At 36.3% G+C, this 72089-nt stretch overlaps 5 protein-coding genes across 5 annotated transcripts; 4 read left to right on the top strand and 1 right to left on the bottom strand.

The window, feature by feature from the left end:
- The first annotated feature begins 1316 nt into the window (after nt 1-1316).
- Nucleotides 1317-2628, top strand: LOC116033173. The gene is made up of 3 exons (XM_031275933.1): nt 1317-1745; nt 1823-2196; nt 2346-2628. The coding sequence occupies exons 1-3, from the start codon at nt 1317-1319 to the stop codon at nt 2626-2628; spliced, it is 1086 nt and encodes a 361-aa protein (XP_031131793.1).
- Nucleotides 2629-22636: 20008 nt separating this feature from the next.
- On the top strand, nt 22637-24005 carry LOC116033172. The gene is made up of 2 exons (XM_031275932.1): nt 22637-22759; nt 22866-24005. The coding sequence occupies exons 1-2, from the start codon at nt 22637-22639 to the stop codon at nt 24003-24005; spliced, it is 1263 nt and encodes a 420-aa protein (XP_031131792.1).
- Nucleotides 24006-27936: 3931 nt separating this feature from the next.
- On the top strand, nt 27937-28879 carry LOC116033488 (calmodulin-like protein 3). The gene has a single exon (XM_031276234.1). The coding sequence runs from the start codon at nt 28115-28117 to the stop codon at nt 28730-28732; it is 618 nt and encodes a 205-aa protein (XP_031132094.1). The 5' UTR covers nt 27937-28114; the 3' UTR covers nt 28733-28879.
- A 771-nt stretch (nt 28880-29650) lies between these two features.
- On the bottom strand, nt 29651-40070 carry LOC116031589. Its single transcript, XM_031273825.1, has 5 exons — nt 39434-40070; nt 32642-32795; nt 31392-31615; nt 30071-30244; nt 29651-29972 (listed from the first exon to the last, which is right to left on the bottom strand). The coding sequence occupies exons 1-5, from the start codon at nt 39659-39661 to the stop codon at nt 29886-29888; spliced, it is 867 nt and encodes a 288-aa protein (XP_031129685.1). The 5' UTR covers nt 39662-40070; the 3' UTR covers nt 29651-29885.
- Nucleotides 40071-68708: 28638 nt separating this feature from the next.
- Nucleotides 68709-70899, top strand: LOC116033171. The gene is made up of 3 exons (XM_031275931.1): nt 68709-70491; nt 70618-70805; nt 70888-70899. The coding sequence occupies exons 1-3, from the start codon at nt 68709-68711 to the stop codon at nt 70897-70899; spliced, it is 1983 nt and encodes a 660-aa protein (XP_031131791.1).
- The last annotated feature ends 1190 nt before the right edge of the window (nt 70900-72089 follow it).

Genomic DNA, 72089 nt, shown 5'->3' with positions numbered 1-72089 from the left:
TCATGTGTGTTTCAATATAATTTGCACAAATCTTAAATTTCGCAAGGCATTCCGGCGACACCTCAGTAAAACGGACGTAATCGGAGCTAGGAATGTCCGAATGAGGCGAGGCAGGTGGCTAAGGAACCGTATCGTCGAGAGCTATAACATAGAAGAAGACAACAGAAGCAAACTTCACCATGCACACCAACACGCGTGTTGGCACGCGTGGTTGCATACTGGAATGCTCCCACGCACACCCACACGCGTGGTGACGCGCGTGGACGCGACACAGCGCGGAAATAATTAGGGAAAGATTTCGGAGGCTATATATATGGCCTTTATAGGTTTTTCAGGGTATTCCCAATTCCCTTTAGATAAAGTTCTTTGAGTTTTCTCCCCTTTGGGGGAAATCCTTTTCCTTTTCTTTAGAGTAGATTAGATAGATAGAATTTCCATAGACTAAAGAAGCAAGATGAAGGATGAAAGAAAGATCGAGTAGCTCCATTGATCCCTAGGTATATTGCTAAAACTTGTGTTCTTTAAAGATTGCAACTTTAATCGATTGATTTGGTTATTTTGCTTTGTTTAATCTTTGATTTGATAATGCTTGAGTAGATTAGTTGAGGGGTGTGTGTGCCCCATGTTAGATCCTATGATTAATGCTTGAATTTTGTCATATGAATGTGAAAATGATGGAGTGGGTTTAGTCTTGTGTGGTTGAAGTTCTTTGTGCTTTGCTTCTATTTCCGGCCGGGATAGATAGTAGACTCTAGGAAAGTGAGTGTGTGCGCGATAGCAGCCTCTCACGAGTCCAACTCATCTACATCTCCGCCCTCCATCCGAAAGGATAAGGTCCGAGAGGAGTGGTAGGCATGGTGTTCGATAAAATGCCTCAACCGAATGAGGATTGAGAGTCCAAGTGTGACGTCACTTGGTATTCATACCGTGACTCCCGAGTTCATTGCCGAAACTCATTTCCACATTCCCTATGGATAATCAATCATTTGGACAAACTAAGTCACACACCTCTTTGTTCTTTTCAGTTTGTTTAGTTTAAATACACCCTTGCAACCCCCAAATCTATGACCCAAGTGTTCCTTAGTAATCCTTGCAACTCTTGTCTTTTAACCTCCTAAATGCCAACACTAATTCGCTCCAATTTGTCATCCTTGGTGGGAAGGGATGTCTTGGATTTTATGTTAAATTGTCTCTATTCTTGCTCTTTCGCTGATGGTATAAATGATACCAATGTTGTCCTAATACCTAAGAAGGTAGCCCCCGAATCAGTGTTTGATCTTAGGCATATTACTTTGTGTAATGTTGTCTATAAGATAATGGCAAAGATGATTTCTAATAGGATGAAGTCTATGTTGGGTGGTCTAATCTCTGAATCCCAAAGCGCGTTTATTCCTGATAGGCTTAAAATGGACAACAATTTAGTAGCTGCAGAGGTGGGTCATTTTTTAAATATAAAGCAGTGTGGTTTGGTTGGTTGGGGTGCATTAAAGTTGGATATGGCTAAGGCATATGATCGTATGGAGTGGTCCTTCTTGCGGGGAATGCTGTTGGCGCTGGCGTTTGCCCCTTGGTGGGTTGATTTGATTATGATTTGTGTTACCTCTGTGTCCTATAATATCCTTGTTAATGGTGAGAATGGTGGCCAAGTTCTTCCCACCCGTGGTTTGAGACAGGATGATCTCCTTTCTCCCTACTTGTTTATTATCTGTGCAGAAGGGTTATCTTTGTTGTTGCAACAGTCTCAGGTTAATGGTTCTATCCATGGTTGTAAAGTGGCTAGACGTGCTCCCCCTATTTCTCATTTATTCTTTGCTGATGATAGCCTGTTGTCACTAAGCATTGCCTATTTGTTTATGAGGGATTTTCTGGTCAGGCAGTTAATTTCCAAAAATCAAGTGTCTGTTTTAGTAGGAATACAATGGAGTCTAGTAGGGAGGAAGTGGCACAGGTTCTAGGGGTTTCACGGGCGAGCAATTTTGAAAAATATTTGGGGTTACCTTCTTTCGTGGGGAAAAATAAGAAACTTGTATTTTCTTATATTGAGGACAAGTTTAGACAGCGAGTGGGTTCCTGGAATAAGAAGTTCCTGTCTCAGGCTGGTAGGGAGATTCTCTTGAGAAGTGTGGCACAGGCAATGCCTACTTTTTCTATGAGTGTGTTCTTATTACCTGATTCATTATGTTTGGCTCTTGAGAGGTTAATCTGGCAATGCTGGGTAAGCAAGCCTGGCGGTTTCTAACTAACCCTCATTCTTTGGTGGCTAGAGTCTATAAGGCCAGGTATTTTCCAAACTCTTCTTTTATTGATGCTTTTGTGGGTCATTGTCCAAGTTTCTATTGCTGAAGTATCATGGCTGCTCATGATCTAGTGTGTGGTGGCATAAGGCGTAAAATTGGTGATGGGACTACTACTTTGATTTGGGGCCACCCATGGTTGCCTAATGAGCCAAACCCAATGGTTCAGACTCCTATGCATCGGGCTTTGCATGGCTCTAAGGTTTCGGGGCTGATTAATAGAACTTCTGGAACGTGGGACATGTCTATCCTTAGTGATTTATTTTGTGCTGCAGATGTTGACCGCATAGCCAGGGTTCCTGTTAGCCCATCCTATATGGATTCTTGGTATTAGCCTAGGGACATAAGGGGATACTACACAGTAAAGAGTGGTTACAGGATCATGGTAGGAGATTTTGAGTTGCAAGCTGGCTTAGATAAATGGATTTCTGTGTGGAAAATCAAGGTCCCACCAAAGTGGAAGACTTTTTTGTGGAGAGCTCTGATGAAATCCTTCCTACCATCTCAAATTTGATTGAAAAGATGGTAGATATAGATCCTATGTGCCCTATGTGTGGTCTTGGTCATGAGGATGTTATGCATGCACTATACTTGTGTGATTTTTCCCAATTAGTTTGGCATGAGTCCCACATACCCTTACCATTGCCTAGTGCGGTTCACACCCATTTCCCTTTGTGGTTTAGTGTAGTAATGAATTGTTTATCTCCAGAGTTTGTTGAGCTGGTTGTGGCTGTTTTGCAGCATATTCGGAACGCACGGAATATGGTGGTTTGGGACGTGGCACTTCCGCGCCTATCGCGTGTATGGCTTACAGCATCACATGCGATTTCTTCATGGCGGTAGGTGCATGGGCAGGAGCACTCCAGGCAGCAGCCTACTCTCTCCCAGCATGAGGCAGTGGTGTCACAACTCCCCAAGTGCTATTTTGATGCTAGTTTCAACCCCACGACAAAGCAGGCAGCGTACGGAGCAGTCATCTTCTCATCGGAGGGCCTATTTGTGGCTGCTACGAACGGTCATCTCACGAGTTGTTTCTCCACGCTTATGGTTGAATCGTTGGTTTGCAAAGAGGCTTTATCTTGGCTCAAGGATCGTAGTTTTCTTTCAGTTCAGATTTACACGGATTGCTCGAATCTTCACCGCTAGTTGTCTGTTGTGCAAGTTAATCTCCTCTCATATCTCAGCTTTTCGGTTGATAGTTGTAGAGCTTTAATGTCTTCATTTATTCGTTGTTATTCCAATTTTGTCTCGAGGTCTTGCAATGTAATAGCTCATACACTAGCAGTTTCGGCTCATGCTCAGACCTCTTTGTTATTTTGAGATTCTGTCCATCCTGACTTTTTTTTAGTCTTATTATAAGTATACACCATTTGGTTTGCTTTCAAAAAAACAAAGTCACATTGTGATAAGAAATGGGGATAATATATGTCATAGATAAAAAAAAAAATTTATTCTCAATGGGGCTATTTCTGCCTATTTATTGCATACATGGGTTTATGGCCCATTATTGCCATAATTCCATTATTAATATTGGAATATCGATTATGTTAAGAAGGCAAGGTCTTTATGTTTTTTTTTTCACATTGCCTAATTTTGATTAATTGCAATTTTATCTAATACAAATATGTGATATTTTTTGCTATCCCTGCCAATTTGAAATTTGTGAAAAAGCGACTTTGGCAATTACCAACATCATATAACGACCAGTGATGGCCATATAATTGTCAGACAAACATACTGAAGATGCGAGATAAGTGTTTTTCTCACAGAAGATATTTTATAATTATCTTATATTGGCAATTGTGTGCATTTATATATCACCATGTGATATTTTAATTATCTAAAAGAATATATGACGTGTATCTGAATTGATACTCAATTTTTAGAAAGCATGATTGATAGATACAAATAGTGATAAGATCACTCCATACGACATTGTATGTTGGGTACCCTAATCATCATCATGAAACAATTATTTGAGATAGACAATAAAATATCATATTTTTAACCAAAGCTCTAAAATATTGATATCATAGTGTTTGGTTGATTAGTTTAATTATTTTCTTTAATTGATATCACAGTGTATGTTTAGTGGAATTATCAAAATGAGATTGTGTAGCCATTGAAATTTGTTGCTATTATTTATGTGTTTGTGTGATGAGTTGATCACCTTGAGCATTTTATTAGTGCCTTTTTCTTCCCTCAAATCAATTGAAAAGGTGTTTGGATTTAGTGAGCATATTAAACTTTGGTGATAGGAAGAGTATAGTAAAACTGGATATACTTTCATATAGTGATAGCATTAGGGTGAGAAGCCGAGAACAACATCTAATGTAGATGCAGTTCCATAAGAAAGTTTACTTATGGAAATCTTTACCTAAATATGGGGTATTGCAGTGTTTTTGCCGAAATTGCATACCTTAGTTCTTACTAACAACAGGCTCACTAATTTGGCTGAAACTGATCCGTTGCCATCACTCCAGAAGCTGCAGTTCCTAAGTCTACTTGATAATAATATCACTAAGAAACCCCATGACTGCTTGCATGTCATACACAAGTTGAAGTCTTTGCGCAATTATACCTACACTAGAGTTTGCTTATTTTAATTGAAAGTCTTTGCGCAATTGCACCTACACCAGAGTTTGCGCAATTGTGATTAAGGTACAGTTAACTGCTTTGTCTATAAGAGTTTGCTTATTTTAATTGAAAGTCCATTCGAAATACTTTGTATGTATATGGTTGGTGGATGTTCATTTGAGTACATGCACCCATGTCTTTTAATGCAATAATCTATTTGCATCTCGTGTTCCTTACTATGCTATGTGTGTGTTAATGGTGTATGATGTTCATTTTCCAACACTATTTACTGCACCAATCCTTTTCCAAAAAAAGGAAAAAAGGAAAAAAGGAAAAAAAAAAAAAAGAAAAAAAAAAGAGAGGGCATCATCTATCTTAATACTCTGTATTTTTAAAAATAATTTTGCAGCCAGTCATTTTCCTATCATTTCTCATTGACATGATATTTCAACTAGTTTGGTAAAAACTTTATATGCAAGTTGCCATTGTAAATTCACAAACTCTTGAAGAGGTTGCAAGGCTTGAGTAGGTGCGAAAGATTTTTGTTTTTATCTCTTATTTTAAGCCTTGTGCTTTCTACAGTTTAGACAAGTTAGTAATCATTTAAAACTTTTGTAGGCTTTAAAGTCTGGCCAGCTTCCTGCAGATCTCATCATTGGTGATTATGATACTAGCTTCAAGAAGGATGATGCTAAAGAAGATAAAATGGGTACAGATGGTGAGAATCAAGCTAATAGTGAGCATGGAGATAGTGTCACTGAACAAAACAACGGTCCAACAGAAATGGAGCAGGTACATACAGTTTATTACTTAAATATGGTGACTCTGATTATCTCATCATTTGGTTCTTATGCATTAATTGGTTGTTGGCAATGTTAATATATTACTCTGTATTTTTAATTAGTTGCCTTTTGTGCTATATCTTTATGTTCTGCCATTTACATTTCCGCATTTAACTTTTGGCTAACAAATATCTGTGTCAGTTTGTTCTTTATTAGTAACAAACACTTTGTTCTTTATTAGTATTAATTTTTGAGTTAATTACCGATTTGGTCTCTCGACTATTGGGATTTCACCACTTTGGTCCTCGACAATTTTTCTTGCCCAATTAAATCCTCGACTTTGAAAAAATTAACCAATTTGGTCCTCCATTTATTTTATCATTTGATATCCGTTAAATCGGGACCAAATTGGTAATTTTCACTATAGTCAAGGGACCATTTCAGTCAAAATTAATTAACGAAATGGTCCCTTGACTATAGCGAAATTACCAATTTGGTCTTGATTTAACGGCTATTTAACGCCAAAATAAACGGAGGACCAAATTGGTTAATTTTTTCAAAGTCGAGGACTTGATTGAGCAAGAAAAATTGTCGATGACCAAAGTGGTGAAATCCCAATAGTCAAGGGACCAAATTGGTAATTAACTAATTAATTTTTTTAGTTTAAGTATTACATTTCTATACTGACTTGACCCATATCACGGATAAGGATCCGTGAAATGGACTGACAAGAGAGTCACTCTTCATTTATAAATAAATATATATATATATATGCGCAATGCACACAATCTTCCTTAGAATAGTTTGTGTGCATTTATGTAGACAATGCACATAATTTTACACACACTACCCAGGCCAAATGCACATTGTTCTCAAGAAATAAACGCGGTTGGTCGTGTATGTGTGGTAACATATTTCGTAAACCCGGAATGAACATTTGCGCCCCCCACTGCAATTACTTAAGACACACACTCCCATTATGCATCTAGTATACTCACTCACAGTTACACAAACCATCAAGACCAGGTGCACACGTGCCAAAAAGGTTCCACATTCAAGACACATGCAATTGGACTTTTGCACACGCCTAACGTCGCTTGTGCGCACAACACTCAGACTTTTACATACATAATGCACACACATACGGATGACATAATAATTTAAAGAACCATGTTAAAGAAAACATGCAAAATCCTTTATTGCCTTCTCAGTATATAGCACACACTACCCATGTCAAATTCACAGTTGCGGCAAACCACAAACATCGGTTGCACACTCACTAAAAAGATGTCCACATTCACGAAACATATACACACAGCCTTTTGCACACGCCTAACATCACTCACGCACACACCTGCGTAGCATAAACAAATAAAAAGTTCCGACTGTACTTACCGGCAAGGTCTTCTACTATGTGTGGCCTTAGGATTGTTGAATTCCTTTATTTCTTCAACGCATGATTTTATTTTTAAGAAATAACCGATAAAAATTAAGGAATCTTTTAATACCATGGGTAGTATCCTTTTAAATATGAAAAATATTATATTCCATTCATTTCCATAATGAAAGAGCATAACCAATTTACAATTCCACCCTTTTGTATTAATTCTATTCTAAAATAATTGATATTTTAAAATCAATCGTATCCATTAATAACATTTTTTTTAGATGGTTGAGATGAGATCTCATGATCTCATCTAATAGGATGGTCTCACAGGATCCAACCCCCATATATATATATATATAGAATTGTATTCAGGTGAGGGCTATTAGATTATTGAGGATTATTAGTGTTATAATAAATATATTTATGTGGCCATTATTTGTGTAACCGTTGTAACGGTCACCATACTTAGTATTGTTATTATTACTTGTACATTATATATTCGGGTTTTCCCACTTGTAAAGATACAATAATAATGAATAAGAATGCTCTCCCATTCTCCTTGCCTCTATTCTCCGTTTAATTTCCTGCAAAACTCCAACCGATTAGGAGCTAAAGGCCAACGGGCACTTTTTCAACACGTTATCAGCACGCTCAAATATACCGTGGGGAACGGTAATTTTATAAGTTTTTATGCCTACAATTACATATGTATGCTTTTCTGAATCTGTGAAGCACGCTCAACTACTACGGTGAACGGTACAATTACTTTTTTCTCTCAAATATGCACTTCGTATGATCAAATATATGCATATAATATTTCTTGCAATATTTATTGATGGTTGACGATTTCCGATAAACGGAAATTTTTTTTTCTTGGTATGCAAGGTTTACAGTTAAAACTAGATCATATCTTTGTATAGGCATTGTAAACATAGTCAGATTACTAAGAATTTGTCGAAGTCTTTCTTGGTCCATAAACAGCAACTACTGGGTACTGTTGGTGGCTTGCTTTTGCTCTATTACAAATATCAATCAAAATCACTTCTGGACATAAACCGATATTAGTATTGTACTCTGGAATTCTTTTTCGAAAAATATCATTCGAACCTTTTTTTGTGCGGATGCCGCTGGCCGTATCTGTCGTTTTTTTCCTCCGATCTACATTCTGGCGGACGACGGAGCACCGTGACTCCGATCGGCGACCTTCATTTTTTTTTCTTCTTCTCCCCGATCTACGCCCTGGGTTGGTGTAGCTCCGACGGAGGTTCGCGTTAATGGGGGATCGGCACGCCGCCGTCGAGCGGTCCTGCGACCTAGTCCGGTGGATAGGCCAGTAATGCACCTTTTCTCTCCATCTGTTCGGCTCTGTTTTTGTCGCCGGTCACCTCTATTTTTTTTGTCGATCGCAGTTCGCGAACGTGAAGCGGTGATTTACGAAGTCGGGCAGTGATCGCAAGGGCGGCTACGTGCGTCGATCTTCCCCCTTTTTCTTGCGGCGAGCTCTGGTCTCAGTCTTCATGCTCGCCTCTACTTTTTCCAAATTGCAGAACGTTTTTTTTAAGAATAGGGTTTTACCCCTTTTCTTTATTTTATTTGAGTTTTTGGGCTTTTGATCCAACTATTCCACCCTTTTTTTACCCTTATTTCACCAGTTTAATGGGCTTATGTATGCTGTTTGCATATGTATGTTTTAATCTATAGAAGGGCTTTGGGCTTATATGACCAGTCATGGTCTAAACAAAACAGGCCCTAATTGTACTTGGGCTTGAGTTTGATATTTGGGTCATTTTTAAGCCTGAATAAACCTTCCTATTTCTTTGGGCTTTTAAATGATATTATGGTCCTATTTGCTATATTTATGATTTATGGACTTCTTTTTATGGGCTTCCCGCCCCAAGTCAGATCTTCCTTTTTTTTTTGGGGGGCCCTTATTATTAGTTTTGGATCATAATTCATACTAATATTTCAAGCCTATAAATAATGACCTATATCGATCTTCAATTTTATCAAAAATCGTTTGGTAAATGGTCTTTTATTAAGTCTAATAACGCCAAAGCGTTATTTCTTAAAATTATTGGTTCTGAATTAGGGTTGTCTCATCATAATATCCTCGTTGATCATAATTATAGGCCATGACGTGCGTTTCTAGAATATATTGACAAGGATTGGTAAATTAACTCTCATACCACAAAACATGACAGGGTTTTATTCGGCTGCAATTGTTGTTGCTAAAACTTAATTTACCCTTGTAATAAAAATTATGCCTTCTAGAAATCCCTGAAGGATTCCTTTTCTAAAGACACAATTTGACTGACTTCAAGCTTTAAGGATTTTAAGTCAGTGTCTGAATATACATCAACTATTCACACAATTGTGTCCCAAACTTAAGTTATCCAACTAGTCGAGAGGCAACCTCATTTCCAACTAGTCGAGGGCAACCTCATTTATATATAACTCTGGCCTAACAGCAAGAATGCTTCGGATGTTGGTGTAAAAGGTACTGCTCTCGTGCATACCACACCCCGAAGCCATTTGTTGAGACATAACAACACATCACAATGTTGAATCCAACCAAGTAATTTGCCTGAAGCAAATGCTCTTGTTGCTGATATTGATAAACATACCTTTTCATTCAATATCGTTTTAGTGATGTTCCCTTCGGTATAATCTTTATATACAAACCTCTACCATTGTTGATAAGGTTCCTTTTGTGAGCCCCGGTCGAGCCCCACTTTTACTCTACTAGTTTAAAGTGTCATTATGTCAAATAATAATGCGTGAAAATACCTTATCATAACCCCAAATTTATATCTATCCCCGAAGTGATATGTTACTCCTCTATAAATTACAATAGTAATTTTGTTGCAAGATCCTTCCTATCTTGAACGGATACATGATCTATGTACAACTGAAGATCACTATCCCTTAATGGTGATAGTCCATCCCGATATGAATGATCATCAGTAAGATCATCCTGGTAGTAAGAAGAGGAATAAGAACTTACAAATTTATTAAGATATCCCGATGTTGTATGCATCTAGGTCCAACCAAATTATCCATATCCTCTTATACGATATGTCATTTGATACTCATTGCTTTAGTTTTATTAAAGCTATTTGGCACTTTTGAGGAATCATACCGTACTTATGATTATCATTTAGTGTGCCAAAAAGTTATGATAAGACCCACACAGGTATTGATGTTTTGGGGACATCATACTTGATATATTTTAATTCAAATCTCTCTCACTGCATATCAATATCAAATCCCCCATCACCCTTGTACGTGTAAACCATTTCCCAATCTGCGTAACTATTCTTAGGGTGCAGTCCAATTATTATAACCACCATTGCGTATCTTTATGGGCTATGATTATGGCACTTCTTCTGTTTACATAGAGCCCATGATAGGGAGTCAATAGATACGCTTACTGCATACTGAAGATCTGTTTCACGACATTAGGGGGAGATATACCTAAATTTAAATGTCGAGAAATCCCATGAAATGGAATGATCTTCATTATAATCCACGTACTAGTAAAACTGAACTAGAAGTTCAGAAGATAATCTATTTGCAATATTAGCAAATAAACTGCCAAATATATATACCGATAACGTATATATACACTGATCATGTTGATCAGAAAAGAGTGACAAGGTCCCATAGATAATCCCCAAATTGGACCAAATATATTTATTTCAATACTCCTTGACACTAGAAGTGTAGGAGATCTATCGGTTTAAGAGATATGAAACATAATGCTAGCAAAGAAGCATTGTCACTCTTGTCCTAAAAAGGAATCATGTCCTAAAGACATCTGTCCAGAAGACAATGACCCTAGTAAGGTGCACCAAACAAACATAATACTAGGGATGCGGAACAATCAGATCTTAATACTTGGGAAATGTCAACTATCTGATTAAAAATTGTTATGATCTTGGGAGAAAATTATATAGTTGTCGACAACACACGCCTATATAATTACTCATTTAAATAAACTGGATCCAGGTGAGGTGCCAGAAGCATCCTCATTATTTAATATTTAAAGGAGTAAGTAAAGGCATAGCTCGACTCGCTAAATTCTCTTGATAAAATGTACACCATTGAATGTTAACCCTGTTGGTTACAAATGGTTGTTTTTACGAAAGAGATGATGTGGTATAATAGCGAGTGCTTGTAACACATGGGTTCATGCAGAAACCCTTGATCAAATCTCCCATGTACGATGACATTAAGTTCCGCTATACAAGAAAAATGGCAGAATAAACTTAGATATGCAGCTAATAAACGTCTTGACCATATGACAATAAGGTCACTGGACGGTATGGTCTTTATATGACCTTAGCACAGATCATAATTGACTGAGTAATTCTCCTTTTTTAAGAAAGAATTATGTGTCATTATGAATTCGTTAAAGGATTACGAATGGAGTTATTACCCTCATTTAGAAGGGATAATATGTACCATAAGTACTACTGTTCTTTATTGAATTGTAAATGAGCATAATATTACTAAATTTGATCCTTGATGGATTTATAATTACAAAATGTTTGTTGTTGAAATACAAAGCCTTTACTTAATAGTAAAACAATTAACTGAGTAATTTCCTCCTGAAGTAGGAAAATATAAAAATCAAAATATACAGTAGTACTTATTGAATCATAAAGAGCATAATGGTATTAGCTCCAAAAACAAATTTTAGAAATGGAAAGACTTGGTAAACCAATTATCACCTCGACCTGCAGATCGAGTATTTCCTTGAAAGGAATTTATACACCAATCAATCTATTTTTAGAAGGATTTCATATGGATATGTATGATTGACTTGTCACACTAACAGTTATATCTCTTGAAGAAGATAATGAACCGTTTAGGCTCAAAAATGATAATGAGGACATTCAGGGACTTAAAGTCCATTACTTCATTATTATTGGAACATTATGGAAGAACCAGAAGTTCCGTGATCGTATTAGAACTGACATTGTCCTTATAATGAAATCACTTATAACTCCTAGTGCTCCAAATATCCTCTAGCAAAGATATGCGATAAACCAATGTTTGTTTCTCATAGATCACTTGGTTATACATGTTCTACCTTCACTACCTTATGAGAGGATAATAAAAGCATGGTTTAAGTGGGTATGGTTAAAGAATATTGGCTATATTCAACCCACATAAACCCAGAAGAGTCACGAGAAACATTGTATAAAATATTAATTTATAGTGACAATCCTGAAGATTGCCATATCATCTCCTCTACGCTCCTTTTGAAACAATTATTCTACTTTAAGCAATGTAGAAATCGAAGATTGTTATCTTCAGGAGGAGATGTTGGACTACATTTACTTAAATCAATCCTGAAGATTGGGTGGGTTCTTAAATGGACCAACAATTGTACTCTTTTGCAACCTATATACCATGTATTCTTTTCCTCACTAGTTTTTCCCATTGGGTTTTTCTAGTGTGATTTTTTTTTTTAACAAGACATGAGTATAATATAATAAACGAGGAGAAAGTTGCAAATAAATACTTAAATAGACGAACCTCGAAATCCTGAAGATTATGCCCTGAAGGCTTATGATTGTACTCTTTTTCCCTTAACTAAGTTTTTCCCACCGAGTTTTCTTAAGTTAAGGTTTTTAATGAGGCAATCAGGAAGGTTGTTGTCTTCAGGGGGAGCAACAACATACACATAAATTATTGGTCTAGAAGACCACCAACTTTTACAAATCCTGAAGATTAAACGCAAAAAGTTATGGTTGTACTCTTTTCCTTAACTAAGTTTTGTCCCACTGGGTTTTCTTAGTGTAAGGTTTTTAATGAGGCAACCAGGACAATATATATCATGTACTCTTTTCTTCAACTAGGTTTTTCCCACGTGGTTTTCCTAGTGAAGTTTTTAACAAGGCATGAAAGTATTTGAATATACCATTCATATACATTGTACTCTTTTTTATGTCTAGGTTTTTCCCACAGGGTTTTCATAGCAAATTTTTAAACTAGGCAAGATCGTGAACGAATAATGTCCAAGGGGGAGTGTTATAATAAATATATTTATGTGGCCATTATTTGTGTAACCGTTGTAACGGTCACCATACTTAGTATTGTTATTATTATTTGTACATTATATATTGGGGTTTTCCCACTTGTAAAGATACAATGATAATGAATAAGAATGCTCTCCCATCCTCCTTGCCTCTATTCTCTGTTTATAGATTTCCTGCAAAACTCCAACCGGTTAGGAGCTAAAGGCCAACGGGCACTTTTCCAACAATTAGGACTCATTTTAGCCATTAATTTCTAGAAATTAATGGTGTAGATTTAGTGATTTTTTAATTAGTTATTTTATTTAATTAGGCAACTTTCGGTAATGCAGCAGGGTTGGAGGGTAGTTTTGTCTTTGTCTCGTGATTTAAATTTTGGATGGCAGATTCTTCGCATTCCTATTGGAGACAATTGTCGACTCTTCGTTTTCTTCTTCATTTTGGAGAGCAGGTTCGTTGGTTGAGTGCGTCTTTCCCTTCGGCGGTGTGTGGCGATTTTCTCGGCGGTGTGGAGCGTGGTAGATATATCTCGGCGGTCGGTTCAGCGATGGCAGAGGGTGGCGGGTCTCAGCTTCGACTGGAGAGGTCTGCTAGGGTGGCAGATCGAGGTAGGCTTCTCGTCCATTGCTTTTTTTTTTTTCTGTTTGTGTTGATTTTTTCTTTTTCCATTCGTGTTTGTTTTTTGGTGTTTTGATGTTATGCTTCGTTGTATATGGCACATATTTGTTTTTTTTTCCTGTTGTTGGTAGTGATTTCTGTTGAGAATTTTGGGTTTTTTTTTTCCAGTAGGTCGTCCGTTGGTGTGGGTTCGGTGCTTTGTTGTTGTTATTTAGTGAGAAATATTCTTATTTGTTTGCGGTAGGGTTTTGTGTGGATTGTTTCACTGTTTTTTTCTTTTTTGGGTATTTAGTTCTTTGGGTTTTTAAGGAACATATGACAGATGAATCTTTGAGGAGTTCAAGAAAGCAGTAACAATTCATATAATTAATAATTTACAATGCACAAGAAAAATGCATTTGTTACATTCCAGTGTTAAACGTAGTCATACTTGGGGGATACGTGTAAAGGGAATGCCTAGAGCAATTGGTTTATTTCAGTGTTGATAATTGGTACAACGACATCCATATAATCCTGACTGCAATTTTATGATATATCTACTAAACAAATATTGGAGTTAGAGTTTCTTTCTCTCAAGCCTTTTGATGGCTTTAGCTGTGTCTAGGGAGGAAGGGATTTCAACCGAATCTGAAAACGATTAGATACTTATTAGAATTGAGAAATAAGGGTATTACAAGGATGTCAAAAGCTATTCGGTTGTTTCATTGTGTGTCATTCTTTGATATATTGCGTGTCATGCTAGTATATGTCGTGTGCACAGTAACTTCAAACACACGTTAATGCATATATAATTTTTAAACAAACAAAATATCAATGGTATTTTTTTTATTTCTAAACTGTTAAAATTATGCACAGTTGTTAACAAAATATAAATGGTATTTGTTGTTTCTAATTCTTTTTTATTATAAAGACATATGTCCATGCACAATTTTTAGAATTATGAATATAAGCTTATTTGAAAATCTCGTGATTAACCATGTATCTGGGTATTGTGTGTCTATATTGTGTGCCATGGTTGCATATGTTGTGTGCACCATCATATTGCGTACAATTACTATATGGCACACATTTTCTTTTGGTATTGTTTTTGTTCTTGCATTTTCTTTTTATTCTTGCATTTTTTCCAATCCAGTTCTTTTTTTTTTCCTTGATATTTGTATTTAGTTTGTGGGTTGTTTCACTGTTTTAACATAAGTATGTTGTGTGCACAGTTTCAGGCGTCAATGATGGAATATTGTGTGCTTGTGTTAAATTTTACTCCGTATTTGTTTCATTGTTGTTTTGGACTATTACTTGGTTTTTATCTAGTTTGTTATTTTTTACTCTCTTTGTTATTGTTTATGTTTGTTGGTGGCAGCAAAATAGGTTAGGGAAACACCTTCGATGGGGTGCTCGTACCAACTACCTAATGATGATGATGATTTTGTTGAAGGTCCGACTCCTTTTTTCGAAAGGATGCGGTAGGACCCTCTATGGGATGCTCCGTATACTGATCTAATCGCGGAGGAGCTGGTCCGACTGCTTTTCTAGAAAGTTTATGTTTTTTGTTTAATATATTTAAACTCCGTTCGTAAGTCATGATAACAGTTTAAAGAGCATTGAAATGTTATTATTTATTCATGGCTAAATGTAATTGAAATTCGAAATGTAATTAAAATATTTATTGTTGTTAATCATGCAATTCGCCTAATTTTTTTATTATCAATGCTAGCTTATTTTGAGATCATAATTTTTGTGTGCGTTTTTGGTAAAGTTGTGTGCCCTTTATTCGCGGTTTTGTGCCTATGGTTATTAACACTGAACGCGCATTGCTTTCGTGTGCCCAAGTTTTTGACACTATCAAAGTTAATGCCTAGTAGTTTCGGCCATTCTTTTAATACAACTCTGCCATTTTTACCTTTGTGCACACAACATTGACATGCGTGGCACAATTCCCAAGTTTAAAATGAGTAATATTATGCAACAACGTGTGTTTGAGGTTGTCATGGTGCACACGATATATGCAAGCGTGGCACAAAGTATATCAAATCATGGCACACGATATACACATACATGGCTAACCACGAGATTTTTAATCAAGCTTATATTCATAATATTAAAAACCAAGCATGGGCACATGTTTTGCTCATTTATATTTTTTTAAACGACTGTGAAATATATCAAAGTATGGCACACAATATATCAAAGCATGGCTTATCACGAGATTGTCAGACAATCTTTTTTTTTTTTTAAAACCAAAATCTTATATTCATAATTTTAAAAAGTGTGCTTGGGCATACGTTGTTATTAAACACTTAGTAATAAAAAAATAACATTTATATTTTTTTAACAATAATGCATAATTTTAACTATTTAGTAATAAAGAATACCATGATTATTTTTTCCATAGTAGATAGGATTGTATACCATAATTATATTTCAACTACAATTCTTTGATTAATGAACTCCGGCCAACTCCTTATTTGTTAATTAGAATCCTACCTTAATTATATTACAATTCATATTAAATCTCTTATTTGCCCTTATTCTAAATATATAGCGTGAATCCATTGTGTCATCCTAGTTAATCTCAGCCATTTAATATAATGCTATGAATGATTATGATGTTTCCTAATAGTCCTCTATAAATTAGTGTCCTCATGTGAATAAGGGTCTATATATATATATATATATATATATATATATATATATATATATATATATATATATCTTCCCGTGTAGTCAATGCAGTTTACACTACTTGTATTAACAAAATATACAACAATGAAAATGCACAAAAATACCCCATAACTCCCCTACTCCTAATTGTGCATTTACGAACAATGTATGGTGTATATTTGCATACCTAGTGGTGTGCTTTTTGTGATGTGTACCTAATGATTCATATTTGTGTTGTGCATTTCCTAACATTGAGTGGTGTATTTTATTAACACTAGTGGTGTAAATCGCACCGATCGCACGGGAAGGCGCGGCCGCACCTGAACTCTAATATATGTATATATGTATATATGTATATATATGTATATATATATATGCATACATATATGTATATATGTATACATATATGTATACATGTATACATATAGGTATACATGTATACATATATATATATATATATTTACGGATAAAAACTTGTGTGAAACGGGCGGGTCGGGATAATATGAAAATGTAATATTTATAGTGGAAAATGTAATATTAATCAAGAAAATAAAATTTTTGTCATTTATAAGGAAAAGTGTAATACTTTTACATTTTAATTTAAAAATATTACATTTTTTCTTAAAAGTATTATAATATGTACTATACTAATAATATACTATACTAATAAGAGCCAATGAGAGTTAGGCTTAAAATGGGTAGAAAAAATGGCGTTCAAATTATTTAATCAAATGGATGATTCAGATGAATTATTTAATCAAATAGATGGTTAAGATAATTCAGATTAATATTATTAATAGAGATTACCTAATTTAACGTTACTTTTATGATTATCCGTTAAGTTTTCCGTTAAATATTCTCTTCTCCGTTAATATTCCGTTAACTTTTAACTTACCCATTAATTTCTATAAGAAAGGTCTTAGGTTCGAACCTCATCTCAATCAAATTTGACATAATTAAATTTGTCACTCTATTTTACTCTTATTAAATTAAATAAATTAGTAGCTACAACAAAAAATGATACATATGTATTTCTTTAATTTAGAATTATGTGTCTACAATATGTTTATTTGAAAAAATTATTCATTATCAAAAAATTAAATTAAATAATATAAATAATTTTATTAGTTATATTGTCTTTATTTTCTCTCATGCAAATTAAAGATTCTTTACATTCAAATTTATCAATTGATATTCATTACATTGTCCATTATCTTATTTTTACAATATCTTGTAATTAAATATCAAAGTTATAGTACAAAATAATGTTATATATTTATTTACCAAGTATTTTATTAATACTATGAAAATTTTTTAAATAATTTGAAGCTAATTATATTAACTACTTGGGGATTGGTTGACAAAGAGAGTACTCAAATAATAACCCAACAAATTGAAGTGGAATCACTCTATTTTACTCTTATTGAATTAAATAAATTAGTAGTTACACCAAAAAAATGATACATATGTATTTCTTTAATACCATGAAAAAAATAAAAAGGAATAGTTTGAAACCAATCATATTAATTACTTGGGGGATTTGTTGACAATGAAAGTACTCAAATAACCCATTACCCAGCAAATTGAAGCAAGAAACTACCTTTTAATATCTTTGGAATACATAATATTTTAAAATTTTAAATTTTTATTAGTTTATTTAATCTTTTTTCTTAAACTAGGGATTTCTTTATCCACAATAACTTATTCGACAATAATGATTGAACCAAATGAACCCCAAGCAAAACACTTAAAGGAAAGTCCATAACTCCTATATCATAATCTCATTGCATGACGTTGTCATCTATGCTACCAACAATATCCGAATTGCAAATAACACACTACCAACAAAAAGGAAGAGAACAAATAGTAAAGATGAAGACAATGACAATGTTACTCAAAAGAGAATTAAGAACCACTTAGAAAAATTCAAATTAAAAGTAGTATTTATTTAGACTATCATTTTTAGACCAAATATTTAGACTATCGATTTTACAAGGTTGCAAACATTTATTTTAGTAATAATTATAATGAATTTTCTATATTATCTTGGATTCATATACTTTGAGTTAGATATTTAAAAAAAAAAGTTCGACATTCAATTATCCATGTATAAACTTCTCCTATATAATTTTGCATTGATATACTTTCAAATATTTATTTAAATATAAACATTTGGCATTAACCCATCCGTGCAATGCGCCTATAAAACTAGTATCTTATAAGTAACAAATAATTTATTATCGATTAGTATGAAATTTTTCAATATAAATATTACGGAGTATATTTTTATTTTGACATGTCTCACAAATAAAGATCTGTCATACATGTCAATCACATTATATTCGTTGCTTGTGTTTATGGCACTGCTTTTATATTTTGCAGTAGAATTTAATTTGTACGAAGAATCAAAATTGTGAAGAAATAAAAGTAGTAATGTAGTATATGCAACAAATTAAAGCGAAGTATCGGATGCCATAGCTCAGCTATAAGAGCACTCGCATCATGTAAATATTAAATGCAGGGCGGTTCCAATATAAATTGGGATCCTATGCAATATTTAAATTTCGGCCCTTTTTTAAGTAATATATATATATATATATATATATATATATATATATAATATAATAGTTGTTCAAAAAAAATTGTATCAAAATATAAATATTGTATAAAAAATTCATCTAAAATTTCATTTAAAAATTGACATGCATCGTGCACATTTAGACGCAAAATCATCTATCAAACTTTTGATAAGTTCATTTTCAATGGAAATTAAAGCTAATCCATTGAGGCTCTCTTGCAATATACTTTATCGTAAGTAAGATTTCAACAATTTCAACTTTGGAAAACTCATTTATGCAGAGACAACAGAATTGAGATAGTTAATAATATTTGATATGCAATAGTAGCATTTGGAAAATAATCCATCTTTTAATGAATTCAATATACTCACTGCCCTTATCTTTTCTTTCGATAAAATCTCTCTAAGCAATTTCAGTTCAAAATACTATTCATTTCCATTTTGATATCACCACACTGTATGTTCATCTCTCTTAAGAGTTGTTTCTAAACAAATGCAATAGTTAATACTTCCAATGGTCCTCCGAATATTAGCGATTTACTAGCTGTGATCTCTCGACTTTTAAATGACCTTCAATGGTCCTCTAACTTTTAAAAAATAACCACTCGTAGTCCTTATTCTTAAAATAACCAAGTTTAAAATGACCACGAGACGTCCTAAAAGGACCACATGTGGTTATTTTTTAAAACTTAGGGGACCATTGGAGGTCATTTAAAAGTCGAGGAACCACAACTGGTAAATCACTAATACTCGAAGAATCATTGGAGGTTTTAACTCCAAATGCAACAAGACTTCAAATCCATATCAGCAATCAGTTGTAACTTGTCATAACTAAACAAAAAAACCAAAAGTTTCTTCATATATTTCATATTGCTCAAACCTCTATGGGTCAATGAAGTAATAGTTTGATCTACAATGTATAAAAAATAATGAATTTTAAAAGATTCTTCTTGTGATAATGAAGTGTCATCAACACTCTGCCTGAAATTTTGTATACTATATATACATATAATTTTTTTTAAATATGGAGCCCCCAAAAATTGGGGGCCTTGTGCAATCGCTCATGTTAGACATGTTTAGAACCGGTCCTGATTAAATGCACTCAAAAAAAGAAAAGAAAAACAAACAATACTACAGCTAATTGCTTACTTTATGTATTTTCATGAAAAAAAAGGTAGTATCATTTGACTGTCCTTAATGAAGAGCCAAAGAGGTGCTAACTGAGCACAAAGTGCTAGGACAATAATAAAAAATAATAATAACAATAGCAATAGTAATATTACTATTAACGGATGATGATGATGAACTTTTTAATGCATATTACATTCCTATTCTATTTTATTTCCTATGGAATATGATTTTTATTCTTTAAATGTCATTCCATGAATGGGACGTATGATCAATCTTTCAGTTACTATCGTAATAATATCATATTTAGTCCCTCAAATTGCAAAATTGTCACTAATAGGCCACTTAACAAAGTGAAAGATTTAGTTATTTAAGAATAACAATTAAGAGACTAAATTTATATTACAACAATCGAGAAACTAAATTATGATCAAACCCTTCCCTTTATACGGGAGGTGGTGAGTTCGAGCCTCGGTGGAGGCAATACTGACTCTTGTGCTTCAATAGGTTGAGAAAGTAGTTATGAACAGATACTGCACTGTAATAGAGTTAGTAGTATTCAAAAAAAAAATTATGATCATAATTGAAGAAAAAAAATATCATTTCTAATAATTATAAAAGAAAACAATACATTTGGTTCATGAATTGTTTCACTTTTAGAAATATGATCATTGTTCATTGATTTAAATAGATTTAGTCACTTAATTGTCCATTATGTTGCACTTTCATTCCCTGGTGTTATATAACTATCAAACTTCGTTAGCAAACTCTTTTTATATATTATGTTATTTTCATCTTTTAAAATCAATATTCTCAGTCAAAGTTTCATTTTCTGTCATTTTTAGCTATAAATATTAATTCTAGATGATAAAAATAATTTCATATGTTAATGGAGTTTAACAATTTTATAATACTAGAGACTAATAAAAGATTAACATTATGAACAATTAATGGACTAAATTAAGTAGAAAAGATTTCATAAAATTTGCAACGGTAAAAAATGGCTGAGAATTCTCTCTCGACGCAGCACAACAGCGAAGAACAGGACCAACTGGATCGAAGCACGAAGAAGACGAAAACCTCTACAGAGTCTCCGATGGGCGAAGCTACGCCAACTGGGGATGCGGGATCGAAAGAAGGAATGGGGCCAGCGAAACAAACTGGAGCCTTATCCTTCAAACAGATTGTGGCCAACGAGTACACGCAGAATACACAAATATTGGCAGAGGAGATCGAGATGGTGTCCGATGATGAAGAGGAAGCGGATGATGATGTGGACAAAAACTGCCCGGTTATACGGCTTTCAAGGGAGGAAAAGGTTAGGCTACGGAGCAAGTGGAAACAGACCCTGATCGTGAAGGTTATGGGAAGAAGTGTTGGCTATGGATACCTGTTGCGGAGGTTGACGGCAATATGGCAGCCCAAAGCAAGAATGGAATTGGTGACGATCGACAACGGGTATTTTTTGGTGAAGTTTGCGTCGGTAGATGATTATGAATTTGCTAAATTCGGAGGACCATGGATGGTGCTAGATCACTACCTCATTGTTAAAGAATGGGTACCTAACTTCGATCCGTTTATTGATCGAACGGAGAGCATGCTAGTTTGGATCAGATTTCCATGCCTTCCGTCGGAGTACTACGACCATAGTTTTCTGATGCGAGTTGGGGCCAAAGTTGGGAGACCGATCAACATAGATACGGCTACTAGCTTGGTATCCAGGGCTAGCTTTGCGAGAGTTTGCGTCGAAGTCGACATCACCAAGCCTTTGCTCGCCAAGTTCACCCTGCGAAACAGAGTCCGGCCGATTGTATATGAAAGACTCCACCTTATATGTTTTAAGTGTGGAATGTATGGGCATAATGCTGAGGGTTGCCGACTAAACCAAGTGGATGAAGCAGTCGAAATTCCAAACACTGAAGGGGGGAGTCGGCCGGAAACCGTCTCCGGTACCACTAACGGTCAGAAAAGTGGCGGAAACGGAAAGAATCCCCTATCTGTGGAAAACCCGCTAATTAGGCCCGAACTAATGGAAGATTATGGCTCATGGATGGTAGCAACGAGACAAAAAAGGAATTATTCCAATAATCAAAGCAATAGAAATCAGGGAGGAAAAGATAATGGGAGAAAAGGGCAGCAAGCTACAGGAAAAGGAAACGGTCCAAATGAGAAATATGGGTCAAGATTTTCGACCCTTGTCGACATAACTAATGAAGAGGAAGAGCAGACAGAGGAGCAAGCTACGGGAGTCCAAACTGAGAAGGAAAGCAGAGCCCAAGGTGTTAAACGATCGAACATGACGAAAGGGAAACGGCCCACAGCCCAAGTGTCTGAGCAGCAAATAGTCGGAAATAACATGCATGGCATGCACAAAAAATAGAGCGAGGTTGGTGAGTCAAGTAACAGGAGAAACTATAATCGAAAAGCCCAAGAGTCACGTAATAATCAGGCTGGCGCAGCGGCGGAACACACTTTAGTCAGGGGAGACAAATCGGGATCCAAGGTTGTCCAAGTATTCGAAACGGAACAGGAAAACGACACAAAACGTTTGGATGAAACAGGAATCTATAATGAACACTCTGGAGACCCCCCAGACGAGGAACGAGCTTCAGGCCAATCGCCCGCAGCACAAACGGACGGTGGAGTGTCTCTTGAGGATCATGAGCCTGCTGATATGGAGCTGGAGTCCTAAGGTGGTCTCTCCCCTTCTCTTTGTGTTTTGTCTTGTTTGGTTTTTTTGCGTGTCTTTTCTTTTGGTTTTTGTTTTTTGTTCTTTCTGTTTTGTTTGTTTCCATGAAGATTTTCAGTTGGAATTGTCAAGGGGCAGCTTCTAAGAGTTTTATTAGAACTGCCAAATGGTTTATTAGCAAATACCACCCGAACATCTTCTGCCTTGTTGAGACCAAGACGTCCGGGTGTAATGCGGATTCCTTATGCGCCAAGCTTGGCTTTGATAAATGGGCAAGGGTTGAAGCACTGGGTTTTAGTGGAGGGATATGGATTCTTTGGTCAAACTCTGTGCAAATTGAGGTTCTTCACTCTCACCCTCAGTTTGTACATATGGCAATCACAGATCAGTTAGGCAGATTTTGGAATTTGTCGGTGGTGTATGGAAGCCCTACTCTACATCTACGCCGGCGTTTATGGAGCTCTCTCAAACGGACTAAGCTTCATGTCAATCACCCCTGGTTGATAGCTGGTGACTTCAACGCCATTGCTAATGATTATGAGTGTTCAAGTCCGTCCAACCCTGGTAACCACAAAAACGCTGACTTCAGAAACTGGATATTCAGTGAGGCGTTACTTGACCTTGGGTTCTCGGGACCGAATTTTACCTGGAGAAGGGGAAAGGAGGAAGGTACTTTTAAAGGTGCAAGATTGGACCGTGCTCTGTGTTCGTTGGATTGGATCGACCGTATGCATGATACTAAGGTGACTCATCTTACGGCTATCGGGTCTGACCACAGCCCCATTCTGGTGGAGTTCGATACCAAAGTCAAGCAGGGTGGTAATGATTTCATGTTCCAGGGCGCTTGGACGAGACATCGAGATTTTTTGGATTTCACACGGCAAAATTGGGATAAGGAGGGGTCGGTCTGGCAAAACAAAGACACCATGGCGGTGAAATTTAAAGATTGGAACCGAACAGTGTTTGGAAACATCCACTACAGGAAAAACAATCTATTGCGTCGTTTGGACGGAATTCACAAGAAAATGGATCAAGCGTGCCATGCTGGACTCGTTAGGCTAGAAAGAAAAATAAAAAAAGAGTTAGAGGACACTTTGCAGCAAGAAGAGATCCTCTGGTTCCAACAAGCGAGGGAGGATTGGATTGCATCTGGCGACCGCAACACTAGTTTCTATCACGCTGCAACAAAGTGCAAAAAGGCAAAGATAGGAAGACACAATTTTTTGGATATGGTGGGAATCCCATGGTAGAAAGCTCTCAAATTGAGAAAACCATCGAAGACTATTTTATAGGAATTTTCACTAAAGATATGGAGGCGGTGGTGACGTGTGTCCCACAAGGAAAATTCCCTCGGCTTAGTGAAGAAGAATGGAGGTCGTTCAATGCAGATATTGTTAAGGAGGAGGTCAGAATTGCTCTGTTCGATATGAGCCCGTTAAAAGCCCCCGGCTCGGATGGCTACCATGCTCTCTTCTATCAAAAAGCGTGGCAAGTGGTTGGTAACTCGGTGTTCAAACAGGTGGATAGGTTTATGAAGTCTGGTGTGATTGAGGACGGTATGAATGATACCTTGATCGCCCTCATACCTAAGAACAATTGCCCCACTAGTGCTAGTCAGTATCGTCCTATTAGCGTTTGTAATGTTATTTATAAGATCATTACAAAAGCAATGACGAACCGCATTAAACCGCTCTTGAAAAATCTAGTCGGGCAAGAACAGAGCAGTTTTGTACCGGGTCGACAGATTACGGGTAATATTCTTGTCTACCAAGAAGTGATTCACTCAATGAGAAACCGACAAGGAAAGAAAGGTCTCATGGTTCTGAAAATTGACCTAGAAAAAGCCTATGATAGGCTCAACTGGGATTTTATTAGAGACACTCTTAAAGATGTGGGCATGACGAGTGACTGGATTAGAAACGTTATGTCTTGCGTGGAATCCCCCAGACTGAGAATCCTTTGGAATGGGAAGCAACTGGATCAGATTATTCCCTCTAGGGGTATCCGTCAAGGGGACTCAATGTCTCCCTATTTGTTTGTTCTGTGTATGGAACGTCTGAGTCACACAATCAACGAAGAAGTGGATCAACGAAGATGGAAAGGCATTCGCCTTTCAAGGTATGGCCCTCTTCTTACCCATTTGTTTTTTGCTGATGACCTTGTGTTGTTTGCTGAAGCATCGCAGGAGCAAATCACTATCATATCGAAGTGTTTAGAAAGGTTTAGTCAAGCCTCCGGTCAAAGAGTTAGCTTGACTAAATCTCAAATCTTCTTCTCTAAAAACGTGGAAGATGAGGAAGCTCAAAGGATAACAGCCATAGCAGGCATCCCTGAGTCTACTAATCTCGGAAGGTACCTTGGTGTTCCGACCCTTCATGGCAGAATAACCAATACGCTCTTCTCTCCGATGTTGGAACGCATGGATGATAAACTAAATGGATGGAAGACCAAGTTCTTGACACTAGCGGGGAGACAAGTTCTCGCCCAATCGGTTCTCCAAGCAATCCCGTACTATAGTATGCAAACAATGCTAATGCCAACAGGGGTCTGGGAGGAGATTGACAGGAGGATTCGGAGATTTGTTTGGGGGGGAACTCCCGAAACACGAAAGTGTCATCTTGTTTGCTGGGAAGAGGTGTCCAAACCCAAACAGTTTGGGGGCCTAGGAATCAGAAGGGCTAAAGACATGAATTTGGCGTTTATGGCCAAGCTAGGGTGGCAGATCATTACCAACAAGGAGAACCTATGGGTTAAAACCTTGAGAGGAAAATACGCCCAGGGCAAGACAGGTATTGACGCGATAGGGGCAAGACAGGTGTGTTCCAACGCGTGGAGAGGTATTGTAGCGGCTCTACCCATCATACAAAAGGGAACCAGGAGGCTTATCAAAGATGGGAATACAACCCGGTTCTGGAAGGACACGTGGCTGCATGACAAACCACTATCAACCCTGAACATCAACCATGCAAATTTTGTTAACGGCGAAAGTATGGTTCGCGATCACTGGATAACAATACGGGATGGAAGTGGGAACTCCTGCCCCCTCTACCAACGGAGATCAGACTTCAACTACAGAGGATCACGCTACATGAAGGTGACGGTGGAGACGAATATTACTGAAGCCCAGAGGCGTCAGGTAAGTTCTCTGTTTGCTCTGCGTACTCCACGAATCATGACTACACGAGTTTTTTGCAGGAAAGCGTTTGGAACAGGCTCTGGAAGCTGAAAGTACCGAACAAGATCAAGACCTTCATTTGGACCGCCATACATGACCGGGTAATGGGAAATGCAGAAAGGAAACGAAGAGGAATGACAAGTGATGATAGCTGTGGGGTGTGTCATGGGGTTAGGGAATCTGCAGAGCACATCCTCAGGCACTGCAACTTTGCTAAGGAAGTATGGAGGGCCTTTACCTCCACTGACAGACGTAAGAAATGGGAACATCTCGGCTTCAGAGATTGGATCGCCACAAACATCAGCAAAAGCAAGGTTGAGATTGAGGGTGAAGACTGGTCTCGCCGATTCTCCATTATCATATAGTGGTTATGGAGGTGGAGATGTGATAGAGTTTTCAATGGGCGGGAAGTCGATATTTAGCGCAAGACGTTTTGGATCAACGAAGTTGAAGAAGAAGTTGAACGTGCTTTCGCTCAACCTATTAGCAGCGCGGCCAGGGAGATGAGGCTTCAAGCTTTTAAACTAAAATGGAAGCGTCAGATGCTCATCAATTTACAGTGAACGTTGATGGCAGCGTCAAAACACGCCTAAACAGAGCTGGGCTGGGGGGCATCATGAGAAACAACAAAGGGGAATGGATTAGTGGTTTCACCAGAGGAACGAATCATGGACATTCATCGGGGGTGGAAGCGGAAGCTATATTGGAAGGCATTCGGTGGGCATGGCAAAGAGGGGCTAGGGACATCGAGATACAATCGGATGCGAAGTGTGTAATCCACTGGATCCAAGAGGGCTCTTGTGGTCGTGGACCGGTGAATCAACTAATTGAGGAGATCAATGAGTGGATTAAGAAAGATTGGAGGATCTCCTTCAAAGTGATATATCGAGAGCAAAACAAGGTGGCTGATCGTCTGGCATCGTTCGGAGCCATGCAACGTGAGGAAATGATAGTTTTCGCTGAGTGCCCAATTGTGAGCGAAGAAGCGTACCTTGAGGACTTGGCGCAGATCACTTTCGTGCGCAGAGTGGTGGAGTCAGACTAAGTTTTCGGGCTTGCCAGGGGTTTCCCCCTTCCTTTCTAATTTAAAAAAAAATGGACTAAATTAAGTTAAATTAACTTACATGGACTAAATATTTAAAAATAAGATAATATATAGGCCAAAGTGTCGTTTTAATAATAATAATAATAATAATAATAATAATAATAATAATAATAAAAGAATCATTCAACTTTTACCAAAACAACAATTAAGTCATTGAACTTTTAAAAAAAAAATTCAAATTATTGTACGAACTTGAGAAAAAGATGCAATTGATCCAATTTTACCTTCTATAAAAAGTTAACATCTTAAATGAATTATTTGACCTTTAACATTCACTACTAATAATAACAGCCAACAACAACAATGTGACTGTTTTCTCTTTTTGCATGTTACTATGTAATGTTGTGGAACATTATCATCGCACTTTTATTCTTCTTTTGAAGTAGAGGATAATGAGTAGCCCATAAGTTTTAAATTAAGTGTGGTATGATATCGTCTCAACTCTCAATCATTATTCCTATGAATCATGATCCATATAGTTGTGTACGTAAATCGTATCACAAATAAAATGTATATTATTTGTATACATAAAATACATGATTTGAGTACTAGAAATATATTATTTTATGTACTATCAAATAATGTACATTCAGTATATAAATAATGTATTTTTAATATATCAAAAATGCATCTTATATTCGTAAAAAATATATTATTTGAGTGTTGAAATCACATTATTTTGTACATTAAAAATGTAATTTTTATGGTCCACATAAAAATTTGCCATCAATTCTTTTGTGAGATATGTAATATTTTTTTTAATTGTAATCTAAGTCGATAAAAAAATCTACATATTAATTTAAAAATATTAAATATCTCATATAAGGCTGCTTTACACAATACCTATTCAAATTTTGAAGCAATTATAATCAAAACCAACCCAACGCTAGCTTTCTCTACTACTGAAAAACACGAAACAAACGCGGTCTCCTCTTACCTAGTGCCCAATGCATATACTTTCCTTCACTGAGCTGTCCTCCTTTAATATTTTAACCTTTAATTTGTTCTTGTCATCATTTGTTCCATTAAATCTCAAAAACAGAAGAAAAAACAAGAAGGGATAAAAGAAGAAGAAGAAGATGACGGTTTTGTTAAGCACAGTTTTCTTAGCAATTCTCTTCACTGTTGGTTTCATCATCACTACATTCTTCAAAATTCCAACAAAGAAATTATTCATCATGTGGTCTCACCCTGTGAAAGCCACCAAGGTGGGTACTAGTGCTACTGTTACTGACAAGGAAGAATTGAAGGGTGTTTTTGCAACATTTGACAAGAACGGTGATGGGTTTATAACAAAGCAAGAGCTCAAGGATTCACTCAAGAATATTGGGATTTCCATGGAAGACAAAGACATCGCTGAAATGATGGAAAAAGTAGATGAGAACAAAGATGGGTTAATTGATCTCCATGAGTTCTGTGAGCTTTGTAACTCTTTATTGGGTGTGGAGAGTGAGAGAGAAGGGGATGGTGATAAGAATTTGAGAGAGGCTTTTGAGGTGTTTGATGGGGATACAGATGGGTTGATCACTGCAGAGGAGCTGAGTAAGGTTTTGGGAAGTTTGGGGTTGAAACAAGGGAAGACATTAGAGGATTTTAAGGAGATGATTGGGAGATTTGATTTGGATGGAGATGGGATGGTTAATTTTGATGAGTTCAAGAGGATGATGATGACTCAAAGTATTATTCCAATCTCTTAATTAATCCTCAGGTACATGGTGTGTCTTGTAATACATAATGCTCAAAGTGTGTTTTTTTTTTTTTTTTTGGTTTACTCAATGCTCAATATTTGAGGATTTTTAATTCCTTTGCGAGTAATAATACATCTACTCTTACTTTTTACTCCATTTTCTACTTCTTGCTGAGCTGCATCATTTGATTGATTTAAACAATATAGTAAGTCATTGTTTTTATTTACCAAATAAAATTTGTATATGTGGTAGATAAGAGTTATACTCCATAGGAGCATATATATCATATCATTTTTGTTTGTTTAATGTGGTTCAGTGGTTGATGCCAATAAAGTACATTTTTCATTTTCTACATCATACTATGATTAAATTTAGCTTTCTTTTTAACTAACGCAAATTGCATTAATCAATCATCAGAATGAGCAGCAATATAATAGAATAGGAGAGATAATCTCATAGTGATGTTAGCTAGCCTCAGCTCCCACGTACTCCACTGTAAGTAAGTAGTTGTGCCTAATTGAAGCAAAATTCAGCACTGCATGAAAAGAGGTGGTTACGATCTCCATCTCCAAATAGGCGAATTGAAAGAGTGAAAACGAGCGAACTGCATGCCAATATTATATTGCCCGGGGAAGCTATCTAGGCTTTTGGCTGTCAGACTCCACTACATTCTCACAACCTTACATCCCCATATATCTCACATTACCTTTCAAAAAATAATCCTATTACCTAAAATTAAACTAATCTATAAACTAAATGTTGCCTTTAAAGTAAGCCATATACCAAGCAGAAAATGGAACTGAGATGTTTATCCATTTGAAATTTTAAAAATGGTACCTAGGTTTCTTGAAATCAAACAGTATTCATAAAAAGAATACCTATTTAAGGAGCCTTAGAACACATAATGATAAGCAGGCACACAAGAAATGTCTCACAAAAGTACTAATTTGTTATAAAGTCACAAGAGTAACAGATCCAAACAAAAAAAAAAAAAAAAAAATCTGAATCACATGCACAGCAAATTTAGAGGCACCCTTTGGCTTACTAGCAGCCGGCCGGGCAGCTATACCAGATGGTGGCAAAAATCAGTCTAAAAGCATATGAAAATGCTTAGTTCTAGAGTGACATAGTCCACGTTCTCTAAGCTCATCGATCTTACATACTAAAAGACGTCAGGGTGAAAATGACCGGCCATGGAGTTGCTTTCTTGAGCCCGTTTTAGGTGCATAGAAAGGGCATAATTGTTCACCTGATCAATGGACGCACAATGTAAAGCATCAGTATGGTGCCCGATAGAACAGTGAACATTAAAACTAAGAAAAGCTTTGAAAAGGGATTTGATTTGACCTCAAGAGTCCTAAGCTGCTCTTGGTATTGAGCCACAAGCTGCTTCATATGATTCAATTCTTGGCCTCTTTCCTCAAATTCCTTTTGTCGCTCATGCTGTATGGAAACAGCTCGTTTCAAGATATTATTTTCCTGTAGCAGTGCTTCAAGCCTCTGCTTCAGCACCAAGTTCTCCTGCATTTCAGAGAACCAAACAAATGTCAACAATGAACAGACCCTCCATTTCTTTAGTTCAATTCCCATCAGCTCAATGAGCTCGCAGAATGTAAACAGAAAAGAATATGAATGGGAATTTATATATAATGACACACAGAAGGAACACTATTTCATGCTTGTTTCATAAAAATAAATTTAAAAAATAAATAAGTAGAAGAGAGAATAATATTATTCCATAATTTTTTTTTTGAATGTTACTAACTCTATTACAATGCAGTATCTATTCATAACTACTTTCTCAACCTACTGAAGCACAAGCAGAAAGAGTCAATACCGCCTCCCATATGGGAGTGCAACTTGGTGCCACTAGACCACAAGGTCTTGGCAATTATTCCATAATTTGGTTAGCTTATACCCACAACACGTTTAAAACATCCCAAGAAACATTACATGCATAATATTAATTTACTAGCTTCTGAAATTTTAAAATTTCAGAACTTTATGAATGTAAGTACGTACCAGTAGGTATGTACATATATATATATATATATATATATATAGGGTCATGATCAAGTGCGGCCGAGGTCAGTGCGGCCGCACCACTATGTATACAAATCTACACCACTTAATGTTAGAAAATGCACCACACAAATATGCACCATTAGGTACGCATCACCAAAAAACATACCACTAAGTATGCAAATATACACCACACAGTGTTAGGAAATGCACCATTAGAGTCAGGGGAGTTATGGTGCATTATTTTGAGTGTGTGGTGTGTTTTTTTGGTGTTATAGTGTATTTTCATTGTGGTGCATTTTCTAACATTGAGTGGATATTTGTATACATAGTGGTGTGAACCGCACCGACCGCACGGGAAGGCGCGGCCACATTTGAACAGAATTCTATGGAGTTAAAGGCCAAATAAACATATAGGAATGGCAATTATATTCCTCAGGAATTGGAATGGAATTCTCATTCTGCAAAGTGCAAACCAAATGAAAGACGCATGTGAGTTGGAGGGAGTAAAGGTAGTGGTCCTTGGGGTGGAGCAGAAAAAGAAAAAGTTCAATCTCTGCTAAGGCAAGAATGCTGAATGCTAATTAAGAAACGAAGGAAAACGAGGAAATGCAATGAAAAAGTAAGAAATGAATTAAAAACACACCTGTTGGAGGCTATGAGAAGCTGCTTCCCTTGCAAATGCAAAAATGGACTTCTCCAAGACCTCAAGAGCCCGTGAAGCTCGGGCTTTAGCATCTTCTATATTGGAGGCACTCATCATTTCTCTGACAAAAAGCTCCACCCATTCAGCACTGTCCATGGGGGGTTGTTTTGCAGCAAATGGACCCATCATAGGTGGTGTGGCATCCCCATCATTTGTTATTGTACCTGGACCAAAATGTGAGGAGCATTATCCAATAAATAAAGCCTTTCAGACTTACTCATTGAGAAAGTTTTAGTACAACATATTCAAAGCAGTTAAGGTGTTCGGTGTTCCTAATTCCTATTAACCTGATGTACATGTACAGAAAGCAGAAAGAATTTTAAGAAAGTATTCAAGTGTGATTTCACCAATGACATCGCAGGTCCCTTTAGAAACCACTACTGGAGGGTTGACAGGAAACTACCCAACAAAAATCCTTAGATATAGCATTATTTTCAACTAGTTTAATAGAAACAGGCTGAAAAGCATAATATTCTGGTTTGCTATAAGCAAAGGATCAATACCTTTATCCTGTCTATATGAATGCTTAAGAAGTAATAAAAGATTTAGGGCTTTGACACATTGTGATCCACCCAAGTAGCATGGATGATAAACAGGCACAAGATCTTAGTTAAGATCAGGGTCAATTAGAGGGCATCAGCTATAGTAATGCACCTAGAGCCCAAGAGGATAGCAAGATCAGAATATGAAAAAATAAACAATAAATTTAAAATTTAAAAAAAAAAAAAAAAAAAAAAAAAACTAAAACAAAAACAAAAACAAAAAGTTGAAATAGCATAGGGAGGACAAGATCTTATATTCCTATATCTGAGAACTAGAGAAACTTGCCCTTTTGGAGCAATTTATAACAAAGACAACACACCAATATTGAAACTAAGAGGAATTTTAGATAATGATGTTAGAGAAAGAAAGTAAAAAGTAATTTCTGGATTCTATATTGCCCTTATTAACATCAACTAATTTAAAATCAATTCTTACCTCAATATTAAGCCCATCCAAACTAAGAAGTTCAATTTACATAAAAGTACAAACAAGCGGTATGATAATCAAACTTGAAGTTTTAAACCATTTGTAATTAAAATCATAAAAAAGAGATCCAAAAAAAAAAAAAAAAAGAAAGAAGAAATGCACAAATTATCAAAGAAAAACTCATGTACATTACAGAAACACAAATTGGCAAATGAAATTACCTTGAGCTAAAATCTCTGTGCTGGCCACTGGGGTATGATCAGGCTTTCCTGCAGCTAACCCCAGATTCTCTCCAGAACCCAAATGAAGCTCATTTAGGCTTTTGATAGCAGAATCAAGATCATCACCACATTCTTGAAGTGCTCTTTCAAGCAACTGCAAAAGAAGAGTGGGGGGTGGGGGTAAGTTATCATTGATTTCAAAGTGACCTATACAACTAAATACTCTAAAGACAAACTCAGTCATGGAGAAATTTGCAGAAAAAGAACCATAGAATATATTCCATCAACAGTCAGATTGTATACCATCGGGACGATCACCAACGGAGAAAATAGACTAATGAAATTCTTGCAGAAATTTATGAAATCGTTTTCAAGGGAAGCAATAAGAGAAATGGAAGAAATTTCATGGTACCAAAGTTTTGAATAACTACCCACAAAAATGGCAATGCATTTAAGTGAGCAGTTTTTACAATTAGCAAAAAATTCAAATAACCCTTTTAATGAAAAAGGGAATACATTTAAACCAAATTTAAGAATATTTATCGGCAACCTACCAAAGTTCTAAACAATTACCCTTAAAAGAAATAAAGGCATTTAAAAAGTACTGTTAAGAGTCCCACATCGATAAAATAAGAGAGAACATATAGGTTTATAAGGCTATGAGTTAGACTAGTTAATTGATTGGATTCAATCTTTTAGGTCCGTTTGAAAATCCAGAAAACGACTTCCGGATGGCATTTTTCGGATTTTCCCAATTTGACAGAAAATGTCTTCCTAGATTTTTAGTCGGAAGACATTTTTTGAATAATTTATTTTCCCATGTCTCTCTCTTTTCTCTCATTTCTTTGCAAGCTAGTTTCAAATTATTATTACCACCACCACACCACCACCACCACCACCACCACCCACAATCACACCACCATTTCCACCACCACACCAGAACCACCACTACCACCATCACCATCACCACCCACAATCACACCACCACCACAACACCACCACCACCACCACTTATTAAGTTATTATTATTATTATTATTATTATTATTATATAACAAACAATATGTTCATTTTCTAGAAAATGAACCAAACAGAAAAATGCAATTTCTTAACTTTCAGCCAAGAAAAAAAAGTAGTTTTCTGCCAAACACTAGAAAATAAAAAACAAATTCTGGAAAATGAATCATTTTCCTAAAATCATTTTTTGGAAAACATTTTATAGGTTTCCAAACAAACCTTTAGTGTGCTTTGGCCCATGTGCATTATAGCCCAATTGAGTGGTCCTAGCCTAACTTTAGATTATAACATGGAAAGCCTGTTCAGTCCATTTTGTGTTCACCCAGTTGTCTACCTGTGGCGTCTAAGCTTTCGTAAGCCCGCTTGTTCGGTACACTTTGGTAGCGTCCAAAGCTTTCGTTTTAGAGAAGGGTCCAATCCAATTTCAAGTAGTCAATCGGTTAGATTCAAAATGGTCCGATTGTCAACTTGAGGAGAAGTATTAAGATTCCCACATTGATAAAATAAAAAGAAAAGTTAGTGTTATCAAGGCGTCGCCTAGGCGACGCCTAGGCGTCCGGGCGGTCGAGAACGACCGCCTAATCTGCTCGCCTCGCCTAAAAAAAACGTATCGGCGAAGTCGCCGGAAACCACCGCACGCGCCGGCGCGTGACGGCGGAGCAGCTCGGAGACGGTGGCGCGTGAAGGCGCGTGAGCTCTCCGATGGCGGTCAGACTCCTTGCCGTGGAGTCGCCACCGCTCCCTGAACCCAGCCCAGGCACTAACTTGCTCCAATAATAGGTTAAAGGTTGAAAATATTCATATCTGGTCTGATATTTATATATATACACATATGGGCATAGAAAGGAAAGACTGTTGAGCTAAGTCTCAAGGAACAAGTCTCAAGGAACAAGTTTCAAGGAACTTTTGAGATGCCAAATACCATAAAGTCCCAAAAATATTAATCTAACATTTTATATTTAATATTAATTGGTTTATATATATATATATATATATATATATATATAACTCATCGCCTAGGCGGTCGCCTAGTCGACTAGTCGACTAGGCGATCGACGGCATTTCGCCTAGAAAGTCCGCCTTGATAACTATGAAGAAAACATTTAGGTTTATAAGGCAAAACGTTAGACTAGCTAATTGATTGGGATTCAATATTTTAGTGTGGTTTGACCCATGTGCATTATAAACTAGTTAAGTGACCCTAGCCCAATCTTAGATTATAACAAGTACCAAGTCTCGAAGAAATATCCTTGAAAATAAGGAAATGAATTAAAGATTTAAAGCCAAATAAAAACAGGTTTCTGCGATCTACCAAAAGCTTCAAACAACTACGGTTAAAAAGAAAACTCAAAATGATATAAATCAAATCTAGCAATAATTAAGATAACATCCACTTTCAAAACTTGAAATGTTTTGATCAGTCAAACAGGAAAATATGAATCTGTCCTATCTCAGGCTTTAGTCTTCTAAGTACACACCACAACACATACATGATCTCTGGATCTAGATATTGTTTTTATAAGTTCTAACCTTCTACAAGTGATTCCTAAGTACAAGTACAATTAGTTAACCATGCATGAGATTAATTCCTTTAAAACAAAAGGAGAAAAGAAAGGAGTTTAATCTGTCAAAGTACATCATAAACTTAAAACATTAGAAATAATTTCACATTTTTTCAAAAAAAAAAAAAAATCACATTGGTGTAATGCCTATAGTTTTAGTTCCATTTCCTTCAACAATTACAACAATCCTCAAGTGGAACAATCTCCCCTCTAATCCTGAATATCATTTAGAATCAAGTAATCCATAAGTCCTACCCTTCTAATCAATTCACACTAATGCAATAACAAATGTGATGACCCGCATCCCCACATCCAAACTTAAAATTTTAAACTTTAGGAAAAATAACCCTTTGAGCATGAGAAACCATTTGTTAGTGGTTCAAATTGGAATTAGCAATCTAGACAAACTTGAAAGTATGTTCACTTATTCAGCAGAAATTCTTGAAACAATTAGAATGTATTAAGAGATTTTTTTGTTGTTCTTTTACAGAACCTTCAGCTCTAGGAAAATCGTTGAAATTGGTGCAAGCAAAATAAGGTGCAAGAGCTGTTAAGGATTGATCAAGCAAAGGAGAACCTCAACAAAAAGAAAAGAGAAGATCCAGAATCAGCACTGATATTAGCACCTCTAGAGGAAAGTGATACAAAAAGGGGTAACTTCAGCATTGATGAAGACAACTGTGAGTACTCAAGTGATGGGTTGATTTAGGATGTAGGGGCAACATTGAAGAGCTATATGGAGGCTGATAACATGAACAAAGTGCATATGGACTGGGAAAATAAAATAAAATAAATAATAAAATAATTAAAAACTCCTTGAAGTCTCCTGTGGATTAGATGATGGCAAGGCATGTGCTACTAACAGAGATTGAATCATGGTGGCAACTGTTGAATCTTGTGCACCTTTTGACAGTCTCCTTTGGATCAGATGATTACAGGGAAAGAGCTGCTGCTAATAGGCATTTAATCAAGGTGGCAACCATTGAATCTTGTAGAAATTCTTGCATTCTCCTTTGGATGAGATGATGAAAGAGCAAGAGCTGATAATAGGCATTGAATTAAGGTGCAACCAGGGAAAGAAAACATGCATAACAAGAGAAAGGAGAAAATATGTTGCAATTCATCTGAGGAGACAAAGCAGCTGCTAATAGGCATTGAATCAAGGTGCAATCAATGAAAGAAAATATTCTTAACAGGAGAAAAGAGAGAATATTTTAAAAAGCACCTAAAGCAGCATTTATTATGAGAAGAGGAGCAGGAACAATTTGGAAATCAAAAAAAAAAATCCGAGGCCTAGGAAAGTTTCTATCTAGTTATAGTGCATCAATCTACCTTATATTGCAGGCGTGTTAGTATGGAGTAGTAAACATTTGGCTTGGGATTAATAGTTAGCCCAAATGTGTTTTTGTGTAAGTGCATTTCATGTACTTGGATTCAGCCTCATGGTGCTTCCAATATACAGAGCAATTACTTATTTAGGGTGTGTTTGGTTCGAACATTGAATCAAATACTTGGTAATTGGAATGGGTTTTGGTGAAAGTATTTTGCATATTTGGTAGTAGAGTGGAATTGGAATGATTACCAATATTGATGTTTGGTTATGTATGACCCTATAATCAGAATAAAGGTTTTAAAAATACAAAAACAAAAATCAAAGCAATTGATCTTAAGAGTGGCGATGAAGTGAGTAGCCAATGCAGTGACGAAGTCGACGGAGTTAGGAGGCGACAAAATGAAGAGGCGATGGAATGAGGAGGGATAAGGCTGAATTAATGGAATGATACTTGATTTAGATTAGGTAATGGGTTTTGTAATTATATGGGTAATCAAATCCTATACTTGTTTATTAAAAAGTTGTCAACCAAACGATGTGTATGACTTTCATTCTCATTCATTGTGTTTAACCCCATGAACCAAACAACCCTAAAACTTCTAATAAAACCTTTAGGGCCCGTTTACTAACTGGAAATTTTCTCTAATTTTCTGGAAATTTAGAAAACTGGAAAACAGAAAACAGAAAACATGTTTACTAGCACAGTTTTTCATTTTGAAAACAGGAAATAATTTTTCAGTTCTCTAGAAAACTGAAACTTTAAATTCTCCAAATGAACCAATTTTTCCTTGTTTCTCTTGAAGATTATGTGTATGCTTCTAACGGTGCCATGTTATTGTGTTAAATCATTTTGAGAAAGATTGCAAAAATGGGCAAGATTCTTATCCTATGAAAGACAAATATGGACACAAGCATTGAGTTGAACATGGGCACTAACAAAGATAAACAATTTCTTCAGCATAAAGAACTAGATGCAAAGTTACGCATTTGTATTAATACCATTATTGTAATTTCATTTTAATTAAAACACTTCAACTTTGAAGCTATCAAAGTCCTCCTCACAGATATGGATTAATAATAATTTCATATTTGATTCATCTTTAACATAACTACCTTGTTGTTGTACCAATTGTTGGATCTGAGTACACAGATAATATCTTTAAGAAAAAATGATTTTGGTTTCCATGCTTTTAAGTTTTAAGTTCTTTCATAATCCTCCATGTTAATGTTAATTACAAGATACTCATATATTACATTCTAAACTATCAAAAAGGGCAATGATTCAATGAAAGAAAATTTTTAACACACAAGTGAGAATGAAATTTAAAAACATAAAGCATTCTAAACTAATATATTACAAGATTCTTCCATGTTTCCTTTATAAGTGTAAAATTAGCAGGACCATGTCCTTTTTACAAACATAGGTATGCATTTTAGTCTCACAGTTTTCAAACAAGTGAAATATGTGAGCATTAACTGGTAATACTGCTGAACGATACTTGTCAGACATGCATTATTAATCGAGATATGATTCAAACATTAGTAAGAACCCGAATGATAGAGACTAAGCAGGGGCTAGCATAGTTAAAATCCATTTTCATTGAACACATTCTATTGGAAATTATTTTATCTACCCCCGTCCACCACAACACAGAAAAAACAAAAACAAAAGAAAAGAGAAAAAAAATCCCAAGGGCATTGGTCATCCGGTCATCCCTACTAACAAAATCCAGACATATGCAGCCAGTCAACAAAGAAGAAATTCATAAAAACAAGCCATAAATTTTACAATATAGACTATAATGTATGTGAAAGTTCCTCATATTGCAAATGAAATCAAACAATAAGGCTCAGTGATAATAAAATTCTCAATCCGTTAAATGCCATTGTATCATACATTAAGTGTCCGAATTTAACAGCTGAACAAATAATGTGATTATGTGAATACCCATAAGTGTATCACACACCACAAAATGATTCAGAAAACATATCACATATAAAAATCAACAAAAGTACTACTGCAATCAAGCATTTCTGCATCAGAATTCGGAAGTCATGACAAGTGTACTTTTAGGGGCATTGACTTCAAATAATACAACATTACCAGGGTAATATGAGCACATTGTGTTATATAACCTTGTTTAGTTCAAATCATGTGATAACATTCAGTAATGTAACAAATTACGTTACTCTCATATACATTACATTACTGTCACATAAGAAAATAAGGTGAAGTGAGGATAGTATGATTACTTACATTTTCTTAGGTATTGTAACATACTAACATTAATTACAAATATTTCAATTTTACCCTTTATTCGGTATAATATCATTTTTATAGTGAATTTTAAGGTAACATTACATCCCAGCAATCTTAATTCTTAACTAAACACACAAAATAATATTACACTCCGCTAATCTTAGAATACCTTTCTATAAGCCATGCCCTTAGAGCACAATGAGAAATGAAATATAATGCTGAACTCTCTGACAAATTACCATCAAATTCATGTCATCCATACAGATAGCCAATGAAATGCTAATCACTATATTCAATAAAATGATCATATGTAATTCAAAACCCAGATTTACAAATTCAATACAGCAGCCAAATATTTACATCTAAAACTCATATACCTCTGTCCATCCCATTTGATGTGTCTGGTTCAATTAACGAACCGAAGCTCGACTATATTTACAATTCAATTTTTCATTATATTAAGTTTAATATTAGTATATATATATTGAGAAACTATGTTAAAAATACTAAGGAAAAAAGAAAGAATTGGTTTGATATGAATGATACAGTAAAAGACATGTAAAATGGGACTAATAAAAACCAAAGAAGAATATTTTTTTTTAGGTGAAAATGAACTAAAACCTGTTTGTCCATGCCAGGGTAGCGAGCAATCAAATAATCGAGAGGTGACGAGATTGATGTCACGGAAGCAACAGGGAACAGACTGGGGGCGGCGGCGGACCTGGGTGGAGAGAAAGTCGAGCAACGGATTCGTTTCGATACCGGAGCCGATGCCGGCAATTCAGACGACGACGATGACTGTAAATCCTCGAAGATGCTGGACCTTTTTCCGCACACTACGGCAGACATGTTGTGGATGATTCCACCGCCAACAAACTTTCACAACGACTACAACAATTCCCCTCCCAACGTTCCGCCGTTCATGCAGATTAAATTACTCCGGCAGAAAAGAGAACCAAAAATCCGAGGAATCAATCAATCAATTTTTTTAAAATAAAACACTAATATGAACTTCGATCCAATTCAAATAGATTAAACTGAGCTTTAACCCGCTCACCTTTAATTTAAGTACAGATTTGAGCAATAATTATTCCAAAATCTAACTAAGAAAAATGAAATTAAAATTTAGAATTAAATAAATATAATTTAATTTACAATACTCAGGGTTGTACACCCTCTATCTCTCTCTTTCTCTCGACTCTACTATCTAGGAGAGAGTGGGCATTCGGGAATCTCCGTTTGGGAATTGAGAAGTCCTGTAAAATGAGTTAGGGAATAAAGAGACGGAGCTGTGACTGCAGCAAATGAAGGACTAAGGAATGTGCGAAAGAAGCGGAAGGATTTTTTTTTTTTTTAATACTACTAACTCTATTACAATGCAAAGAGGCGCAAGGATTAATTAACGAAATTATACTTATAAGCATAGCATTGCCTAGAGGGTGAATTTTATAGTACTAATTATACGATAATTGTATTATAATAACTACGGAGTAGTATTTTTACCCGTGTACAGAATGAATTTGTTATAATATTTTAAGTATATTTAGATCGATATACAATTATATAAATTATAACATTGAATATTATATAGTGCAATTGATGATACTAGTTGAATCAATTATGCTTTCTAATGTTTTCTTTGCTTGAATTAGAGCAAATAATGGTCCAATTACCCGTGCAATGCACGGATAAATTTTTTTTATTATATATTTAGATAATAAAATTAAAGAAAATTATTAAAAAAATCTAATATTAAATGTGCACATTTATTTAATTATAAGATTAGTGCAAAAGTATCACTGAATTAATTGAATAATATATGACTTGTTTGTCTACAATTATCTTAAAAGATCGATACGTAATATGACTTATGTAATTATATTATTACTAAAATAAATATGGAAAAAATGAAAAATAATTTAATTTTAATTATTATACAAATAAATCCAACGACCAATGTTTAGCTTAAATACCATAATAATTATTAGGCAATTACGCAAATATATGTGTAATTATTCATTTATACCTTCAGTATATCATTTGACCATATGCATTTAGTTTTTTCTACCTTCCCCATATCTGAATGAATTAATTGTAATTATTATATAAAAATCCAACAGTCCATGTTTAATTGTTAGTATTCTAATATATGTGTAATTATTAGCTTAATTAACGTAATAATTATTATTCAATTATACTAATATCTGTGTAATTAATATCTTAATTACCACAATAATTATTAGGTAATTATACTGGCTGAAAATATTGTAATATATGTGTATTGAATAATGGTTGAAAATAAAATAAGCATCCAAAATACTCTTGATTTTCATTCATGTTTTCTACCATATATACGGAAATACAAAACGTAAACAAAATATGTACCCTTTATATGGAAGTTGGTCAAAATAAAAACCAATTATACCATACATAATATTACCATTTATGTTATTATGTTATTACCTAATTAATATGTCTTTTCTACACGGTATTATGTTATTATGTTAATACATGAATATACAATATTACCAATTAATAGATATTAGTTAATTTCTATTTTACACTTTCTTACCAAATAAGTTTTATTAATTATTTGAAAAAAATATTTAATTAATTGACTACAAAAGTTTGGGCGGGAAAAAATTAAATAGGAAGATTTTACTTTTATATATAGTATAGACTAGTATTTCCTTTCGTGCGTTGCACGAATGAATTGGTTATAATATTTTAAAAATATTTGGATCAATATACGATTATATAAATTATAACATCGAATATTATATAGCGCAATTGATGAAATTGGTTGGATCGAATTAGAGCAAATAATTGTCCAATTACCCGTGCGATGAAAGGATAAATTTTTTATTATATATTTAGATAATAAAAATAAAGATGAAATTATAAAAAAATTTTAATATTAAACATATACATTTATTTTATTATAAGTTTACTACAAAAGTATTTGAATTATTATTATCGGTGTAAATAATAATTAATAAATTATATTTTCTTATAAAATTACACAGAATTTGTTTTCATTATTCTTACAATTATAATGGGTTAATTATTCTCAAAATTTGGTAAATAAAATTTTTTTACCAATTAAATTTTATTAATTTTTTTACCAATTAATTAATAATATTAGTTTGTGCGGAAAAGTTGAAGGGTATGATTTTACTTTTATTAATAGTGTTGATTCGTGAATATAGAAACAATATTACCAATTAATAGATATTAGTTAATTTTCATTATACATTTTCTTACCAAAAAAGCTTTATTAATTATTTGACCAATAAAATATTTAATTAATTGACAACAAAAGTTTGTGCGTGAAAATGAAATAGGAAGATTATACTTTTATATATAGTATAGATTAGGATTTTTTTTTATATTTTCAATCAACTAGTAATATCAATTATTCTTTTCCATTTTATCTTTACTATTATTTGGGCGTGAATTTCACAAAAGATGATTTTATTTTTATTAATAGTAGTATAGATATAGAAGTATAGATAAGTATTGGAGTATTATTATTGGTGTAAATAACAATTAATAAATTACTTTTTCTTATAAAATTACGCATATTTTTTTCATTACTCTCACAGTTATAATGGTATAATTATTCTCATAATTTGATAAATATTTTTTTATCAATTAAACTTTATTAATTTTTTAACAATTAATTAATAATATTAGTTTGTGCGGAAAAGTTGAAGAGTATAATTTTACTTTTATTAATAGTATTGATACGTGAATATAGAAACAATATTACCAATTAATATATATTAGTCAATTTTCATTTTAGAGTACACTGACCTGCCTCTACAGAACACACCATAGTGTCCTAGTACCCGAGGATTGTTCCTTACGGGCACTCCTCAACATTAAATTTTCAAATTTCACATAGCTTCCAAACTTTAAGAAAGTATTTAATCCAAATCATTTTTCACACCATAAATCACATGGTAATTTGCAAAAAGATACTTTTGATTAAAAACTTTACTTTCCTCAAAATTCTTAAATTCTTAATCTCATAAAATAATATAAGAAAACTTTCATCATACTTGATCCAAGATTATTATCAATAAGCACCAGAGAAAAATATTAAGGTATCCTTCTATCTATTAATTCAAACTAACTTATATATACTAATTATAAAAATCATTATTTTGTAAAAACTAGGTATTTACGTACAGAAATATATATACTATAACCAATATACCTACAAATTCTACAAACCACACATATGCAATACTAATAAATATTTATAATTTTAATTATACACATACACGTATACTTCCATAATCCATACGGCACACATAAATATATAAAATAAAATAATTACTTTTAAGAGAATAAATATGCTTATTCATACGGTTCTATACATACATAATTTATCAAATACGAACAATACATCTAATTACACATATATGATCACATACGGCAATTTAATAAAAATAAAATAAGATAAAATAAACATCCTTTTAATTATTTATACGGTACTAAGCACATAAATACCATACTACTTAGAAATACAATTACTCACGTAGGGTATAACATATACGTACAATACAAGTAATATAGATAAATAAATACGGAATCTATATATATATATATGTACATACACACACACACAGACAATACATAATCATACATATATATAAATAAGATATATACAATCATGTATTCACTACTACACCCATACGTAAATATAGGGAATTATAATATAATTAATCTATATACATACCTACGTACAACACAAATATATAAATATATTACTTACTAAATCACCAAATTTATACATACATGCTGTACAGTACATACGTTTATTTATATAAATATATATATAATTTTACTGCATATTAAATCACCTAATTCAATTTGCACATATATCATTTATATACGTATATTTACATAAAATATATATAAAAATTCCATACATAGGCAATATGATACATATACGTATAAATACAAGAACACATATATATATAATCTTATTTCATACATACGGTATATCCTTATAGACATGTAAACTCATACATATAAGTACACACATTTTCAAAATACCAAATAATGCAAACCACTTATACATAGATTCATAGACATATAGGGATATTGATAAGTGCAAAAGACGCCACCTTTACAAGGTCGTTTTAGTATCATCTTGCGCACAATTGAAAGCTTTTATGTTTGATTTGGCCCTTAATTGCATTAAAATGCTTGTTATTGCTATTGGACCCCGTTCCACGCTTGGTTAATCATTTTGTAGGTAAAAAGATGTGCAAAAAGGTGGAAAATGGCATGGATTTCAGAGATAGATTCACGGGCCGAAATTGGAGCAATGAACAGGACTTGGACGCACAGTGGACGCGCGTCCGCCCCTGCGTCCAAAATATCGTCCTCTGAAGTTTTGCACAGCAGAACAGCAGTTTGCTGTGGACGCGCGGTGGACGCGGGGTGGACGCTCGCGTCCAATTTCTAGCCCGCAGAAGTTTGAGAGGTCTGCTATGGACACACGGTGGACGCGGGGTGGACGCCCGCGTCCAAGTTTCAGCCCGCAGAAGTTTCAAACCTGTGCAGCAGAAGGCACGCTGGACGCGCAGTGGACGCGCGTCCAGCCGTGCGTCCGTCGCGAAGATTTTGGCGGTTGGGCGAGGTTTAAAAAGGAAATTAAGCCATTTTGCAAGGGATCCCAACACACTTCCATCTTAGTTCAGTTTAGAAAATTCTCTCTCTAGATTTAGGTCTAAATTCCCTACACTTCCCCACTTCAATTCCACTCAAATTTCAATTCATCTAGCTAGATTTAGAGAAGATCTTCCACTTCAACATTGCATTGCTCAAGATTGTTTCAAGATTCCTATTTCAACTCAAGTAAATTTCCATTTCTAGTCTTATAATTCCATTCTTAGGTTTTGATTTGATTGTTGATTTGTGCTTTGATTTTGATTCTATTTGTTTTCAATTGTTCAATTGTATGATGATTTCAATTCTAGACATGATTAGCTAAGTCTTTTGTAGATTTGGATTGAGCAATTTTGTATGGATATTCTTGAGCTTTGAATTGATCAACTAGGTTTTGCAATTTCTTTGATTATGAGTTTGATTGTGTTAGTGGTGATCTTCTTTGACTCTTGTATAGGGATGATCAACCTATATGAGAGGTGTTTGGAGAAGGAGTCTCACCTACGAGAGTAGGGTTACTCCTTAGCCTAGCCTAGCACGTTTCCTTCCCGCCTTCGAGAGAAGGGGGATTGGAAGGCAAATAACACACCACGTGTTCGATAATTTGCCTCACCTAGCCTAGTTGCCATGAGAATGGGACTATGGACTATATGATAGGCCGATGACCACGAGAGTGGCGTTGGCATAGTTGCCTTGCCTCATTTTCATTATCTAACACTACAAGAAATCTTTCATTTACCAACGAAAATTTTAACGACGCTCTGAAAAACGTCGCTAAATATAACAATTCGCGACATTATATTAAATAACGTCACTATATATTTTGGTAGAGACAATAAAATCTTTTGTAATATTTGCTGACGAAATATAATATATTTCGTCAGTAAAAATTTAGAATCAATGACGTTTTATAATAAATGTCCCTAAATGTTTTATTTGAAAAATCATTTTTAGCATAAAACGTCAGGAAAAGTGAAAATATTGTGCGGGAAAGCTTTTTATCCTTTGGCGCCATTAAGAAGAAAAAAATGTGTCTAATAATTTCACTACACTACCAGTACAGCTTTCCATAATCTCCCTAAACTACCATTTGGGTGAAGAAGGTTTCGATAGCAGTTTTCGTAGCAGCAGTCCGGCAGTATCATTGGCACCGCTCCAAGACACACTGTCAATTCCACTGCGACCGCTCCGTGACACCACCGCCGATTCCACTACAAGAAGATCGTAGTTTCCACAGCAGCATCGCACTCTGCGTCTCTGGTTTTCCCCTCATCTCACTACACTACGGTACAATGTAATTTTTTCTTCTTCTAATGTCGTTATTTCATCATAATACCTAGCCTTCATCTCTGCAAAATCCCAGTGGAAGTCTTCCAAAGGACCCAAGCTTACAAGAGAAGATTCATTTCCAGGTAAATACAAACCCTAATCAACTAATCTCCACCCAAGCATTCATGTATAAACTCTATTTTTGGTATCATTTGGGTGATTTGTGCTCTCATGAGTTATAATAGGATAGCTTTCTCTCTAGCTTTATTTTTTTATTTACTTTTTTGTGATTTATTTTTTTATTATATATATTTAAATTTATTATGAATTATTCCTATTTTTAAGTGATGGGTTTAGAAATAAACATAATAGTCTAGGGTATTGATGCAACCTGCAGTTTTGGTTGCAGGATGTAGCAGATTTGGGGGTGGGATTTGGGTTTTTTCAAGTGGTTTTTGATGTGAGGTTAGGGGATGACGTTGCAAGGATTAGCTGCTGCAGTTTTGGGGTGGCTGTAGGATATAGCTAGCTACAATCTGCTGTAATCTCTGCAGATATGCATCAAGCTTGAGTGTGGATTCCTTGTTGGTTTTGATTGATGATGGATATTGAGGTGTTTTGGTTTGGTTTGATGTTGGGTTTTGATGATGGTTTCAGCTTATTAAGGGGGAATGAGGCCTCTGAGAAGGCTTAGGAAGCAACAATTTGTTGTAGTTTCTGCAGGTTCTAGAGGAGGCAGCTAGTTTTTGCTTTGATAGATCTGGGTGTTGGTTTAGAGTAGCTACTTATTGGTTCTGGAGGAGGCAGCTAGTTTTGGCATATTTTGCAGATAGCTGTGATAGATCTAAGTATGATCTAGCTGCTAATAATTATTAGTCATTTCCTTTTACCATGATTATTAAATATGTGCATATATTTGTATATGGTTCTGACTTCTGGACTAGTGCATTTACTAGCTTGCTACCATTCATTACCATGGAAATAGATAGCTTGGTTTTGTTCACAGATTATTTGACCTCTTTTAGCATTTTGACATTTTATTCCTTTGTTCTATTTTCTCCTTATAGTTTGCATATTGAATAATTAATATGTTCTGATTAGAATTTAAAGGTATTTTTCAATATAGTTCTAATAAGAAGTGTAAGGTGTATTTACCTAAACTAGTTGACAACAGGAGTATTTTTGATGATTTAATTTACAGATTTTGATTTTGCATTTATTATAATATTTTTCATCATGGGTCACCTTAAATCACTGTGGAGTTTGGAATACTTCAGGTTAAACTTGATGAATTTGTAAAGCCCAGTAATGCAATTGCAGATTACAGAACTGATACTACATGAATTAGTGCAACAAATTTAGATGGAGTTACTTGTTCCTCGGCTGATGTACATGTAAATCTTGTTATTTGGGGTGTCCTAGATTTATGCCAAAAGATCACTCAAACTTTTTTTTTTTTTTTTTTTTTTGCATTCCTACAAAATCTTTAAAGAAGTTGTTATCTCATGGAAAGATATTAGTTAGCCACAGCTTATACAATGACCTTCGAGGTAAGCCAACTAGTCAAATCTTATAGTGTCCATTTTTGAATTATTTTTAGATGTTTTGGTCTATGCCAAGTGTTAATTCCTAGTATTGCTGCATACTAGCTAACACTAGTACCCGTACTAGAAGTTTTACTATTATTTTGCTAATGAGTATTATAGTTCAAATATAGATTGCTACACAGATCATCATCTAAGGAGAATTGGTGAGAAAATTGACTTTCAACCCATAGTTTTTTAGATTACTGAAAATATTTATCAACACTTTAAAAGTTCACCCGAGAACGATTGCTGCAATATTTGAGCATAATGAAGTAATTTTAGGTGCATGTTTGGCTTTTTGAGCATAATAAAGTAATTTTATAGTAAGATGTAATGCGGATATTTTTTAAATTTATCTTATCCTCTCCTTATTTGGTAGCAGTATATACAAATGTTCTTCCTCGTCATTGTATGGTTAATTTTATTGATGTAATTTTTTACCTCACTTATGTCTGTATAAACCATGTTGATTAAATTCTTTGGAAATTGATACTCCTTTGCTCATCTCTCTGTGGCAAATGTATTTCTCAGTTTTTAATCTTCTCTGCAATATAGTTTTACACTTATATTAACAGTGTTGGATGATATCTAACCATGATTTCATAGCTATCAAATTATGTCCATATCAAATGATATCATTGTCTGCTTTAATCTTTTAGCTATTTCCTATCACTTTCATCTTGATGTAATTGCATCTTATTTGGACTGAATTTATACTGTGAGTGTCAGTAGTATTGACAAGAAGTATTTTTGTTTGCCAGGTTCATCAAATTGCATGACAAGGTTGCTTCATGGACAAGGTCTTATTTGTCAATTGTCATATGAAGATGTTTGCATATTTAACTTCATCTATTGTTAATTTGCTTATTCAGTTCCGGTAATTGGTAATTTGTAAATTGTAATCGAGGCTGACAGCACATTCCATGAAGAGTACAGGTTGAAAAAGGGGGTTAATCTTCTTCCTTATGCTACCTGGATTAGGAATGAAACCTTTTTTTTTAGATAAATTGAGAGCCAAGCAAGAACAGAGAGGAGAGGAGCAGAGGAATAGGGAGGATCCAGTATGCAGGTTCTTTCATTTTTCTGCAAGAATTTTTCCTTCAAGTGTGATAATGTACCTTCTTAAACTTTTGTTAGCTTTGAGCTTGGAGTTGGATCTTAACAAGGCTACTTAATTATCTACAATATATGGAAATGATTCACTTCCGTGAGCTATGGGTTGCTTTTCATAATTGAAGGTTACTTTACTTGCCTGAGATCAATAATTGCTAAATGAGGTGTTTACTTTCTGAAAACTAGATGGTTTCTTTTCTTGACATGCTTGTGAATGGATTAACTATATGTAAGTGCGAAAGAGACCACTAACCAAAAAATAATTGGCATGAAACTCATATCAACTCATTAAATTAATAGTTCATGAGACAAAGCTTAAGTTTTTGATTAATATATATGACATCATCAAGATTGGCAACTTGATCTACAAAAAGGTACATATTGCTATTGATTGAATACTTGATATCTAAAGTTTTATAGTGGTTTTCTACAGAAATATTTTCATAGACTTAGCAAGTTTTATTTGTCTTTATAAAATTTCAATTTATGAGTTTAACATACTAGCTTTGGATTCTCTTTTAACATTTTGTTAGAACTTGTGGATGTAATGTTTAACATATGAAAAATTGATTTTTTTTTAATGATGTTTGTCATAGTGAGAATACTTATTTTCCCTTTGCTACCCCAAGAAATGTTTTATTCTAACAGGATCATATAGCATCTTGCAAAGCTAACTTTTGTTTTTATTATTGGTATGAGGTGGTTGTTAATGTGCCTAAACCATGAAGTTGAGCACACTATGTATATTAAAATATGTGTAGTATATATGTACTTGTAGTGTGATATATATATATTTATAAATATTATGTACATATATATAGTATGTATGTACGTGTAGAGTAGTATATATATATATATATTTATATAGGTGATATATATATATATGTAGTGTAGATACGTGTAGTGTAGTATATATATATATAATTATAAGGTATGGTGTGTATATTGGTGTGTTGCAAGTGAATTATTGTATATATATATATATATATATATATATATATATATATATATATATATATATATATATATATATATTTATGTGTATTGTATGTATGTATATATATCTATATACGTGGGGTGTGTGGATATTTAACCTATATGTATATATATATGTACATATATGGGTATGTATGTATTAATAACATGTTGTATTATGTATATATATATATACGTTGAAATGTCACATTTTGTGTATAGTACATGGTATGTATAACCCACAATTATATATGTGGTTAGTGAGAAGAATAAATATATTTTATGTGTTATGTCTAGGTTGAAGTTGGGAAATGTATATGTTATATGCATTGAGATGTATGTGCCAAATGTGAGGTTTATGTGATAATTGTGGAGTTGAAAGTGTAGAGTAGTTACACTTGATTTACTTTTGTGAAAGGATGTTAGTGGATCATCCAAGTGTTTGGCAAAAGAAAAGGAAGATTTTTGAATTGGGTTAAAAAGGAGGATTAATTTCCGAGTATCGGAATTGACCCAAGTATGTTCAAAATATTTTCAATGCAAGAAAAAGAAAGAGTAGAAAAATGTTTTCAAACCTTAGTTCTAGTAAAGTGGTGAAGGATCTTATTAACCACGGAATAAAGATGAGCTTAAAGTGCCTATTCCGCATGGTAATTATGTGTATGATCAATCATACTGTGGGCGAAGTCTATTCGCCGAGTACTATATCACCCGGAAGGAAAAGGTACTCCTACGGGGGTGTGCACACTTAAGTATAGTCACTCTATGTTCGGGTAGGTGTCGTTCTTATGAACCTAGTGAGGCTAGCTAGGAATCATTCCAACGCTCCTATAAGTCCAGGGGATCAGTATTAGACCGGGCGATGACCACTGAACCCGAGTTCAACGATCCAAGTGGTCAAAAGTGGAGAAAGAACTCCAAAGGCCTCACACTTTCTATCTAGGACNACCACGGAATAAAGATGAGCTTAAAGTGCCTATTCCGCATGGTAATTATGTGTATGATCAATCATACTGTGGGCGAAGTCTATTCGCCGAGTACTATACCACCCGGAAGGAAAAGGTACTCCTACAGGGGTGTGCACACTTAAGTATAGTCACTCTATGTTCGGGTAGGTGTCGTTCTTATGAACCTAGTGAGGCTAGCTAGGAATCATTCCAACGCTCCTATAAGTCCAGGGGATCAGTATTAGACCGGGCGATGACCACTGAACCCGAGTTCAACGATCCAAGTGGTCAAAAGTGGAGAAAGAACTCCAAAGGCCTCACACTTTCTATCTAGGAGTAAGTGGAATTTTAAAGTGTGAATGTAGTTACTCCGTAGCTACGGGAAGAAAGATGTGACAAGTATTTAAGTACCCAAAGGTTGTGGGTGATCTCTCTCTTTGAAGAGTGAAAAGTGGTGAGAATTTCATTATGAGAGAAAGGTTTCTACTAAAGTGATTGCAAGCAAGATGTGTGATTTATATTTTATACTACTTGCTAGTATGCTTACTTGTTTAGCAATATATTGTTGAGTATGTCAATGAATATCAAATGACCTTGTCAAGAGGGGAAATGTTATGAGACATTATTGAATGTTGCTCATAATGTATGCAAGTTGTTATGTATAACTGTTGCAGGTAGAATCTTTGCCGAGGAGTAAGGTATAGGGTTTCTATGTAACAATTTTTACAAACCTTTATTTAGTTTTGAATAACCCATGGATATCCTTACTTAGCCGTCGTGCTAACTACACTTCANGCAACATTATATACTTTGCTTAATGAAGCTTCACCAGTTGCTATGTATGAAAGTGTTAAGTACCTGTTGAGTGATTATTGTGATGAGAATAGTTCCTCTAGCCTATGCACCTAGAGTAAGGTTTATCGCGGAATGATAGAATTCTCTCTCTAGGTGTGGCGGTAATGCCTCGGATGTACGGGAAGGTAGGTCCGGGGTGTTACATATACATAAATACATAATTCCCTTTCTTCATAGTATATGTACACCCTTCATATCCTTTTATACACCTAAGGCATAACCTTCACATAACACATAGGTTTTTTTTTTCCATGTACACAAGTCAACAACAATTCATAACCTAGCTATCAATTATCTAGTTTCAAACAATCTCAACCAATTAAAGCGATTCCTTACCTCAACCGGGTCACTAGTATCGTAGAAGACTATTGGAGTTGGTTTCCCCAATTTCTCCTTAAAACCCTAAGATTCCACCAACACATAACACATAATTTAAGAAATCTTAACTTAGATTCATGTTCTAGGAGGGAAAATAAAGCTATTTATCGAATAAAATTGAAGTTTTACCGAATAGGTTCAGAGTTGTGAAGAAATTGCTAGCTATGGAGTCTTGAAGCTTGATGAAGATGATGAAGATCCCACTCTACTCTCTCTCTCTCTCTATTTCGGCCTTATGAGGGAAAAAATGGGAAGAAATTGCCTTATAATATTTACTCCACTTGGTTGACTAGTCTTCACCCAATATGTGGTAACAATTTGTGATAAGTGTCACTTTCCTATGGTTTGATTTTGAAAAATATCTTAGCTAGACTGATCGGGATTAAGATAGATGAATTCTCGGTAGAAACTAATTTAAATCAAATAATTTTCGAAACCAAAAATTTATCCCAGACTGAAACTTAAAATTGGGCTAGGTTCGGTACACCGCGAAATTTAGCGATGTACGATCAAAATAAATTTTCGTTGCTATGGGCTAATTTAATTAAATAGGAAATTCAAGAATAATAGTATGGTGTCTAATAATCCATTTCCTAGGACAATCGGGTCCGAACACCAGTTCCTACAATTCTTACGGTTCGCGATTGGTACGTAGGTTCGCAGCTTATTAACGACTATTCTCACTTATAATAATTCTTTTGAAGCATCGGGGAACATCTCATGAATGTTATAGCCTAAAGAAATATTTTTCGAACCTTAATCTTACTGGAATAGGTGAGGGGTTACAGTCTACCCTCCTTAAGAATAGTTTCGTCCCCGAAACTTACTTTCTAGTACCTAAGGTTTCACAGCAGACCGTTCCCTACTTTCATGCACACATACGGCATTTAGCACACAGAACATTGCACATCAGGTATCTTAGGTACGTAACAAGTAGATTGACTCTACTTACCTGAGTTTAACAATTCTGGATAACGTTTCATCATCACTGATAAGTGCATATTTGATCATATTTTTACCCCATATTTAAGCTCATTTCAACCACTAAATATTAATATTATGTCCATAATTTTATTGAATTTCTTCATTGAGATAAATAATTGCAATTTGATCAAAGTTGATGAAGAGATTACAATTGAACGTAATTATTGTTTAGGAAGTGCTAATTCTGTTGTTTTTAGATTTATTATTTAGCCACCTAAACAATTGTAGTGGTGATAATGAATGCATGGGGACAAGAAGATATGATATTGCAGTGAGGCAAAAAGAAAAAGGAGAAAGAAAGCAAATTAGACAATGGAATGATGATCACGTGAAGCAGCTCAAGTAGGATGCCCNTGCAACATTATATACTTTGCTTAATGAAGCTTCACCAGTTGCTATGTATGAAAGTGTTAAGTACCTGTTGAGTGATTATTGTGATGAGAATAGTTCCTCTAGCCTATGCACCTAGAGTAAGGTTTATCGCGGAATGATAGAATTCTCTCTCTAGGTGTGGCGGTAATGCCTCGGATGTACGGGAAGGTAGGTCCGGGGTGTTACATATACATAAATACATAATTCCCTTTCTTCATAGTATATGTACACCCTTCATATCCTTTTATACACCTAAGGCATAACCTTCACATAACACATAGGTTTTTTTTTTCCATGTACACAAGTCAACAACAATTCATAACCTAGCTATCAATTATCTAGTTTCAAACAATCTCAACCAATTAAAGCGATTCCTTACCTCAACCGGGTCACTAGTATCGTAGAAGACTATTGGAGTTGGTTTCCCCAATTTCTCCTTAAAACCCTAAGATTCCACCAACACATAACACATAATTTAAGAAATCTTAACTTAGATTCATGTTCTAGGAGGGAAAATAAAGCTATTTATCGAATAAAATTGAAGTTTTACCGAATAGGTTCAGAGTTGTGAAGAAATTGCTAGCTATGGAGTCTTGAAGCTTGATGAAGATGATGAAGATCCCACTCTACTCTCTCTCTCTCTCTATTTCGGCCTTATGAGGGAAAAAATGGGAAGAAATTGCCTTATAATATTTACTCCACTTGGTTGACTAGTCTTCACCCAATATGTGGTAACAATTTGTGATAAGTGTCACTTTCCTATGGTTTGATTTTGAAAAATATCTTAGCTAGACTGATCGGGATTAAGATAGATGAATTCTCGGTAGAAACTAATTTAAATCAAATAATTTTCGAAACCAAAAATTTATCCCAGACTGAAACTTAAAATTGGGCTAGGTTCGGTACACCGCGAAATTTAGCGATGTACGATCAAAATAAATTTTCGTTGCTATGGGCTAATTTAATTAAATAGGAAATTCAAGAATAATAGTATGGTGTCTAATAATCCATTTCCTAGGACAATCGGGTCCGAACACCAGTTCCTACAATTCTTACGGTTCGCGATTGGTACGTAGGTTCGCAGCTTATTAACGACTATTCTCACTTATAATAATTCTTTTGAAGCATCGGGGAACATCTCATGAATGTTATAGCCTAAAGAAATATTTTTCGAACCTTAATCTTACTGGAATAGGTGAGGGGTTACAGTCTACCCTCCTTAAGAATAGTTTCGTCCCCGAAACTTACTTTCTAGTACCTAAGGTTTCACAGCAGACCGTTCCCTACTTTCATGCACACATACGGCATTTAGCACACAGAACATTGCACATCAGGTATCTTAGGTACGTAACAAGTAGATTGACTCTACTTACCTGAGTTTAACAATTCTGGATAACGTTTCATCATCACTGATAAGTGCATATTTGATCATATTTTTACCCCATATTTAAGCTCATTTCAACCACTAAATATTAATATTATGTCCATAATTTTATTGAATTTCTTCATTGAGATAAATAATTGCAATTTGATCAAAGTTGATGAAGAGATTACAATTGAACGTAATTATTGTTTAGGAAGTGCTAATTCTGTTGTTTTTAGATTTATTATTTAGCCACCTAAACAATTGTAGTGGTGATAATGAATGCATGGGGACAAGAAGATATGATATTGCAGTGAGGCAAAAAGAAAAAGGAGAAAGAAAGCAAATTAGACAATGGAATGATGATCACGTGAAGCAGCTCAAGTAGGATGCCCAAGCAATTAATCAAGATCAGCCAATAATGGAGTCAAAGAACAATATTTTCAATGGTCTTGATCACAAGGACAAATCAAGGCAAAAGTGGAACAAAATAATAATAAGCTGGAAGTTTCGCACAGTTTGTCCACTTCTCGGTATTTTGATCATATCTCAGCCTAGGAATGTTCAAATTACATCATATATATACCGTTGGAAAGAAGACTTCAAGGGCTACAAATTTACCAGAAATACAAAAATTGTAATTCTGATCAAAAAAGGGTCAAAAACAGCCTGGAAGTTGAAGCTGGGTCCATGTGACGTCCTGAGTGCGAATAATTCAATTCTGCTCCATTATTTGTTGCTCAATTACATCATGGCTTACATAATACTCCAATTTCTGATACTTTGCTGCCTATATAAGGTCCTCTCCTCTCCCAAATGAAGAGCGAGAAGCATAGCATAATGTAGAATAGATTAGAATGTTCATTTCTTTCTTTTGTAGTTCCTTTTCCTTTCGTTTCCCTCTTTCGTAATTTACATTTCATTCTTTTAATTTCCTTATGTATTGTTAATTTCCTTTCCGTATGCTCTTATTTATTTTTATGTTCTTACTTCCTTTATTTTCTTTATCATTTATGCTTTCATTATGTAATTAATTTTACCTGGATTTAAGGTAGGAATTTATTATTTATCTTAATGCTACCTTGCTTTTAATTTCATAAGGGTAGAATTATAATTATGGATCATAAGCTTGTTCAAGAGGCTTTGTTTGCAACTTGTTAGTAATTACTAGCTATCTTTATTGGCAAGTAATTGGAGAGTATTTGCTACAACGAAAGTTGTGTAAAAACTCTAGACACCTCTTGTACAACCCAAATATCTCGCTACGAGAGTAGGAGACGAATTGGGGGGTCCTTGATACCGAGGAGCCTCAAGAGTTCGGGGTTGAGTACTAAGAAATTAGGAAATGCCCTTACTCTAATTTAAGACACGAAATGATATTGAATTCTTATAGTGTATGCCCTCTTGATCCATGATTATGTTTCTTCCTAATCCATAAGAATATATAGCATCTTGATAATAATAATTCCTAGCTTAAATCCTATCTTTTCTTATTGTATTTATTTCCTATTTTTAGTTTGTCAATTTATCAATTTATGTTTATGATTGTGCTTGGATTCTCGTTAGTGGGTTAATAAGCTCTAAAGTAAATAATTGCACAACTACGTGCCATAAATGCCAATCCTCAGCGGAACGACAAATCTAAACCCGTATACTTTATTTTTGACAGCGATCAATCACGTCTTCCAATTCCCAGGTGGCTTCTTCTGGGCTATGGTTTGACCATTGAACTTTGATCATCCTGATCGACTTCCTCCTCGTGTCTCGGGTTTTAGAATCCAAGATTTGAGTCGGCATTTCTTCATACGTCAATGAGTCATCCATTGTTAGTCCCTCCGGCTCTAGTACATGAGATACATCAGGTACATATCGTTTCAATTGGGAGACATGAAACACATTATGTACTCTGTCCAGCTCGATGGGTAGGGCCAATCGGTATGCCAGATTTCCCACTCTTTCTAAAATTTCATAGGGTCCTATAAATCGAGGGCTCAGTTTCCCCTTCTTTCCAAATCTTTTGACCCCTTTAGTGGGTGAGACTTTCAATAACACTTTCTCTCCCATCTGGTACTCTATGAATTGTCGCTTTAGATCAGCATAGGATTTTTGACGATCTTGTGCGATTTTCATTCTTCCCTGAATCACTTTGATTGCTTCAATGGTTTCTTGTAAGTACTGGGGTCCAAGAATAACAGCATCACTTTTGTCGCTCCAACATAGTGGACTTCGACACTTTTTGTTAGGAACATCATGTAATAGGTTTTGATGATACCAACTGTTAAGTAAGAATCCCCAAGTCTCGATACATAGGCAAAACAATGTAAGTTCGATAAGTAAACTAAGAGCGAAAATACAACCGGGTAATTTGAGCTCAACTCGGGAAATATTTAAGCTTAAGGTAAACTTGTTTGAACAACTTAGAAGTTTTCGTGTTGTAAGCAAACAGATAGATCAGAAGCAGGCACGAGACAACTCTGGAGGAATAAGGGTCTACGAGACATCAACTAAGTCTCGAGACACAAGCCAAGTTCGAGAGGTAAGGACCTCTCGATATACCTATCGAGTTCGAGACGTAAAGAATATTCGAGAGATAGACCTCTCGATACATGGGATTGAAACATCAAGTGGTCGAGACATCTTTTATGGTCTCGATAAACCGGCACTTCTCCAAGAGGCTGAATGTTAGTCAACATGAGCAGATAAAATACTCTAAGTTTGGAGAAGAAAAATATCATGGAGATAAAATATTGAAGAGGTGCTGAGCGGGAGGTTTCAAAATGGACGGAAATGGATGACACGTCAGACCTCCACCACAAACGGTCAAGAAGTGCACCAATCCTGAAGTGGTCAGATTCCCCAAACAAGGAATGATGGGAACATAAAAAGAGTAACTTTATCCAAAAGAAGCAAGTGAAGCATGAACTCAAGAAAGTGGAATATGGAATATTCACTACAAAACAAAAGGCTCAAGTTACAAGACCACTACTCCATGAAAAATGCTGAAATTGTGCAAAGACCCATGTTCGGCGTGGGAGACCAATTTCAAACGGAATAGTTTTCCCTCCAACGGAACTATTCTTCTACTCTCATATATAAGGACGTAAAGACACAGAAGAAACAGGGGTTGTGAAAGAGGTCAAGAGGTTAACAAGAGGTGTCTGATAAAAACGTTCCAGTGCAAAGTGCTTAACTTGGAATATCATCCTGATATTCAATACAGCGAGAGAACACATCTTAGTGTTCGAAGAGAGTTACAAAGCTAAACTGTNGGTCCTTGATACCGAGGAGCCTCAAGAGTTCGGGGTTGAGTACTAAGAAATTAGGAAATGCCCTTACTCTAATTTAAGACACGAAATGATATTGAATTCTTATAGTGTATGCCCTCTTGATCCATGATTATGTTTCTTCCTAATCCATAAGAATATATAGCATCTTGATAATAATAATTCCTAGCTTAAATCCTATCTTTTCTTATTGTATTTATTTCCTATTTTTAGTTTGTCAATTTATCAATTTATGTTTATGATTGTGCTTGGATTCTCGTTAGTGGGTTAATAAGCTCTAAAGTAAATAATTGCACAACTACGTGCCATAAATGCCAATCCTCAGCGGAACGACAAATCTAAACCCGTATACTTTATTTTTGACAGCGATCAATCACGTCTTCCAATTCCCAGGTGGCTTCTTCTGGGCTATGGTTTGACCATTGAACTTTGATCATCCTGATCGACTTCCTCCTCGTGTCTCGGGTTTTAGAATCCAAGATTTGAGTCGGCATTTCTTCATACGTCAATGAGTCATCCATTGTTAGTCCCTCCGGCTCTAGTACATGAGATACATCAGGTACATATCGTTTCAATTGGGAGACATGAAACACATTATGTACTCTGTCCAGCTCGATGGGTAGGGCCAATCGGTATGCCAGATTTCCCACTCTTTCTAAAATTTCATAGGGTCCTATAAATCGAGGGCTCAGTTTCCCCTTCTTTCCAAATCTTTTGACCCCTTTAGTGGGTGAGACTTTCAATAACACTTTCTCTCCCATCTGGTACTCTATGAATTGTCGCTTTAGATCAGCATAGGATTTTTGACGATCTTGTGCGATTTTCATTCTTCCCTGAATCACTTTGATTGCTTCAATGGTTTCTTGTAAGTACTGGGGTCCAAGAATAACAGCATCACTTTTGTCGCTCCAACATAGTGGACTTCGACACTTTTTGTTAGGAACATCATGTAATAGGTTTTGATGATACCAACTGTTAAGTAAGAATCCCCAAGTCTCGATACATAGGCAAAACAATGTAAGTTCGATAAGTAAACTAAGAGCGAAAATACAACCGGGTAATTTGAGCTCAACTCGGGAAATATTTAAGCTTAAGGTAAACTTGTTTGAACAACTTAGAAGTTTTCGTGTTGTAAGCAAACAGATAGATCAGAAGCAGGCACGAGACAACTCTGGAGGAATAAGGGTCTACGAGACATCAACTAAGTCTCGAGACACAAGCCAAGTTCGAGAGGTAAGGACCTCTCGATATACCTATCGAGTTCGAGACGTAAAGAATATTCGAGAGATAGACCTCTCGATACATGGGATTGAAACATCAAGTGGTCGAGACATCTTTTATGGTCTCGATAAACCGGCACTTCTCCAAGAGGCTGAATGTTAGTCAACATGAGCAGATAAAATACTCTAAGTTTGGAGAAGAAAAATATCATGGAGATAAAATATTGAAGAGGTGCTGAGCGGGAGGTTTCAAAATGGACGGAAATGGATGACACGTCAGACCTCCACCACAAACGGTCAAGAAGTGCACCAATCCTGAAGTGGTCAGATTCCCCAAACAAGGAATGATGGGAACATAAAAAGAGTAACTTTATCCAAAAGAAGCAAGTGAAGCATGAACTCAAGAAAGTGGAATATGGAATATTCACTACAAAACAAAAGGCTCAAGTTACAAGACCACTACTCCATGAAAAATGCTGAAATTGTGCAAAGACCCATGTTCGGCGTGGGAGACCAATTTCAAACGGAATAGTTTTCCCTCCAACGGAACTATTCTTCTACTCTCATATATAAGGACGTAAAGACACAGAAGAAACAGGGGTTGTGAAAGAGGTCAAGAGGTTAACAAGAGGTGTCTGATAAAAACGTTCCAGTGCAAAGTGCTTAACTTGGAATATCATCCTGATATTCAATACAGCGAGAGAACACATCTTAGTGTTCGAAGAGAGTTACAAAGCTAAACTGTTATACATCCAGAAAGTGTTATACATCCAGAAGGTGACCAAAGCTGCTCTACATCAAAGCTGATTCAACGATAGCTTGTGGTCAGATTGGAGATTGTTACATTCAACTGTGACTATCAACAACGTCTTGCTTTGGATTAAGCAAGGGAGGCGGAGTATCCTGGCTGCTGTCCGAGCGAAAGAAACCTGAGGCTTGACGCGGGCTTGGTGATCAAAGGTCAAGCGCTCGAGAGGTGGAGTAACTGGAAGCGGGGAGAAAAACCTAAGGAGAGGCGGAGTAACCTGGCTGCTGTCCGAGCGAAAGAAACCTGAGGCTTGACGCGGGCTTGGTGATCAAAGGTCAAGTGCTCGAGAGGTGGAGTAACTGGAAGCGGGGCGAAAAACCTGAGGCTTGAGGCGGGCTTGGTGATCAAAGCTCAAGCGCTCGTTATTGTACTAGAAAGGGAAGTTTTTAGTGCAATCCTTCCAGGGAGTTTCTGGAAGAAGAGTGGAAGTAGGCGGGTTGGCCGAACCACTTAAAAATCTCTCTTGCATTTACTTTCTGTTTTTATCTCTCGCTAAACTTCTCGATTGCACTGCATATAATCACACCTCTCGAACTAACCCAAACTCGTGCTAACCAAAAAGGGGATAATATTTCCGCTGCGCATAAAACTTTGTCTTCACCTCGTGAGGTATCGAACCTAAACATCCTAAGTTCAATACACACGAGAGGTCGAAAAGATTTGCAAAATCTTATACAAGTCTATTCACCCCCCCCTCTAGACTTGTACCCCATCCCCTTGGGACCAACACTTTTGCCCATATAATGCTTCGTAAGGAGCCATTTTTATAGTGGCATGATAGCTGTTACTGTATGAGAATTCAATTAGATCCAACTGCTCATCCCACGAACCCTGAAAATCGAGTGCACAACCTTTGAGCATATCTTCCAAGGTTTGGATTGTTCGCTCCGTTTGACCATCGATGGCAGGATGAAATGCTGTGCTCATCTTGAGTTGCGTACCCATGGCTACCTGTAATGTTTCCCAAAATCTTGATAGGAACCGTGAATCTCGGTCTGAAATAATATCACGTGCTATCCCGTGATATTTAACCACATGTTTGATATAGGCTCTTGCCATTTTCTCCATTGACCAGGTTTTGTTCATCGGAATAAATCTTGCTGTCTTGGTCAACCGATCAACAACAACCCACACTTGGTCGTTTCCGGCTCTTGTCCTTGGCAATCCTCCCACAAAGTCTATGGAGATTTAGTTCCACTTCCATTGAGGAATCTCCAACGGTTGTAGCAAACCTTTTGGCTTACTTCGCTCTGCTTTAACCTTTTGGCAATTCAAGCATTTAGCAACAAATTCTGCAATATCTTTCTTCATGCCCATCCACCAGAAATTTTGCCTCAGATCCTTGTACAGTTTGTCCCCTCCTGGATGGACAGAATAAGGTGTGTTGTGACCTTCTCTCATTAATTGGTTCATTAATTCCTTACAACTTGCTGGTATAATCCATCTGCCTTGGAATCTCATGCTCCCATCCGGATGCAATTCAAATGGACCCTGTTTTCCATCCACCATCTTCTCTTTGATATTCTTTACCCAGTCGTCCTCTCCTTGGGCTTGTTTGATCTCTTCAAATAGGGCTGGAGTGGCCGACAGGTAATATAGCTTCCTCTCTTGTTCTACCTGACCACACATTATTATTTCCAGATTGAGTTTCTGAAAATCCTTGCATAATTGTTCAGGTAATACCTAGAGAGCATGATTTGGCTTTCCGCTCAAAGCATCTGCTACCTTGTTTGCCTTACCCTCTTAGTATTGGATTTCCAGATCGTAGTCCTTGATTAACTCCAACCATCTCCTTTGCCTTAAGTTAAGATCCCTTTGAGTGAAGATGTACTTAAAGCTCTGATGATCTGTAAAGATCTTGCAAGTGACTCCATAAAGGTAATGTCGCCAGATTTTGAGGGCAAACACCACAGCTGCTAGTTCCAGATCGTGGGTTGGGTAGTTAGCCTCGTGCGGTTTTAATTGACGAGATGCATAGGCTAGTACTCTTCCGTGCTACATCAATACACATCCAAGTCCTTTGTGGGATGCGTCTGTGTACAATTCATAGCCTTCCGTTCCTATAGGTAAGGTTAACACTGGGGCAGTTGTTAACCTCTTCTTGAGTTCCTGGAACGCATGCTCGCATTCTCCACTCCAACTGTACTTGGTAGTCTTCTTGAGTAGATTGGTCAAAGGTCTTGCTATCTTCGAGAAATCCTGGACAAATCTCCTGTAATAACCTGCCAATCCCAAGAAACTTCGGACTTCTATAACTGATTTTGGTGGTTCCCATTCCATTACAGCTCTTATCTTAGTTGGGTCCACTGCTATTCCTTCCCTAGTTATTATGTGACCCAGGAATGCTATCTCCTCTTTCCAAAATTCGCATTTTGAAAGTTTTGCGAAAAGTTTCTTTTCCCTCAACATTTGTAACGTCGTCCTAAGATGCTCTTTGTGCTCTTCCGGTGTCTTAGAATAAACCAAAATGTCATCTATGAAGACAACAATGAACTTATCCAAGTATGGAAGGAAAATCCTGTTCATCAAGTCCATGAAAGTCCCTGGTGCGTTGGTCACTCCGAACGGCATAACTGTGAATTCGTAGTGCCCATACCTAGTCCAGAATGCGGTTTTGGAAATATCCTGTTCCGCGACTCGCACCTGGTGATACCCTGACCGTAAATCAATTTTTGAAAGCACGCCCGCTCCCCTCAGTTGATCAAACAGATCGTCGATCCTGGACAATGGGTATTTGTTCTTCACTGTGACTCGATTGAGCTCTCTATAGTCAATACACAGTCTTAGGCTTCCATCCTTCTTCCTTACAAACAGTACCGGTGCGCCCCAAGGTGACACACTTGGTCTGATGAATCCCTTCTCCAATAACTCTGCCGGTTGAGCCTTCAACTCTTCCATCTCCTTCGGTGCCATTCGATAAGGCGCCTTCGAGACTGGTGCGGTTCCCGGTGCGAGGTCGATGGTAAATTCCACGACTGGTGCGGTTCCCGGTGCGAGGTCGATGGTAAATTCCACTTCCCTCTCCGGCGGCATTTCCGTGAGGTCATTAAATTCCACTTCCCTCTCCGGCGGCATTTCCGTGAGGTCATCTGGAAACACATCGGGAAATTCACGCACCACCGTGAGGTCATCTGGAAACACATCGGGAAATTCACGCACCAGTGGGATTTGATTTATTTCAGGTTCTTCTATTCCAGCTTCTTGCATTAAACAGAGGTACACTTCACACCCCTTGCGAGCGTACTTCCTCAGTCTCTGCATCGTCATCAACCTTGGTTCAGGTTGCTTTTCCTTTCCTCGATAGGATATCCTCCTCCCCTTCGGTCCTCGTAGGACAACCTTTCGCTCACTGCATACTATCTGGGCTTTATGCTTATCCAACCAGTCCATTCCTAGTACCACATCAATACCCTATAGATCGAAACGAATGAGGTTTCCAGGACAGTTGGATCCCGCTATTTCTATTGTGATATTGTCATATCCCTCCTTACAGGCTACTACTATTCCCGAGGCAGTTCTTACATTCAAATCTAACTCAATAGTAGGCCTTAACTTTAATCTATCCGCAAATGTAGATGATATAAACGAATTGGTAGCTCCCGTATCGAACAATACTAAGCCAGGTACTGAGTTAATAAGAAATGTACCGGTTACAACGTCGTTAGCCTGAGCTTGCCTACTATTGACGACGTAGATCTTGCCTTGGTTTTCTGCGCTGCTTTCTCCCACGGGTGCTTTCCCTTTGTTGGTGGGATTTGGAGCTGCGTTAGTCGGCCTCCCCCGGTTTCCCTGTTGAAAGTTGCCTCCTCCATTTCCTGCCCCTACGGGTTTCTGGCTGGTGTTCCCACCGAATCCTCCTCTTTGATTGTTTTTCTGAGAGGGGTCCCAAAATTGTCCATCCTGATTTGGCACTCGTAGTACTTGTGCCCCAAGAAACCGCACTTGAAGCACCTAATCTTCTCCCCTTGGCAATTCTCTCCGAGGTGATCCCGTCCACATCTCCGGCAAGTCGAACTTCTCCTCTGATTCATTCCTCCCTTCCTTTCTCCTTGCATTGGATTAAATCTTCCCTGGTTAGGTTTCTTGTTGTCTGGCCTGAATTTCCCCTGTCTATCATCAACCTTCCTCCTGTTGATCCAGGTACACTTGGTAGTGATCGGATGCTCTGTCATATGCCTCCTTGAGAGTAGTGCACAAAAACGGTATAATCGCCCCTTTCACGTTCCAATCCAGTCCACGTACGAACCTCCTCGCCTTGCTGGCTTCGTTAGGCACGATGTTCTGAGCGAACCTCATCAGCTCCACATACTGATCATAATAGTCCTGCACAGTTACTCCCTTTTGTTTCAATCGCAGGAATTCCTCACACTTGATTCCCTTAATCCTTTCCGTGTAGAATTGTCCTCTCAATTCTTCCTTAAATTCCTCCCAGCCAAAGTCTGGGTCTTGCAGCAAGTCGGGCCTAGCTGTTGACCACCAGTTGTCTGCCGCTTTTGTCAGATAATACACGGCAGAAGACACTCGCTGATTTGCAGGACAGTTGACTGCATTGAGCAGCTTGTCAAACGTCCTAATCCATTCTTCCAAGATTACCGGGTCTTTTTCACCCACATAATATGGTGGCTGCGTACTTGCTATGGCTTTTGCAAAATCAACTCGCGACTGTCTGTGATTTTGATTCTGGACTTGCTAAGCCATCATAAATCCAACCATTTGTTCCATTGCAAGAGCCATACGGTCCATTGCCGATATATCGTCGCCCTGACCGACAGGCATATTTCGTCTAGGCGGCATCTTCACCAGACGACAGTTTCAAGTTAGTTCTTGAAGCATAAAAGCTCTTAAGGAGTTAGCTAGCTACGCAGTTAGCATGGTTGCAGTAGGCGCTAGGCGCTACTCGGGCGGTAGACTAGCGCCTAAGCGGTCTAGGCGGCGCCTATGCGGTACATAGGCGGTTCTAGGCGGCGACCTATAAAAACAAAAAATTAATTCATGTGTGTGGGTGTATGTCATATATTGTATTATATATTACATATATATATATATATATCTCTTACTTCTCTTACTTATATAAATAAATAAATTTAAATACATATAAATATAATAATAAAATTAACAATGCCGACTCGCTCGAGTTAACTCGGCTAACTCTGTCGAGTTGGGCGAGTTAACTCGGCCAAATTCGGCCTAGGCGGCCGCATAGGGATCAATTCGCCACGGTCAAGGAGCGCCTAGCGCCTAGGTGGGTGCCTAGGCGGCTTAGGCGAGGATTTTTGCAACAGTGGCAGTTAGTATAGCAGCTACCCAAGTCCTATCCAACAATTCCTAACATTCACTTCGTCATGCTCATCAACCAGGTATCTCAACTATGGCATAACGGTTAGGAACGCACTATACTATCATGCATACTCACAACAATTATAAGCAATGATTAACGCACATAAAGATACACAAATATTGATGCAAGCATTCTAGAATCGGGAGATTTCGCGAAATACAGATGATGAGATACCCCATTTTGATGCTGCCTGGTCTCCAACTCCGCTCCAGAAGCTCACACTTAGACTCAGTTGAAATAGTCGTTTAGGTCAGTCTTAGCAAACTTAGGCTGACTCGAACTTGGGCTTTGAAAATCGAATTCTCCGAATTTAAATCCTCGACCTACAATCGAGACCACACAACCTAGGCTTCGACCTGATTCCCAAAGGTTCAACCTAGGCTCTGATACCAGTTTGTAACACCCCGGACCTACATTCCCGTACATCCGAGGGAGTTACCGCCACACCTAGAGAGAGTTCTATCATTCCGCGATAAACCTCACTCTAGGTGCACATGATAAAGGGAACTCTTCTAACCACAACAGCCACCCAACAGTTGCTTACACACTTATATACATATCAGCTGAAAAAGCTTAACTAAGCAATATATACATACTTGCACTTATAAATACATGAGTTTACCCCTCGGGTCAAAATATAGATCAAGGGTCAACTACGACCCGACTAGCCATGTTTAGCCATCGCTAAGGCTACAAAAAAAATATGTAAACAAAAAAAAAACTCCCAAGAACTCGACGTCTAGTCAATCATTCGGTACACAGGGCATGTGAACTATCCCCAGACCAGGTGCCATTCCCCCTCGTACCAGGTGATATGGTCCAAAAACCGAGAGGTGGTTATGACCATCGACCATTCCTCCCAGCAGTCCCGAGGGCTAGGGTCCCAAGGGTAAGGGTAATGCACTATGAACTCAAGGGGATCGCTACCCTCTAAAGGCTCTATGGGGTAATGATGTTGTGGTTTTAGTGGGAGTGAATGTGTATGGGTATGTGAAGGTGGTAAAACGAATAGTCAAGACTCCCCGAGTGTCGTGTCTCTCAAGGATGACGAATGGAAATCGAATTGGTGTGTTGGCATCTAAGAGGTTGAAGGAAAAGAGTTACGAGAATGGCTAGGAGTTGGATTCATTGGTAAGAGAGTAAGGTTGATAGTGGTTGTGTGAAATAAAGAAAAGTAAAGTGGAGATTGGGGCTTTAGGCTTTTCCATGTGGTTTATCTTTGGTTGGTTTTGCGAGTGCAAGTCGTGGAATAGACTAGGGAGTTCATGGCACACTACCAAGTGGAGTCACACTTTGGACTCCCACATCCTCATTCGGTTGGGGCATTTCATCGAACACTTTGTCTACTACTCCTCTCGGATCTTGTCCTTTCAGACTAAGAGCGGAGATGTGGGTGAGTGAGACTCGTGGGTGGCCACTATCGCGCACACACTCACTTCCTTTGGGTTTGCTACCTAATGTGGCCACAAAAGGCACAAAGCTTAAAGAACATCATCCACACAAGTTCAACAACCAACAAGCAAGCAATTCACAAATCAAAGCAATAATATTAAACATCCACATAGATCTACCATGGGGCCACCAATCCCCTATCTAATCTACTCTAGCATACTAAGAAACAAGAAAAGGAAAAGGAAATTCAAAGAAACAAGTATTGAATTAGAAATTGAGGAGAATGGTTACCACCCCTTGAAAAAGAGGATCTTACAAACTTGATCTTGAATCCCAATCTTCCTTCTTGCCCTTGATCTATTCTAAACTATGAAGGAATTTTCCCCCAAGAGGGGAGAAAACCCTCTAGATCTATCTATCCTATTCTATTAATTTTCTGATCTTTCTCCTCCTCCCCCTTTGTTTTAGGGCAAAAGGGATTTATATAGGTGACAAAGAAAGGGAAAAAATTTCCCAAAATAGCCCTTGGCCCGACCACGCTTGCTCACACGCGTGTGAGTGGCGTGGTGGCTCTCTGGAATAATTCCACGCCCAGCCACACGCGTGTGAGGCTGCGTGGGGCGCTACTGCATGTCGGCTTGTTCGTCTTTTGCTCTACTTTAGCTTCAAATCCCTCTCCAATCTGTGAAATACTTCAAAACTCTTTCTGGGAATGTTGTTAGAAGATATTGATCGCATTTGAGCCGGAGAAGAACGAGAGAAGATCCAAAAATTGGCAAGGAAACAGAGCCTGGACGCCAGGCTGGACGCGTGTCCAACCCGCGTCCAGTGCCCAAAAGTAGAGAGCCGAAGCAGATTCAAAGAGCTCTCTGATGGACGCCAGGTGGACGCTCGCGTCCGACCCACGTCCATCATAATGATAAGCATATTTTATACCATGATTTAAATAATATTTTATAGGTTAATTTTATTATTTATATTTTATATTTAATTATATTTAGTATATTTAGTTATATTAGGATTAGAGTACTTAGTTAATTAAATTTATATAATTGAGTTTATTAGTTATATTAACCTAAATAATTAGTTTAGTGGTCCCACTTGTTATAATCCCTAAGTTACACTTTGCTTTGCTTTATTTCATTTGGTTTGCTGGCATTTATTTAGAACTTTATTTTATTTTGTTTAGGTACATAAAGTAACGAAGCAGAATGTATAGCGCAAGGTCCACGAACTGCAGCGAAACGGAAGGCGCAAGCGGAGCTTCGGACGGCGATTTCGACCGATTCTCGTTCGCGGAAGATCAAAAATCAACTAAGCTTTTGAATTTGAGGTTGAAATTGTGAGAGAAATCAGTCTTTGATTTGGTAAGAGCAATAATTTTAGGGAAAATTGTTGGTTCAGAACCCTATAAAAGGAGAACTATTCTGATGTATTTTAGCAGATTGTTCCTTTCATATTCTTAGAATTTTAGAATAGCTTTTCTTCATGTCTGGCTAGATTTTATTTATTTTGATTCAAGGAATTGAAATTTCAGTTGTGAATTTAGGGAGGTTCGATTTCAATTAATTTGTTGAATTCATGTACTTCCTGTTCTTTTAAAGTTAATTTTCAAGGAAGACTGATAATGAAATAAACTGACAACTTAGTTTATTATTGTTTTCCTATTGCTATCTATGAGTTTATGATCCGTAATTGTTATAAACGATTAGACTCTGTAGCCTGTATTAATTATATTACTGTGATTAGTACATAAAGGACAGGAAGACTAAGTTGCAGGTTGTAGCTATCTCAATCTGTTATTTAGGCTTAGTTATTTTCCATTTAAGTGTAATGATGTTATTGAGTGAATATGGAACGCTATCGTCCCCAGTTTATTCAATAACAATTGTTGGTTTGAATGCTTAGTTTGAATCAATTAATTCAGGGAGATCAAAGGCTAGTTATGGCTATCTTGATTAGTCTTTGGCTAAGTACTTGAATTAACAATTTATTTGTAAGAGCCAATGATCTAAGTCACATCTTTAATATTTCTTTTTCCTTGAATCAGAATTCCACATTCCTGAACTTGTTTACGATTATAGTTTACTTTATTTACTTATTTCAAATTATTTCTCCCACTCTAAGTTCTCTTAATTTAAGAAACGATCCTCATTAGTTCTCTTGGATTCGACCTGGTCTTGCCACTACTACAAATTAGTGGAGTGAGCCAGTATTAATTTTGTAGGGGTTCGACAACCCTGCCAAAATTTGGCGCCGTTGCCAGGAAACTAAAAATTGTTTCTTGAATTACTAATTTTCATTGCTTCTGTTATCCTTAGTGTTGCATGACTCGTTCTTCTCATTCAGGAGAATTACAATACATTCCTGAAATTGAGAAACTTGCGAAGCAACTAAGGAAGGAAACAAAGCAAAGAAATAGCTCATCGAGCTATGAAGAAGTAAATTCAACCTGTTATCCAATAAACGAGGAGGTTGTAAGTAAAATGGCCGAACAAAACAATAGAACACTTAGGGAATTAGCTACACCGGATCTAAACCAACAACCTCTATGTATAACAGTACCGAATCTTGAGGTTGATTTTGCTTTAAAATCTGGTTTGATTCATTTACTCCCTATTTTCCGAGGTTTGGTTGGTGAAGACCCACATAAACACTTGAAAGAGTTTCAAGTTGTTTGTGCAGGTATGAAGCCATGTGGGGTGACTGATGAGCACATAACTCTTAGAGCTTTTCCATTTTCATTAAAGGATAAAGCAAAAGATTGGCTCTATAATATTCCCCCTGAGTTAGTTACTACGTGGAATGATGTGAAAAAGTTATTTCTAGAAAAATTCTTTCTTGCATCTAAGGCGACTAATATAAGGAAGGAAATATATGGGATAAGGCAATGTACAGGGGAAACATTGTTTGAGTATTGGGAAAGGTTCAAAGGGTTGTGTTCTAGTTGTCCACACCATCAAATCTCAGAACAACACCTAATACAATATTTCTATGAAGGGTTGTTACCTATGGATAGCAGTATGGCGGATGCAGCCAGCGGTGGTTCATTGGTTGACAAGACACCCACGGATGCTAGACAACTAATATCAACCATGGCAGAAAACTCTCAACAATATGGGACACGAGCGGATGGGTCAATCCGTAGAGTTAATGAGGTAAGTTCTTCTCAACTTGAAAATAAAATTTCAGATTTAACTACTCTTGTGCGTCAAATGGCTGTAGGGCAAATGCAATCCACAGGAGCATGTGGAATATGTTCATTTGTCGGACATCCCACAGACATGTGCCCGACATTGCAAAATCCAAGTCAAGAGTTGAATGCAATCGGGGGATTCTCTGGTCAACCTAATCGAAAATATGATCCATTTTCAAACCAGTACAATCCCGGATGGAGAGATCATCCAAACTTGAGTTATGGGAATCAAGGGGTGCAACCAAGGTTTCAGAATCAGAATTTCAGACAATTCCAAGCACCTCAACAATCTCAACCCCAAGCTTCAAATTCTGGTATGTCTTTAGATGAAATTGTTAAAGCACTTGCTAATAACACTCAACAGTTTCAACAAGAAACACGGGCAGGTAGTCAACAATTGGGTAATCAAATTTCCCAATTAGCCACTTTTGTTAGCAAGTTGGAAGCTCAAGCTTCGAGGAAATTACCATCACAAACGGAGGTGAACCCCAAGGAAAATGTGAGTGCAATCACATTGAGAAGTGGTAAGCAACTTCAGCCAGAATCCTCATTACCAGTGGAAGAGGAAAAAGAAGAAAAATCAAAGGAGGAAAAAGAGTTTATAGCCAATGAAAATTCCAAGGTAAGTTCTGAATCCTCTGTTGGTCAATGTAATTTATCTCTACCCCCTTTTCCTTCAAGGTTAGCAAAATCAAAAGAAGAAGAACACGAAAATCAAATTCTGGAAACCTTTAGAAAGGTGGAAATCAACATCCCCTTGCTAGAAGCCATAAAGCAAATTCCCAAGTATGCAAAGTTTCTAAAAGAACTTTGTACCAATAAGAGGAAGTTGAAGAGCAAGGAGAAAATCATATTGGGTAAGAATGTTTCAGCCATGATAAGCAATGATCTTCCTAGAAAGTGCAAGTATCCAGGTATGTTCACCCTACCCTGTATAATTGGTAATAAAAAGATTAAGCGTGCCATGTTAGATTTAGGAGCATCAATTAATGTTATGCCATTTTCCATTTATCAATCTTTAAACATGAATTCTTTGCAAGAAACTAGTGTAGTTGTTCAATTAGCTGATCGTTCTTGTGTGCACCCTAGTGTAGTTGTTCAATTAGCTGATCGTTCTTGTGTGCACCCAATTGTAGTTGTTCAATTAGCTGATCGTTCTTGTGTGCACCCAATTGGAGTTGTTCAATTAGCTGATCGTTCTTGTGTGCACCCAATTGGAGTTGTAGAGGTAGCTGATCGTTCTTGTGTGCACCCAATTGGAGTTGTAGAGGATGTTTTAGTTTCTTGTGTGCACCCAATTGGAGTTGTAGAGGATGTTTTAGTACAAGTTAATGGGCTGGTTTTTCCTGTTGATTTCTATGTTTTGAAAATGAATGATGATGCAATAGATCAATCAACTCCAATTTTGCTAGGTAGACCATATGCAATAGATCAATCAACTCCAATTTTGCTAGGTAGACCATTTATGAAAACTGCTAAAACAAAGATAGATGTTGATAAGGGTATTCTTTCTGTTGAGTTTAATGGAGAAATTGCTAAATTTAATATTCTTTCTGTTGAGTTTAATGGAGAAATTGCTAAATTTAATATTTTTTCTGTTGAGTTTAATGGAGAAATTGCTAAATTTAATATTTTTGATGCAATGAAGTACCCTGATGATTGTCATTCTCTTTATCATGTGCATGTAGTTGATTCAATAGTGCAAGATGTTTTTGAAGATGTTTTTGTTGAGAATTTGCTTGATTTAGAAGTTGAATTTGATTTAGATGAGTTTGTTGATTCTTCTTGTGAAGTTTTATCAGGTGTAATAACTGGTTTAAATTTTTCAAATGCTGATTTTACTTTAAATCATGAGAAGATGTTGCCATCTGTGTTGCGGGCTCCAACTTTAGAGTTGAAGATGTTGCCATCTGTGTTGCGGGCTCCAACTTTAGAGTTGAAAACTCTTCCTGATCACCTCAAGTATGTATACTTAGGTGAGGGAGAGACATTTGATCACCTCAAGTATGTATACTTAGGTGAGGGAGAGACATTACCTGACCTCAAGTATGTATACTTAGGTGAGGGAGAGACATTACCTGTCCTCAAGTATGTATACTTAGGTGAGGGAGAGACATTACCTGTCATTATCTCAAATAAGTTGTCCCAGGAACAAGAAGACAAGCTGGTTTCAGTGCTGAAAGAACACAAAACTGCAATGGGGTGGACTTTAGCTGATATAAAAGGTATAAGCCCAGCTGTTTGTATGCATAGAATCCATTTAGAAGAAGATGCCAGACCAACAAGGGAGCCACAAAGAAGACTCAACCCAACATTGAAGGATGTGGTATTTAAAGAGGTTCTTAAACTCTTAGATGCAGGTATAATCTATCCAATTTCTGATAGTGAATGGGTAAGTCCAGTGCATGTAGTGCCAAAGAAAACTGGTATAACTGTGGTAAAAAATCAAAATGATGAATTGGTACCAATGAGAATACAAAATGGTTGGAGAATGTGCATAGATTTTAGAAAG

The sequence above is a fragment of the Ipomoea triloba genome, chromosome 10, assembly GCF_003576645.1.
Source record: "Ipomoea triloba cultivar NCNSP0323 chromosome 10, ASM357664v1".
Taxonomy (NCBI): Eukaryota; Viridiplantae; Streptophyta; class Magnoliopsida; order Solanales; family Convolvulaceae; genus Ipomoea; species Ipomoea triloba.
Note: the sequence above shows the minus strand (reverse complement) of the source record. Positions and strands in the feature narration are given on the sequence as shown.

Excerpts from the sequence above, each read along its gene's own strand:
- LOC116033173 (XM_031275933.1), top strand. The coding sequence starts at position 1,317 with ATGGCAAAGATGATTTCTAATAGGATGAAGTCTATGTTGGGTGGTCTA. Across the intron at positions 1,746-1,822 it reads TGTTGTTGCAACAGTCTCAG|CCTGTTGTCACTAAGCATTG; the intron begins GTTAATGGTTCT and ends TGCTGATGATAG. Across the intron at positions 2,197-2,345 it reads TTATGTTTGGCTCTTGAGAG|TATCATGGCTGCTCATGATC; the intron begins GTTAATCTGGCA and ends CTATTGCTGAAG.
- LOC116033172 (XM_031275932.1), top strand. The coding sequence starts at position 22,637 with ATGAACACTCTGGAGACCCCCCAGACGAGGAACGAGCTTCAGGCCAAT. Across the intron at positions 22,760-22,865 it reads TATGGAGCTGGAGTCCTAAG|ATTTTCAGTTGGAATTGTCA; the intron begins GTGGTCTCTCCC and ends GTTTCCATGAAG.
- LOC116033488 (XM_031276234.1), top strand. The coding sequence starts at position 28,115 with ATGACGGTTTTGTTAAGCACAGTTTTCTTAGCAATTCTCTTCACTGTT.
- LOC116031589 (XM_031273825.1), bottom strand. The coding sequence starts at position 39,661 with ATGTCTGCCGTAGTGTGCGGAAAAAGGTCCAGCATCTTCGAGGATTTA. Across the intron at positions 32,796-39,433 it reads ACCCTGGCATGGACAAACAG|TTGCTTGAAAGAGCACTTCA; the intron begins GTTTTAGTTCAT and ends CTTCTTTTGCAG. Across the intron at positions 31,616-32,641 it reads CACAGAGATTTTAGCTCAAG|GTACAATAACAAATGATGGG; the intron begins GTAATTTCATTT and ends ATTTTGGTCCAG.
- LOC116033171 (XM_031275931.1), top strand. The coding sequence starts at position 68,709 with ATGACTCGTTCTTCTCATTCAGGAGAATTACAATACATTCCTGAAATT. Across the intron at positions 70,492-70,617 it reads TAGAAAGTGCAAGTATCCAG|AAACTAGTGTAGTTGTTCAA; the intron begins GTATGTTCACCC and ends ATTCTTTGCAAG.